The sequence below is a fragment of the Dreissena polymorpha genome, chromosome 6 (assembly GCF_020536995.1).
Source record: "Dreissena polymorpha isolate Duluth1 chromosome 6, UMN_Dpol_1.0, whole genome shotgun sequence".
Lineage (NCBI taxonomy): Eukaryota > Metazoa > Mollusca > Bivalvia > Myida > Dreissenidae > Dreissena > Dreissena polymorpha.
The window spans coordinates 75,354,733-75,426,821 of record NC_068360.1 but is presented as its reverse complement, the minus strand read 5'-3'; the positions used below and the strand labels follow the sequence as shown (position 1 = coordinate 75,426,821).

General features: G+C 35.9%; 3 protein-coding genes across 3 annotated transcripts; 1 reads left to right on the top strand and 2 right to left on the bottom strand.

Moving 5' to 3' along the window:
• The first annotated feature begins 1,320 nt into the window (after window positions 1–1,320).
• Window positions 1,321–14,115, top strand: LOC127835819 (retinoblastoma-associated protein-like). Its single transcript, XM_052362252.1, has 7 exons — window positions 1,321–1,455; window positions 6,808–6,921; window positions 8,198–8,262; window positions 9,584–9,707; window positions 11,255–11,379; window positions 12,019–12,129; window positions 12,879–14,115. Exons 1-7 carry the CDS (start codon window positions 1,321–1,323, stop codon window positions 12,907–12,909), a joined length of 705 nt encoding a protein of 234 aa, XP_052218212.1. The 3' UTR covers window positions 12,910–14,115.
• A 16,156-nt stretch (window positions 14,116–30,271) lies between these two features.
• On the bottom strand, window positions 30,272–32,541 carry LOC127833615 (uncharacterized). The gene is made up of 3 exons (XM_052358975.1): window positions 32,469–32,541; window positions 31,465–31,682; window positions 30,272–30,999 (listed from the first exon to the last, which is right to left on the bottom strand). Coding segments are annotated over exons 1-3 (780 nt in total). The 5' UTR covers window positions 32,471–32,541; the 3' UTR covers window positions 30,272–30,439.
• Window positions 32,472–55,172, bottom strand: LOC127835818 (uncharacterized). The gene is made up of 4 exons (XM_052362251.1): window positions 55,139–55,172; window positions 47,473–49,278; window positions 32,531–32,988; window positions 32,472–32,477 (listed from the first exon to the last, which is right to left on the bottom strand). Exons 1-4 carry the CDS (start codon window positions 55,170–55,172, stop codon window positions 32,472–32,474), a joined length of 2,304 nt encoding a protein of 767 aa, XP_052218211.1.
• Between the last annotated feature and the right edge of the window lie 16,917 nt (window positions 55,173–72,089).

Sequence of the window (72,089 nt, the reverse complement as noted above, 5' to 3'; positions counted from 1 at the left end):
CCGTACATCACTTTGAATGTCACAGAGCATGGCTCAGTTATATTACATATTATCGCCGTACATCACTTTGAATGTCACAGAGCACAGCTCAATTATAATACATATTATCACCGTACATCACTTTGAATGTCACAGAGCATGGCTCATATATGCATATCATTAAAATGCAATCTAGGACAAATGATAAGTCTACGTAAACACTTTAGTGTCAAGATAGCTTATGTTCTTGGCATGAAAGTGCGCCTTTGAAAAATGTACTAATTATTATTTTGATTTTTCTTATACTCTACTTCTTTGAGACTTGTTTGTCCTGTTTTTACTAGCAACAGAAGATTTGGACAGCTTGAGTTCTGCATCATCAGTCGACCCAGCAAACTACCTTAAAGACAGACATCCTAGACCAGGTCAGTTTTGACTTTCATCAAAGACCCATAACTCTGGTTAAGGTACATTGCAAAAAGGCCCCATAACTGATCAATTCGAAATTCATCAATAGCCATGACCTTCTGGTAAGTTTGACATTCGCAAAGCCAGATAGCTTGTGGTTAATTTTAAATTGAAAAGGCCCCATAAACTGATCAATTTTTAAAAATTCTCCAATGGCCAATTACTTCTGGTCGGTTTTACATTCATCAACGGAACATAGCTGTGGTGATCCTTATATTAATGAGACCCTTACAAGTTGTTCTGTCCGAATATGTTACAGCAATTTCTCAGAAAGTAGGAAAGATACTTTGATATAAATATTTGTATAGTTTTGCAGGACAATATGAGGATTATGCAAGAGCTCTTTTTTACAAGATGTCAAAGCTCATGTTGTTCTTTCTAAAAAAAGAACTCATCTTAAAATTATATTGACTCTGAAAGAACATTAGATATTCTCATTAAACTTGGTATACTCATTAAGCTACAGGTTTCTCATTTGTCAAGTGGTATATTTCTCCCTCAATTCAACTGTCCGTCCACAACAACTGAGAAAAAAAAAAACAACTGAAAAAGTACATATCATTCAAGTGGATTCTTTGAGTACTGAAAATTCTTTGACGAAACTTGGTATGCTTTTAAAGGGCTTTGTGGGGGTTACACAAAACCTTTTTGTTTTCACAAGCGGTGTGTAAGTAACTTAAGTCTGATCAAAACTGAATATTGTATTTACTCAAAAATCAATAAAACTTGGTGCACTAATTTTCTATTCGTGTGCCTTTTGTCTGCTTCCAAAAAGCTAAAAACTCGAAAAGTACATTGAGTAAAGACACAATTACACACATTTTGCCTTAGTGAGGCAAATTTGGCCAAATACTTTTTTTGCCAGAGGAAGACATGGCTTATCCATGTGCTCACTTGTTACAGATCATGATGTGCTCAGTGTATGGGATCTGCAAGGTGTCAGACTGTGAGATTCGCTTCAAAGACATCGTGAAAGAGTACAGCACCATGCCCAATGCATTGTCTGATGTAAGTAGCCCCCTTGCCATGCCTGGTTTGTAAGTATCCCTATGCCAGTCTGATGTAAGTAGCCCCATGCCATGTCTGATGTAAGTAGCCCCTTGCCATGCCTGGTGTAAGTATCCCTATGCCATGTCTGATGTAAGTAGCCCCATGCCATGTCTGCTGAAAGTAGCCCAATGCCATGTCTGACGTAAAAAGCCCCATGCCAATCCCTGATGTAAGTAGCCCCATGCCATGCCTGATGTAAGTAGCCCCATGCCATGTCTGACCGCAAAAAGCCCCATGCCATGCCTGATGTAAGTAGCCCTATGCCATGCTGATGTAGTAACCTCATGCCATGTCTGACGTAAGAAGCCCTATGCCATGTCTGACGTAAGAAGCCCTATGCCATGTCTCATGTAAGTAGCCCCATGCCATGCCTGATGTAAGTAGCCTTATGCCATGTCTGACGTAAGAAGCCGTATGCCATGCCTGATGTAAGTAGCCCTATGCCATGCCTGATGTAGTAACCTCATGCCATGTCTGACGTAAGAAGCCCTATGCCATGCCTGATGTAAGAAGCCCCATGCCACGTCTGACGTAAGTAGCCCCATGCCATGTCTGACGTAAGAAGCCCTATGCCATGCCTGATGTAAATAGCCCCATGCCATGTCTGATGTAAGTAGCCCTATGCCATGCCTGATGTAAGTAACCTCATGCCATGTCTGACGTAAGAAGCCCTATGCCATGCCTGATGTAAGTAGCCCTATGCCATGCCTGATGTAAGTAGCCCCATGCCATGCCTGATGTAAGTTGCCCCATGCCGCGTCTGACGTAAGTAGCCCCATGCCATGTCTTACATGAGTTCTAAGTGACATTGATGGGCAATTTGTGGCAAAAATTTGGCCATATTTGGTAAGATTTTATAGGAGATTCCATCATATAAGATTTTTGTCCCCTTCCGGTGAACCTGGAGGGGACTTATGGTTTGCGCTCTGTCTCTAAGTCTGTCACACTTTTCAGGATCCTGCGATAATTTTAAAAGTTCGTCATATTTTTTCATGAAACTTGAAACATGGATAGATGGCAATATGGAGCTTATATTACATTTTGTTCCTATGTCAAGAATTCGGGTTGCTATGGCAACAAATAGACTATAAATATTGCTGAAAATAGTTGATCCTGCGATAACTTTAAAAGTTCTTCATAATATTTCATGAAACTCGAAACATGGATAAATGGCAATATGGAGATTATGCAAGTCATTTCATTTTGTTCCTACGTCAAGAATTCTGTTTGCTATGGCAACAAATAGACTAGAAATATTGCTGAAAATGGTGGAGTTTCACTGGTAGGGGACTTATATTGCTTGCCAATAGTCTTGTTATTAGCTCGACTGTTATATATGAAATATATATAGTGGAGCTATCCTACACACCCCGGCGTTAGCGTGAGCATGAGCGTTGGAATGTTAAAGTTTGCGTACCACCTCAAATATTTTCTATTTCCCTTGGCATATTGCTTTTATATTTTGCATACTTCTTTACCAACATGACCCCAATCTATAAACAAGAGCAGACAACTGTATCAAGCATTTTGTAAGAATTATGTTCCCTTTTTATGTCCCCCACTATAGTAGTGGGGGACATATTGTTTTTGCCCTGTCTGTTGGTTGGTCTGTTGGTTTGCGCCAACTTTAACATTTGCAATAACTTTTGCAATATTGAAGATAGCAACTTGATATTGTGCATGCATATGTATCTCATGGAGCTGCACATTTTGAGAGGTGAAAGGTCAAGGTCATTCTTCAAGGTCAAAGGTCAAATATATGGGTCAAAATCGCTCATTTAATGTACACTTTTGCAATATTTCAATATTCAAGAAAGCAACTTGATATTTGGCATGCATGTGTATCTCATGGAGCTGCACATTTTGAGTGGTGAAAGGTCAAGGTCATCCTTCAAGTCAAATATATGGGTCAAAATTGCTCATGTAATGTCACTTCTGCAATATTGAAGCTAGCAATTTTATATTTGACATGCATGTGTATCTCATGGAGCTGCACATTTGAGTGGTGAAGGGTCAAGGTCATCCTTCAAGGTCAAACGTCATATACGGGGACATAGTGTTTCACAAACACATCTTGTTATACTTTGAAAATTGAAAACTTGGTTTAAGTTTTGTGTTTAGGTTCACTTTATTCCTTAAGTATCAAAGCTATTGCTTTCATACTTGCAACACTTACTAACTATCATAAGGGGACTGTGCAGGCAAAGTTATGTAACTCTGACTGGCATTTTGACAGAATTATGGCCCCTTTTATGCTTAGATATTTGAACATTTGGTTAAGTTTTGTGTTTTGGTCCATTTTACTCCTAAAGTATCATAGCTTTTGCTGTCAGACTTGGAAAACTTTATAACTATCATAAGGAGGACTGTACAGGGCAAGTTGCATAACTCTGGTTGGCATTTTAACGGAATTATGGCCATTTTTTGTGTTTGTAACTTTGAATATTCTGTTAAATTTTGTGTTTAGATCGACTTTACTTCTAAATGTACAATGCTATTGCTTTCAAACTTCAAATACTTTCTTACTATCATGAGGGTACTGTACCTGGCAAAGGTTGAATTTGACCTTGACCTTTGAATGACCTTGGACTCCCAAGGTCAAATTAATAAAGTTTGCTTTTAATTGCCATAACTTCTTTTTTATGATCAGATTTGATTCATACTTTGACAAAACAACACTTACCATGACATACCACAATGGACTCCACCCAAACCATCCCCACGCCCCACCCCAAATGCCCCCCCCCCCAATTTTTTTATTTTTTTTCACATTATACTTCCATCTCCATCCCCACCCCCCCCACCCAAAGACCTTTTTTTTGAACATGGTAAAAAAAACAACAATATTTATTTTATTTTGAAGGACAGTCCAACCATACCACCCAAAATATTGCTATCAAACTTGAAATAAAATCTTATTTGTTTGTTTTTTGTCTTAACCAAATTTTCAATAGATTGTGGAAAATAAACCTGAACTCTAAATCGTCTATAAAGTACAACTTCTTTTAAACATATGGGATCAATATGTTTCAATAATGGTCCTCTTCCAGTTAGAATATGACTATATTACCTTGACCTTATTGAATATGAACAATTTTGCCATGATGAAGAAGATTGATGGTTAGTTTCTGCATGTTTACAACCAGACATGACTGGACACAGTTTCAGAATGTAAATTCTAGGTTTACATTTTGTCTTCGCTGAATACTAATGGGTAGTTTTATAATCTATATTGAAGGTTAACAATATTTCATTGCTGGATATTGATGGTTTGAGATTCAGAATGTAAATTGCAGATCAACATCTTTCATAGATGAAGATAGATCATTTTAGCATCTGCTAAATGTAGATCGGAGGTTTACATGCTGTTATTGTTGAACAGTTACATTAGTTTTAGCATCAGCATTACTCTTGACAATATGTCATTGTTTAACATTGATGGTTAGAGTTTAAGCATGTAAATTGCAGGTTTTTAAATGTCAGTGTGGGACATTTTCTGTTTGAGTTTTGGAAATTGATAGTTTGAGTTGAATAATTATGTTAAAAAATAATAGAGTTTCAGTTTATATGTTGTACAATAATAGAGTTTCAGTTTATATGTTGTACAATAATAGAGTTCAGTTTATATGTTGTACAATAATAGAGTTTCAGTATAGTTACAGTATACATGTTGGACAATTATGGGGTTTATGTATATATGTTGGTCATTGATAGAGTTTTAATGTATATTTTGGACAATGGTAGAGTTTCTGTATATATGTTGGACAATCATAGAGTTTAATTATGACAATGATAGAGTTTCAGTATATTTGTTTGACATTGATAGAGTGTATGTATATATGTTGACAATTATAGAGTTTCTGTAAATATGTCGGACAATGATAGAGTTTCAGTATATATGTTGGACAATAATTAGCTTAAGTATGACAATGATAGAATTTCAGTATATATGTCGGACAATGATAGAGTAAAAGTATATATGTTGGACAATAATAGAGTTAAAGTATGGACATTGATAGAGTTTCGGTATACAGTCCAAACAGACCAAACGGCCACTTTAGACTAACGGTTAACTACAGACAATGGTCAGTCTGGATTCCCTCTGACGAAAATCACTCTATATTACACTTGAAATAAAGGCCAATCATCCATAACGGCCAACAGCCACTATATTCAACTCGGAAATTCATGTTTGAACTGAAAACAATGATCATGCGTCAGTTGTTTGGAGTCCCGAATATTAAAAACACAGGACATCTTGTGTCCGTCTATTTTGCGGTTAAAGCGTCTGATAGCGGTAATTGCCATTGATTTTATAAAAGCGGCCCGCTGAAATAAAAAATAATAGGGTTTTGAGGAGGTTTGTTTTACGGGGATAATTATGGGGGGTACCTTCAAAATATATCAGAGTTTGTTACACGTTTTAAGTAATTATCGCAAATAAATGACTGCAAATTAGTACATTGTAATTACAACCTCAAGTATATATTTGAAAATATCATTTACGGATCATTCTTTAAAAGAGCTTTCTAGCGTTTACAACACTTTTAAAGACATCGGAATAATAAATCTTGGAATTACAATGAGTGATAAACGCAAGTTCCGCATATTTGAGGAGCGGGTCAAGTGTTTGAAACTGAATCTGGAAAAAGTTTGCATGTAATAGCAAGTGAGATCTGTGTTGGACGTACGCATTAGTATATATTTCAGTATATATGTTGGACAATAATAGAGTTTAAGTATGACAATGATAGAGTTTAAGTATAAATGTTGGACAATGATAGAGTTTCTGTATATATATGTTGGACAATGATATAGTTTCAGTATATATGTTGAACAATAATAGAGTTTAAGTGTGACTATTATAGAGTTTAAGTATAAATGTTGGACAATGATAGTTAGAGTTTCAGTTTATATGTTGGACAATGATAGAGTTTCTGTATATATGTTGGACAATGATAAAGTTTCAGTATATATGTTGGACAATAATAAGCTTAAGTATGACAATGATAGAGTTTCAGTATATATGTCAGACAATGATAGAGTTTAAGTATATATGTTGGACAATAATAGAGTTAAAGTATGACAATGAATGAGTTTAAGTATAAATGTTGGACAAAGATAGTTAGAGTTTCAGTATAAATATGTTGGACAATGATAGAGTTTCTGTATATATGTCGGACAATGATAGAGTTTCTGTATATATGTCGGACAATGATAGAGTTTCTGTATATATGTCGGACAATGATAGAGTTTCTGTATATATGTCGGACAATGATAGTTTCTGTATATATGTCGGATACATTTTAGGTTTACAAACAGGCTCTGTTGGAGAACGGCACCCATGACTCCATTATCAGCTTCTACAACCGAGTGTTCATGCAGTGTTTGAAGAACTATATTCTGCAGTTTGCAAAACCAGTGGTATGTTGTGAGATGTGTTCATATACCTCAGTCACATGCTGATTATTACGAAGAATCTATGAAATTGGAAACATTATATCACATATTGACGGTCGGTAGATTTTGCTAGAAAGAAAGTGATCAGTGGAAATTCATATGCTAATTAAATTACCAGGCTGTAGTTTATTGTTGTTGTGCAGTTTAACTCTTTCCCACTCAGAGGCGAAGTAAAAATTGCTATGTGCAAACAGCATAAAACCAGAACAGCCTGCAAGTAACTCACAGTCTGTTCAGGTTTTATACTGTTTGCTACTCATCAGTATCTAAGGATTGGAAATGAAGCCTTTAAAACTTGAATCTAGTGAGAAAGGTCTTCAATTGAATTTAACATCCTACGGGACTACAAACACTTCAAAATACTTATCTAAGTGGTAAAGGGTTACTGAAACTGCTGGCAAAGCATTAATCTTAGTTATACCCCACAAACAAAATTTAGGGGGGTATATGAGTGAGCTTGTCTGTCTGTCTGTCGGTCAGTCGGTCTATCTGTCGGTCCGTATTTAGTGTCCGCTCTCTAATTCAAGTTGTTTTCATCCGATCTTCACCAAACTGGGTCAGATGTTGTATCTAGATGATGTCAAGGTCAAGTTTGAATATGGGTCATCCTGGGTCAAAAACTAGGTCACAGGGTCACTTATTGTGTTTTAAACATTGAGCATGGTGTCTGCTCTCTTATTCAAGTAGTTTTCATCTGAGCTTCACCAAACTTGGTCACAAGTTGTATCTAGATAATTTCTAGGCAAAGTTAGACCATGGGCCATGCCGAGTCAAAAACTAGGTCACAGGGTCACATAGTGCGTTTTAAACATTGAGCATGGTGTCCGCTGTTTTTCAACATGCAACATATTTCGTGTCAATGCGGCACATGGGGGTATGCGTCACGTCTGTGACAAAGCTCTAGTTTTATTTAGACAACATTTTTTCCTTCGAGCTCCAATTGGGGCATTATACTTGTCAGAACCATGCTTGTGAAGTAGTCTGCCTTTCCAAAGACAGATTTATTCTATGTTATGTAAATAATGCAAAAAGACAAAATATCAACATTGGTAGATTAAATGTGTAATGTTCTTTTGTTTTTCATTTTGCATATAACTATTACGCAATTAGTAAATTTTGATTACTAAATGTATATAATTATCAGTTTATTAGTGTAACAAAATAACTGACACTATTGCCGATGAAAGTCAGTGGTTAGTAACTAACTGAAAAAAGTTCAATGTATGTTATGTTTCTATAGCAACCCAACCTGTCCCCATTGCCAAAGCCAGTCAACTCATCACTGAATTCATCCCCTGTCTATAGGTATGTATGCCTTTATATATATGATTGACAGAATGTACTTCATGTTAAATATCATAATGTGATATCGCTATGGGGTATTGGATATGTTGTAAACTATATAATTGACAGCAAGTGCTTTATGTTATTGTCATATTTCAAGGTCCCCGTGGCGTGGTGGATTTGGTGTCCGTCTAGTGTCTAGTGAAAAGGGAAAGGGACGTCTGGGGTTCCATCCCCTCTAGCAGCATTCTTTAGATCTCTTTTAGACACCATATCATGCGCACAAAAAATGGAAAATACAATCACGAAAAACGGCAAATATAAGCGCAAACAAACAGCTTTGAACTTTTTATGCCCCCGAAGGAGGGCATATAGTGATCAGACCATCCGTCTTTCTGTCACACTTTGAGTTTAGGTTCGAAAAATGCTCATAACTTCTATGTTGCTTCATGTACAACCTTCATATTTTGTATGCATGTGTATATAAACAAGGCTTTTCTATACGCACAACAATTTTTACCCCTTTGACCTTGACATTTTAGGTTTCGAAATCTGCGTTTAGGTTTTGAAAAATTCTCATAATTCTATCAAAGCGTTTTTCGGGGGCATATGTCATCCTATGGAGACAGCTGTTGTTGTTGTGTTGTTTTAATTGTTATGCAATTAGCAATATATCTAGCACCATAACAGGATGCCGAGAATTTCTCACCAGGATATATTTGTTGAGTTTCATTATTCCGTTGTTTAATATTGAACATGAGAAATACATTTGAAGATTGCAGTGCACAAAGCTGACCAAGTCAATTGTGCTATAAAAAAAAACAGCAAAATTGTTGTAGTAATTCGCAATTTAAAATCTGGCATCAGTGTTTTATTATTCTGGGAAATGTGAACAATAGTTCTAACAATTTAATAATTTAATTAAAAAAAATCTTATATTAATGCATGCATGAAGAAGATTTGTTTATGCTTTGGCAGATTTCTTAAGATGAATTGAAGACGTACAGGTGCATAGTCTAAACCTGTGTTCCCACTTATATATAAAGCGTGAACAATGTAATTGCAAGATATCACGTTCTGAATGTTCTACTTTTATTACCCATCCACTTTTTCCAGTATCCCAGGACAAAAGAATTTCTACATTTCACTTTCCTTTGTTATGGATTTTTTTTGCTGAATTGAGGTCTCTTCTAAACAAGAAACCAGTGTTGGCGGAAGGTGTTGTCCCTGATTAGCCTGTGCAGACTGCACAGGCAAACCTGGGACAACACTTTATACACATGTACTAAGCCTAGTTTTTTTCCGGAACGAGGCTCCTATTATTACCCATGCACTATTCCAGTATCCCTGGTCGCAAGAATTTCTACATTTCACCGCTGAAGGAGTCGCCGTTCAAGCCCCCAAGTTCTCCGAGCAACATGACACCAAGATCTCGAAAACTCTACAGCTTTGGAGAACTGCTTGGCGTGAGTATTGTTTCTATGTGCAGGGATATTATTTGCCAAAATTACAGCCTGTTACAGGCTGTTACCAGATTTCAAAAAATTTAAAAAGGCTGTTTCCCAATGTCAAAAAGTAAAAAAATTCTCCCAAAATTTGACCAAAACTTACCCCCGAAAAATATGCCAAACTTGTCAAAAAAACTCAATAATTGGTGTATTGAGTTTATTATACAGCAATTTAATTCCCTAGCACTTTATTATATAAATTTTAGAAAGCAGTTTAACATGTACTAATAAACAATTTGTTGTATTATCATAATAATAATGCTTCATTTTTAACAATTTCATGGTCTATCACGCTTTTTTCCCAATCAAAATGGCACATGCTGTAAAATATAAAGCGAAAAAAAAAACTGATGTGCCAGTCCTAGCAGAGTACTTTAACTGGGACAATTTTGATGGGTTGTGACCAGTTTCTTCAGAAACAAATTCATGAGTCGAAAATAAATAGTTTATTATTTCAATATTGGGTTCAGTTCTGAGCTTTTATTGAAAATTTATGGATAAATTGCTTTCTTATGGTAAATGTACAATATTATAAAATGTCCTGTAATATATCTGGCATATACTGCTGTAAATTACAATATTCAAGTACCTAAACCAGGACACTGTTCTACATAATTTGATTAAAAAATAACAAATCAAAATAAGCATAAGCCACATTTTAAGTTATGTGTTTCTATTCCTTGATTAATTTACATTGTGCTTTTTCATTTAATAGTTTCCCACTAACGGTTGATTTATATATGTTACTAATTTAATTTCAACCTTCTATTAATTTTCAAAGTCAATGCCACAAACTTGAGTAACATTAACATAACACAGTTTTGAATTACAAACTTTAGTCTTTGAATTTCACATTAAAGTCTTTAAATGTCACACTTAAGTCTTTTAAGGTCAAACTTACCTCTTTGAATGTCACACTTAAGTCATTGAATGTCACACTAATGTCTTTTAATGTCCCACCAAAGGCTTTGAATGTCAAACTTAAGTCTTTGAAGTCACACTTAAGTCTTTGAATGTCACAACTATGTCTTTGAATTTCACACGTAAGTCTTTGAATCTCACACATAAGTCTTTGAAGTCACACTGATGTCTTTGAATGTCACACATGTCCTTTGAATGTCACATTAGGTATTTGAATGTCACACTTAGGTCTTTGAATGTAACACTTAGGTCTTTGAATGTCACACTTAGGTCTTTGAATGTCACACTTAAGTCTTTGAATGTCACACATGTCCATTGAATGTAACACTTAGGTCTTTGAATGTCACATTTAAGTCTTTTAATGCCACACATGTCCTTTGAATGTCACACTTATGTCTTTAAGTCTTTGGATGTTGCACTTAAGTCGTTGAAGGTCACACTTATATCTGTGAAGGTCACACTTAAGTCTTTGAATGTCACACTTAAGTCTTTGAATGTCACACTTAAGTCTTTGAATGTCACACCTTTCTTATTTGTATTTTTACATATTTCCACCTTGCACTTTGAATATTACACATTTCCAGTCCGCAGAGAAGCTTAAGAGCATCAATGAGTCGATGGCTGCATTCAAGTCGAGAGGCAACCTGCCTTACGTAACCACGGTGAGGAGAACATCATCCAAGAGGCTCAGCTTTGATGAGATGCCCAGGTCAGTGCTGCTCGATTTCCACATCTATGTTTGTTGTATTGGTTTTTTTTCATATTTTTCTTACATACTTATTTAGACAGATATGTTGTGTGTTTTTCTATCATATCTTTAATGCTATTACTAGATGAGTGTAATAATGTTGTCTTTTGATCAATTAATAAATACATATATAAATAAGTAAATAAGTATATTTATAGATTGGTTCACTCACTTTTTGTATTATATATAAAAAATTGAATGAGCCCATCTGAAAAACTCCTTTGAAGTATTTGATGTGCTTAAGTTTACAACCGCTTGTATGTGTTTGTTGGAATGGCATAAAAATGATATATGTAAAAAATGTTTATGCAGCTCTTGGCAGGCATGTCCTTAGTTGTTCTTCTTGCAGCTCTGACATCTACACTGGCCATGTATTTTTTGTTTAATAATTGCACTGAAATCATTGGTTATACAATTCAGCTCTGACATCATGAATAGTGATTTCATTATTGAACTCGCTCTTGTTCAATTTATAGCTCTAACATCATGAATGTATAAATACATCATACATGGCAATGACGCCACTTACTAGGCACCTGTTCTATTTATAGCTTTGAAATTGTGATGGCTTCTCTGACCAGGCGCTTGTTCTTTTTATAGCTCTGACATCATAAATGGCAATGACATCACTGACCAGGATGTTGTTGTGAAGAAGAAAAGAGTGACTCCCCCTGCAGTTGTTTCTCTATCTGCATCTGGGCAAAGGAATGGGTGAGTTTTCACATGTAGCTTGCAATTTGTGTGGCCCTCTTTTAATATTAGTTATTTATCGACTTTTTGTGTTTGCTTCTATTCTATAAGTTTTGTAGATAATTATATTTGAACCGATTAGGCAATGTATGAGCTTTTACATTGCTGGCTGAATAACAGTAATTTTTTTATAAAATCCATTAATACAACTCTGGTGAAATCATAGTTGAAGGTCAACAATAGAAAAAATGACTCTACTACCCCTTAGCAACCTGCTTGTTTTATTAAAGTTTGAAAGGTTAATAAAAAAAATCAGTTGTATTTTTTGATGTTACTGTTCAGTAACTTGTTATCAGGATGCTTCCGTATTGTGTGAGATATGTCTCAAGGTGCGAAAGAATTGTATTCAACAATTTCATAAGTCACCCTCGATAATCATGAGATTCATGATTTTGACCATTTTAATTGACCATAACCATGTTAAGTGACGATGTTTAATCACTATGACCTTAATAAATAACTATGACCATGTTAAGTGACTAAGACAATGTTAACTGACAAGGACCCTTAAATGACTATGACCATGTTAAATGAATTTCATCATAAAGAGAATCTGATATTTTTGGGTTACTATCAACATTCATTGACTATAAACATGTAAGATGACTATGACCAATGATTTTTAACAATCCAAAGAAATATTCAACAATCCACATACAGCATTCCTTTCTTGTACTACCATACATGTATTTGTTTGTGTCTGGTTTCAGAGAAACTGACAAGGAGAGTAATTGCCAGTGAGTATTTGCCCCTGCTGGGGATAAGGGAGAGAATCTGGTAACTCGAAATCGCAGCTGATAGACAGATGGTCTTCTTTTTTCTTCTGTACTTATGATGTTGGCAATGTCTCGAATGTCATTTATGTTCATACAAGTTGTATTTTAAATGTAATTTACTATGTTTTTTAAGATGATTAATTTTGTTCTTGGACTCTTATTATTTTACCAGTTTACATTTTGTCATAGAATTTCTTAAATTGCATAATATAACACTTTAGAATTTGATTCCTTTTATAGCTTGTTGCATTCTTTTACGGTATGATTTGAAACAAGGTGTGTTAAAATTTATGAGGGATTAACTTAAATGAATTTGTCCGCTAAAAATAGTTCACTTCATTGACTGTCAAAAGTTTTCTTGAAGTATATTTTGAAGTGATGGTGATCGTTTTCTTGTGAAATGCAGTTATTTTTTTATAATGTCATAGCTATATGCGGAGATGACTATATTTAATATATGTTCACATAAAATGATGTTTTTGAAGGACTGATTATTGAGCAGTTGTGTGCAGAAAAGGGTTATTTTCTTTGAAATTAACTTCTTAAGATGTTATTCAGTTACATGTATTGTAGCATTTTTTGATGTACGCTTTGTATTTTACATAATCAAGTTGCTTAAGAGCCTTCATTTCGATTACATTTTTTAAAATGTTCCCTTTAAATTGTGTTTTCTCCTTTTATTTTGAACATAAACAATATTTTATGGAAAGTCAATTTATTCACTATTATTAATGTTAGAATTATAGAAATCATGTTAACATTTTAATCATGTCTGTGTGATATATTTGATATGTTCCAAAAATTAACATACCAACAACCATGAATATTGGTTTTAAATGAGATGCTTGAAATGTGCATACATTTGTTCTGGAATTGTAACATATACAAATTTATTGGTAGGATTTATTGAAGTAATCTTACCTGTTGGGTATTCGTGTAGACATGTTTTTTTGTTCAATTTACTGATATATGAAATTAATTTGCTAAGACAGTATGTGAATGTTCAGTGTTGATGATTTTTTATAGTATAAAACTTCTTTATTATTGTGTTTTATTACGCGATTTTAATTGATTTCTTTATGATGTATTGTATAAGCTTTATTATTTATGTTGAATATAACACTCATTAAGTTGCTATAACAAGTCAATAAAAACAGTTTATGGCCAATATTGTTATTGTTGTGTTCGCCTTTTTTTATTGGTTTGCATCTCTCCTTTGGTTGATTGACTATTCTTCCATGTTGATTCCTGCAAATAACTGTGATAGTTATGTTACTTTGGAGGTAAACGTTTTTTATCTAAAAAGATTAACGATCAAGGGGGTTATAAAGGTACACTTATAAGTTCAAATGGTTAGTTCGTCGAACATTTTGTTACTACGAAACATATCAAAATCCATGTAACCTGCAAATTGATTTGATGGTTACTTCGGAGATGAAATCGCCTTTTGATTTTAAAGCCAACAGTTGAAAGATCAAGGTCCCATAGGGAATGATATAGGTACAAACACTACGTCTCTGGTTGCAGTCATTGGAAGAACGTTATGCGCCTCCTTACTGGAAGGACAAGTACAGAGTGCAGTAACGTTGGTGCAGACAGAAAGCATCAGAGAAAACGGAAGAACTTGGTTGATTAACATTCAAAGGTTAATTAACATTGCATATCCCTCTGCACAAGCGGATCTGAACGAAACGTTCGACAAAGCATTTTCTTGACGCTCTTCATAGAGCGGACGTGAGACTGCCCTTCAAGCATGCATGGCAATATAGCCTCAATGATGCCATCGGGGGCGTTGTATAGCTTGAAGCCTTTAATCTAGCAGAAAGGAGTTCAACAGAAATGTTACTGCTGTATCAACATATTTGATACATCAACGAAGTAGATTGATGATTAGCTTCAAAATATGTTCGGAAAACGGCGTGACCTGTTCATGAGTACCACGGAATTCTTCAAATCTTGATGTGGAGCAGTGTCAAGTTACATTTAACGACGGTGTTATACCCGCAGTTCAAAATTTTACATGAGGAAGCAGTGTCCTGATAGTCGACGTTGGCCTCCTAATGAAGAAAAGACAACGTAAGGCAGCCGCCGAGTGTCTCTGACGCAAATATCACGTTGCGGGAAAGGCCATAATTTATTCATTCAAAGGCTGCTGGAGCCACGGTGTTTGATAGTTTCATGCAAACGATTGTTGTTAGTTTAAAAGTCATTCGAATAGTCGCCCGTGACACTAGATATTCTATTAATTTAACCAATTTCAAACTGATGTATCAGAAGAACACATGTTCTTACTAATTTTCATGTAGATTGGAATATAAATGTGACTTCGAGAGTGTTAACAAGGTCTCACTACAGCAATATAAGGAAAACAGACCCGCCCTCTGGCAGACATGTTTTTCAAAGGACCAGAACCATTTTCGAACTCGGCTGAGATATCAATAGGACAAATATTCTGACCAAGTTTCATGAAGATTGGACAAGAAATGTGGCCTCTAAAATGTTAACAAAGTAAATGTTGACAAGATTTTACTGTCGCCATATAATGAAAACTGCCCGCCCCCCGGAGGCCATGTTTTTATAAAGGACCGTAACCATTTTTGAACTCGGCTGAGCTATCAAAAGAACAAATGTTGTGACCAAGTTACATGAGGATTGGACAATACATGTTACTTATAGATTGTTAACAGGGTTTTACTATAGACATACAAGGAAAACTGCCCCGCACCCTGGCGGCCATGTTTTTCAACTTACCAAAACCATTTTCCAACTTGGCTGGGACAACATTAAGAACAAATGTTCTGACCAATTTTCATGAGGATCGGACAATACATGTGACTTTTAGAGTGTTAGCAAGCTTTTTATGTCCCCCACTATAGTAGTGGGGGACATATTGTTTTTGCCCTGTCTGTAGGTTGGTCTGTCTGTCTGTCTGTCTGTCTGTCTGTTTGTCTGTCTGTCTGTTTGCGCCAACTTTAACATTTGCAATAACTTTTGCAATATTGAAGATAGCAACTTGATATTTGGCATGCATATGTATCTCATGGAGCTGCACATTTTGAGTGGTGAAAGCTCAAGGTCAATGTCATCCTTCAAGGTCAAATATATGGGTCAAAATCGCTAATTTAATGTACACTTTTGCAGTATTTCAATATTCAAGATAGCAACTTGATATTTGGCATGCATGTGTATCTCATGGAGCTGCACATTTTGAGTGGTGAAAGGTCAAGGTCATCCTTCAAGGTCAGAGGTCAAATATATGTGGCCAAAATCGCTCATTTTATGAGTACTTTTGCAATATTGCAGATAGCAACTTGATATTTGGCATGCATGTGTATCTCATGGAGCTGCACATTTTGAGTGGTGAAAGTTCAAGGTCATTCTTCAAGGTCAGAGGTCAAATATATGTGGCCGAAATCGCTTATTTTATTAATACTTTTGCAATATTGAAGATAGCAACTTGATATTTGGCATGCATGTGTATCTCATGGAGCTGCACATTTTGAGTGGTGAAAGGTCAAGGTCATCCTTCAAGGTCAAATATATTGGTCAAAATTGCTCATTTAATGTCACTTCTGCAATATTGAAGCTAGCAATTTTATATTTGAAATGCATGTGTATCTCATGGAGCTGCACATTTTGAGTGGTGAAGGGTCAAGGTCAAGGTCATCCTACAAGGTCAAACGTCAAATAGGGGGACATTGTGTTTCACAAACGCATCTTGTTCTTTAATTTGACCTAGTGACCTAGCTTTTGATCTCACGTGATCCAGTTTTGAACTCGAACACGATATCATTAGGGCAAAACTTTGCACCAAGTTTCATGAAGATCAGACAATAAATGTGGCCTCTAGAGTGTTAACAAGCCAAAATGTTGACGGACGACGCACGACGGACAAAAGGTGATCCCAAAATCTCCGGTGAGCTTAAAACCCGGCATTTATTTGATAACAGTTTACTAGTATCATTCATCAAAACATTTGTCCGGTTTTTTTTAAATATTGCTCTTGTAACAAGGGCTGTTTGTAAAACATGCATGCCCCCCATATGGGCTGTCCGTTGTAGTGGCAGCCATTGTGTGAATACGTTTTTGTCACTGTGACCTTGATTGATCTAGTTATCTGAAAATTAATAGGGGTTATCTGCGAGTCATTTACATATGTCCCTGAAAAATCGTTATATCATCCAAATTATAGTTGATGAAAATTACAATCACAAAACGTTCAAATATTTTATATAAAGGTTTATTTTGCGGCAGTTTTACCCCTGGTAATCTTGTTACTCAAACATATGCATGATTTTTTTTGTAGTGTTTGTGTTTTATTATTTGGATGATTGAAAAATGTGTAGGTTGGAAAGAAATGACATGCATCCATAAATGCATATATTATGAATAAATATACTTTTATAAAGGATTTATTAAGTGGTAATTTTAAATCAGGTTATATGATTAAGCAGCAATAATTTAAAGCCTTGTTCAATTCAGCGATTTAATAGACGCAGAATCCTGCGTTTTGACGCGAGCAAATTAAAAAAAATCGTTTTTGACGCAACCCTTTTTGTGTCGTGCGTTATTTTGACGCATCGTAAATTTGACCCGTGCATCAATCGGTTAACATCTCGAGTTCTATGGTAATAAATCCCACTATGTTCCTAATTGAAATAAATGTTTCAGTATTTGAAACTAGGTCTATTATCGAGGGAAAACCCCGGACGTTGTTTATCTTATTTCATCTCCTCCAATACACATGTCACCTTCTAAATAGTGCGTGCGCACTAATTAACTCGGTAATTAGCAGCAGCGATTACGTGATAATTGATGGACCATCCGATAATTGCAGGTTTTTTTGGAGGCTTGCAAACGGCACGGTAAAAGTAAGTCGACAAAAGTACTAAAGGAATAAACAAAATTGATCAAAGGTGTATTAATTACGTTGATCCACTAGTAAGTTCAGCGAGTTTTGTCAATTTGTTAATCCACCGGCAATAACGAGTAACACCCGTCTTATATAAAAATGGAATCACAGTTTATTTTTTGTACTAACGTATTTGGGACATGTGTAGTATTTTGATAAACAATAGATATACTTGGTGTTCCGTGCATTTTTATTGTGTTTTGTTAGAAGAGCTATCATAGGGATGATGGTAATATAATGACGATACATATGTGATGAAAAGGTGCAACCGGTACATATTTTAAATTACTTAAATGTGTTAAAAGACTTTAATATTTTAAAGGACGTTGATTTTAATGTACCAATTCATTAAAATATTTAGTGTTTATTTTTATTGGTATTGTTATTTAATAAAGCAATATAACTTTTTAATTATTATGTTACTTTTAGAGCATATTTTTATCTAAAAAAATGAATAATAATAACAAAAACTAATTAACGCGCTTCAGATTGACCCGAGCATTTTCAATTTGACTCCTTAAAAGCTCAGTCCAGAGGTCATTGTTTTTTTGAAATTTCTGCAAGGTATTAATTATTGTTTTGTTTTTAATGTAAGGGTTTAAATAATAATTGTGAAGCTATTAAGTGTTAAGTTTTATAGTTTTAGTATTATATTAATTTGAGTTGAGCTTTTGAGTTAGTAAAGGCAATTTTAATTGAAGCATTGTATATGTTAGTTTCTTTGAAGTACAAAGTTCCGTTGCGGTATTAATGCTCCGACAATAAATAACGTAGCGTGGGTTCCCACTTAAAATGAATCCCGCTGCTTTGTAAGCCGTCTTTCTTTGTTCTTAACGAAGTGGGCGTTTAACACGTGTTCAAAGGTCCGTCAGATAAGTTACTTAGATTGAGATCTCTGGTAATTGGCGTGACTACGCGTTGTGTAGCTTGTATTTCAATTTTCACAGTTTTGAGTGCGCGCAATAGAAGTATATAAATGTGTTATAAATATTGGTATTTATTATCTCTGTATCAAAAAAATAATATAAGAAGTACACATAACAAAGTTATAGTTAAGCTACATGAAACCGACGATGATAATTAATTAAGACCCGAGGTAGGATTTATGACAAGCGTTGAAACGGGCTTTGACTAGAATTTCATTATTTCGTTTTTAAATTTTTAATAAGTTTCATGTAAAATTAAGGTATTATACGAATCTATAGCCTTAAAATAATTTGTAATTTCAACGTGCATAGTTTCGAACAGTTTACAATGGTCCCGATACAGAAACTCATTCATGAAGTGTTCATAATTTGCGAGTGTTTTTATTTGCATTTTAAAGTATGTGTAGACGGAAATCGCATTTAAAAAAAATTTGAAGAGTGAATAGTGAATAAAAAAAACTGTGCATGTAAAAGTGTATAGATTTAATATACTTCATTAATGGTTTTATAAAGTGCCAGATTTTATGAAGATAATATCAATAAAGAATATTAATTATGTTGAAAAATTAAGGGTGATGATGTAAAGTAGCTAGCAAGTAAGTTTGAATAATTTAGCATTATATTATTTGAGTGGGTTTAAAAGTTGGAAAAGGTAATTGTAATGGATGCATCGTAAAGTTGAATGCATTGTTGAATTTGTGTTCGTCAGTTTGTTTAAAATATGAAATTCCATTATGGTTTTAGTGCTCAGACTTCGAATGCAGCGCAAATGCAGCTGTGATGCGTAATTGGAAGGACACACGCTGCTTGTGAAGCCGCCTGTCTTTGATGTAACCATTGATATGAGCAAAACATTTACGACATTAAGCGTTTGCGCAACACGTGTTCAAAGATTATCGAAATAGTTAGAGTACAGAAAACTATCTTTTAAAATCATAATAACTTCTATTAGTTTTAATTTCAATCATTTCATATTACATGTTCGGTGCTTGTTACATGTAAAATTTAAAATGTAACAAAGGTGAACATAAAATTATTTTACTAACAAATTTCAAGCTTACCTGTTTTATAAATATAAAATATCAAAATAAATGTTGTATTGGCTATGAATATTTGGCACAACTGATAATTACACTGGTCGATAACTCTCTGAAACATGTTGCAGCATATTCAGATTTGGCCAGATATAACACCTAGGTTCAATTATTATCGCCAAGCAGGCTGTTGTCAGCCTGACAGGGGAGTGTGCTTTATGACCACAGAACAGTTAACACTAATTAGTTCTGCTGATAAGCCGATGGCTAAAATCTAGCCGTCCTGGGAGTAACTGAGTAGGACTGTATGTACACATATCAAAATAATGACACCCTATTGTGGAAAGATGCAAGAAATTTATCAATGTTATGTCTCCTTTATGGATGGATGTTATAAACTGCACTAAATATTGACTGGTAAAGCAGTACATTCTACTGAAATCAAAGTTGCCTTGGAAACAGTTTCATTGCACTGTTCATTTGATACAACAAAACACAGTTGGTACACTTGGCTCATCTAAAGATCAAACAACAGGCTCTCCAGTGCATTAGTATATTACATGTATAATGGCATAAACACAATAGCTGTATTAAATTAGATGCATTCCACTTCCTTTATGTACAAAGAATTTATGAACGAAGTCCCACAAATTTATTTGCATTGTTTTATAAGTCGTCTTAAACAGATTTTGACTTTGGTACAATTGTTGGACATTTTGAATTGTAAAATAATTGTACATACGAAAAAATTAGGCGAAACAAAATTTGGATAAGAAAGACACAAAAGAACAAGAATATAAAAGAAAAAAAAATAGGTTTGGAAAAATGTTCTTCTTTTTTTTGGAATGCTACATCTTTTTACACTGCAATGTGATTGAGAAAACAAAGTGGTGTGATGCATATTGCTACATGTTATTGTAATTTATTCCAAACGGCAATACCAAATGTGCCCTCTTGATAAAACAAAATAAAAATTCGGGGGGGGGGGGGGTTGGGGCGTGGGAGGGTAGAGGGTGAGAGGGGGTATAATTCGGGGTGAGGTAATTAATAAGATGTTAAAAAAATGTGATGGGGTGGAAAGGGGCGGGGGTAGGGCGGGTAGAAGGGTGAGAGGGGGTTACAATGTGGGGTGGGGTAATTCATAAGATATTATTTAAAAAAAAATTAGGGGGGTGGGGGTAGAGAGGAGTGAAAGGGGGGTATAATGTGGGGTGTGGTAATTTATAAGATGTTTAAAAAAATTGGAGGGGGGGTGGGGGTAGGGGGGTGGAGGATGACAGGGGATAATAATGTGGGATGTGGTTATTCTAAAATGTTTAAAAAAATGGGGGGTGGGGGGGGGTAGGTGGAGTAGAGGGTGAGAGGGGGTAATAATGTGGGGTGCGGTTATTTATTAGATTAAAAGAAAAAATTGGGAGGGGGCATGGGGGTGGGTAGAAGGGGGGTAGGGGGGAGTGACAGGGGGATATAATGTGGGGTGGGGTTATTTATTAGATGTTTAAAAAATATATGGGCTGTCCGTTGTACTGGCAGCCATTGTGTGAATACATTTTTTGTCACTGTGACCTAGAACTTTGACCTAGTGACATGAAAATCAATAGGGGTCATCTGCGAGTCACAATCAATGAACCTATGAAGTGTTATCATCCAAAAATCATTTTCCTATTTCGTGTCACCGTGACCTTGACCTTTGACCTTGTGACCTCAAAATCAAAAGGGGTCATCTGCAAGTCATGATCAACCTACCTATGAAGTTTCATGATCCTAGGCATATGCGTTTTTGAGTTATCATCCGAAAATCATTTTACAATTTCAGGTCACCGTGACCTTGACCTTCTACCTAGTGACATGAAAATCAATAGGGGTCATCTGCGAGTCATGATCAATCTAGCTATGAAGTTTCATGATCCTAGGCATATGCATTCTTGAATTATCATCCGAAAATCATTTTACTACTTCAGGTCACCATGACATTGACCTTTGACAAAGTGACCTGAAAATCAATAGGGGTCATCTGCAAGTCATGATCAATCTACCCATGAAGTTTCATGATCCTAGGCATTTGCGTTCTTGAGTTATCATCCGGAAACCATTTTACTATTTCAGGTCACCGTGACCTTGACCTTTAACCTAGTGACCTGAAAATCAATAGGGGTCATCTGCGAGTCATGATCAATCTACCCAAGAAGTTTCATGATCGTAGGCGTATGCGTTCTTGAGTAATAATCCGGAAACCATTTTACTATATTTGGGTCACCGTGACCTTGACCTTTGACCTAGTGACCTGAAAATCAATAGGGGTCATCTGCGAATCATGATCAATCTACCCATAAAGTTTCATGATCCTAGGCATGTGCGTTTTTGAGTTATCATCCGGAAACCATTTTACTATTTCAGGTCACCGTGACCTTGACCTTTGACCTAGTGACCTGAAAATCAATAGGGATCATCTGCAAGTCATGACCAATCTACACATGAAGTTTCATGATCCTAGGCGTATGCGTTCTTGAGTTACCATCCGGAAACCATTTTACTATTTCGAATCACCGTGACCTTGACCTTTGACCTAGTGACCTCAAATTCAATAGGGGTCATCTGCGAGTCATGATCAATCTACCCATGAAGTTTCATGATCCTAAGCGTATGCGTTCTTGAGTTATCATCCGGAAACCATTATACTATTTCAGGTCACCGTGACCTTGACCTTTGACCTAGTGACCTCAAAATCAAAAGGGATCATCTGCGAGTCATGATCAATGTACCTATGAAGTTTCATGATCCTAGCACCAAGCGTTCTTGAGTTATCATCCGAAAACCACCTGGTGGACGGGCCGACCGACCTACCGACCTACCGACCGACCGACCGACCGACATGAGCAAAGCAATATACCCCCTCTTCTTCGAAGGGGGGCATAATTAAAAGGTTCATGTCGATATTGGTTTCAGTTTTTAAGATGAGCACATAACACAAGAGCGAGGTTCAACCAGTAGTCAGCCATTCTATACATAGATGGTGACGTCACTACGTTATTGTCAGTAAGACCGGTGTGACACAATGGTAGTCAGCCCGTCCGAATTGTGACTTATGTCAAACTTGACCGAACGCAGGGGCCAGTCAAGTCAGGCTGGTACCCAGCGGTAGAATCTGTTTTTTATTATGGTGATATTGATAATACAATTTTTATTCCGTGTGTATGTTTTATAAAGGCTTTAGAAAGACGACATATATATATGTCTTACCAACAAGTGGGTGCATAAGCTAGAGTGAATAGATATCAAATTAGTTTAAATGTGATTTAATTATTTCGTCACATTTTAAATAATTTCATGTGTGATTTTCTGTTAAATACGGGCCTTTCAAATAAAGTCGAAATGCGATATCACGAATCGCGATACAGCAAGCTGATTGGGTAAAACGAATGGGGAAGACGGTCCCGTCCGATTAAACTGTGTATATTTAATTGAAAAAAATAAATATTTTGAATGAAATTGCGATCGGGTGAGAGATGCGAGATTTACTTATGTATTATTTGGTCTCTTCGTTAAATAACCAAATAGAATATGTTGCGATATTACGAACGTGTTTGCAACCGTGAAGTTTTTCATCGATTCAAGAAGATATTCACGCCTTACTTAAGTCGGCAAAAATTTGATAGTCATAGCGGAGTGTCAATGGAGTGGTAAACAAACAATACAATTAATGATTCCCTGTGCTCTGTTATTATACTAAGCTTTTAACACACGAATATTGCCATATCAAGTATATAAAGTATTTATTGAATCCCGCTTTTATAAAGTTGTTTTTTATCCAAATTTAAATTAAAAAAGCATGTACATCCTGCATAACGACAAAAAGTTAAATAAATTAGATTTGCAGTTGTATTGTTGCGTTTTGTTCTTGAAAAACACTCAGTTGCACATAAAGTGCATCGTCGACATCCAACATCTTTCCACATGTACGTCGTAATCGTCAACATCACCAACATTAACTTGATTACTGTCTTCTTCTTCTACATTTTATCTTCCTTCGTATTATCGTTACCATCATGTCATCAACACTCATGATTATCGTCATCATCATCGTCAACGGGTCATGTAACAGGTACGGAATACCGTTAGGGACATCGTGGTTACACATTAAAATCTAGATGGCGACAATGCGATAGTAAGATGGCGACAATGCGATAGTACGATGGCGACAACGCGATAGTACTACGATCGCGACAATGCGATAGTACGATTGCGACAATGCGGTAGTACGATTGCGACAATGCGATGGCGACAGTGCGACAATACGATGGCGACAGTGCGACAATACGATGGCGACAGTGCGATAATACGATGGCGATAAAGCAATAGTGCGATTATACGATGGCGACAGTGCGATAGTACGATTGCGACAAAGTGATATCGCGATAATACGATGCAGACAGTGCCACAATACAGTGGCGACAGTGCGATAGTACGATGGCGACAATGCTATGATACGTATGATACGATGGCGACAATGCTATGATACGATGGCGACAGTACGATATGACTTTCACATTGTCGCCATCGTATCATCGCCTTTTTGCATTGTCGCCATCGTATTGCCGCACTGTCGTCATCGTATTATCGCATTGTCACCATCGTACTATCGCACTGTCGAATTCGTTTTGTCGCACTGTCGCCCTCTGGACTTTAATGTGTAACCACGATGGCCCTAACGGTATTCCGTAAACAGGAAATGTGTTTCGGAACTATTTTTTCAGAGCGCTTTAACCAACAATCATGCTGATTGGTATATTGGTTACATGGGAGAAACATCCAAACGAATATATATCTTGAGGTAAAATATCAAGTTCTTATGAGTATCAGTGAATTGAAATCTCTATTGTATCTATAAACTGCTTCGATAACATAAATTTGTAGGAAGATTGGCAGGAAATATCGCTTATTCATTTTTAGGTTAACCGTACAATTAAAAAGGCCTTGCATGTTTGTCCTATAAATAAAGCAAATTGCTGCAATTCTGCGAGGGCGGTGTTCGTGTTTGGTTGTTTGCTTGCTCCATTTACTGCTTCTCATGCATTCACGTGATCATCAACATATAAGTTCATAGCCTTATTTTCATGATAATAAGAGTTCTCATCCTAATTATTGAATCATCCTCAAAAAATTTAAACCATATTTATCGCAACCAAAATCATAATTATCACAATACAAATTAACTTCTACAAAATAATTACTAAAAAAAAGAAGAAAAATAAAAACACATTTGTACTTTATATTTTATTTACTTTTTATTTCATAGTACAGATTTGTCATCATTTTAACAAAAATCGTCAGTAGGAAAAAGAGCATAACTAGTAATGTATTAAAATATTAATACGGTCCACTGCGGCTGTACCGGGAGAAGAACATATGGCCCTTTATTTATTTCTAGGAGCCAATTGCCAAACATTGTGAAACAAGGGCTGTTTGTAAAACATGCATGCCCCCCATATGGGCTCTCCGTTGTAGTGACAGCCATTGTGTGAATATGTTTTGTCACTGTGACCTTGACCTTTGACCTAGTGACCTGTAAATCTATAGGGGTCATCTGCCAGTCATGATGAATATACCTATGAAGTTTCATGATCCTAGCCATAAGCGTTCTTGAGTTATCATCCGGAAACCATTTTACTATTTCGGATCACCATGACCTTGACCTTTGACCTAGTGACCTCAAAATCAATAGGGGTCATCTGCGAGTCATGATCAATGTACCTATGAAGTTTTATGATCGTAGCCATAAGCGTTCTTGAGTTATCATCCGGAAACCATTTTACTACTTCAGGTCACCGTGACCTTGACCTTTGATATAGTGACCTGAAAATCAATAGGGGTCAACTGCGAGTCATGATCAATCTACCTATCAAGTTCCATGATCCTAAGCATAAGCGTTTATTAGTAATCATCCGGAAACCATTCTACTATTTCGGGTAACCGTGACTTTGACCTAGTGACCTGAAAATCAATAGGGGTCATCTGCCAGCAATTATCAATCTACCTACAAAGTTTCATGATCCTAGGCATAAGCGTTCTTGAGTTATCATCCGGAAACCATTTTACTATTTCGGGTCACTGTGACCTTGACCTTTGACCTAGTGACCTGAAAATCAATAGGGGTCATCTGCGAGTCATGATCAATCTACCTATCAAGTTTCATGATCCTAGGCCTAAGCGTTTATTAGTTATCATCCGGAAACCATTTTACTATTTCGGGTAACCGTGACTTTGACCTAGTGACCTGAAAATCAATAGGGGTCATCTGCCAGCAATTATCAATCTATCTACAAAGTTTCATGATCCTAGGCATAAGCGTTCTTGAGTTATCATCCGGAAACCATTTTACTATTTCGGGTCACCGTGACCTTGACCTTTGACCTAGTGACCTCAAAATCAATAGGGGTCATCTGCGAGTCAAGATCAATGTACCTATGAAGTTTCATGATCCTAGGCCCAAGCGTTCTTGAGTTATCATCCGGAAACCACCTGGTGGACGGACCGACAGACCGACATGACCAAAGCAATATACCCCCTCTTCTTCGAAGGGGGGCATAAAAAACAATGAACAATATGAATAAACAAGACGCACAAATACACAACAAAACACACAGACTAAATAAATATATGGCCATTGCCTTTGGACGCCAAATGCAAAGCATAGGGGTTTAAACCGGCTTCAAGGAACCCAAATCTCACACTTGACCCGAAGTTATTTCCAAAACATGTCAGATTATATAAACAATATGTTTCCAAACATATACCTAGGCGTTCTACTCAAGAATAAACAAAAATGTTACATAAAAGTATAGGTCTATTTTTTGCCTGAACATAAAGTGATATTCTGTGAGAACTGTATGTAGGCAACTGAATTTTCGTACATCCTACCAAGTCACTTTTTCTCGGGAATTTTTTCACGTTACTGTTATGTAAAACTCAATGATCAAAATTACAAGCAAATAGCGACAGAGAAAATGAGCACATATTTTTTATTATTCTGCAATATTTATAGACGGGCCAGTTTTTTTAAGTAGTTGCGAAGATTATTCGAAACATGTACATACAAGGGCTGTTTGTAAAACATGCATGCCCCCCTATATGGGCTATAAGTTGAAGTAGCAGCCATTGTGTGAATACGTTTTTTGTCACTGTGAACGGTGGTGGTGGTGGTGGTTGGTGGGTGGGTGGATGGGTGGGTGGGGTGGGGTGGGTTGGAGGGTGGTGGTGGTGGTGGTGGTGTAGTAATAGTAGTAGTAATAAGTAGTAGTAGTAGTAGTAGTAGTAGTAGTAGAAGTAGTAGTAGTAGTAGTAGTAGTAGTAGTAGTAGTAGTAGTAGTAGTAGTAGGAGTAGTAGTAGTAGAGTAGTAGTAGTAGTAGTAGTAGTAGTAGTAGTAGTAGTAGTAGTAGTTGTAGTAGTAGTAGTAGTAGTAGTTGTAGTAGTAGAAGTAGTAGTAGTAGTAGTAGTAGTAGTAGTAGTAGTAGTAGAAGAAGAAGTAGTAGTAGTAGTAGTAGTAGCAGCAGCAGTAGCAGCAGCTGCAGCAGCTGCAGCAGCAGCAGCAGCAGCAGTAGTAGTTGTTGTAGTAGTAGTAGTAGTATGCATTACAAAAATGCAGTAAGCCTTACATTTGGTAAAGTTTAAATATATTACAAGGGAGGCAAATGCGGTAACAATAAATTTAAACTTATTGCATTTGTTTCCCCTGTATATAAGAGTGTATTACCTCCCCTGTCCTGCTTATATTTATATTAATCAACAAAATTTCACATTAACACAATATTGAATATACAAAATATACAACAAATCTCATATTCTGATATTATTATAACTTATCCACTGTATTTAACTAAAAGGATGATGTTTCATTGGACTGATAATTGTAGATTTAGGATTACAGACCAGTTGCTTCAGTAATATTGTTCAGAGTGTGCCCTGTTGGCCGCGTATGCATTCTTGAGTTATCATTCAAAAACCATTTTACTATTTCGAGTCACCGTGACCTTGACCTTTGACCTAGTGACCTCAAAATCAATAGGGGTCATCTGCGAGTCATGATCAATGTACCAATGAAGTTTCATGATCCTAGGCCCAAGCGTTCTTGAGTTATCGTATGACAACCACCTGGTGGACGGACGGACGGACCGACAGACCGACATGAGCAAAGCAATATACCCCCTCTTCTATGCATAGCAAAAATGCACGTGTATAAACGCACACTAGGTAAATTGCATCAATCTCATGGTATTTGTATGAAAGCAAAACTAAGAAAAATGGCATCTATAACATAGTGTACATTATGATTTACAAAAAACAAACACGAAATCGTTACATAAATTTAATGTAAATTTAAAGTAACCTTCACTGAAGAAAAAATAAACAGGACGCGATACTGTTCTTTGATTTTTATCATACCAATGCATTGATATCTGCCTGATATATCGTTACCTGATATATTTAAATAGCATGGTCAACAGGAAGTTCTTATATCAGTCATGTGTGGGGGATGGTCATATTACTCGAATCAACTATAAAATAATTAGTTTTAGTAAAATCGAATCAGATTTAACAAAACAAACAATTCGATACCAAGTTGTACTACATTTTAAACACAAAATGCAACACAAACAGTAAAAACATTTTTAACAAATATTAAGCGCGCGTGCTCATGACGTCATTATTAACACGTCAAACCACAAAAGTCATATTCTTTCCCGCTCAAACTGCAGCTTTTTAGCGAGTTTTTCATTATTTCTTAAAAACCAGGGACGTAGAGGTATGATAAATAGAAAAATAGGTTACTGCCTGATCTTTTTGCAATATATCAGGGTCGGTACGAATAAAATAACGGCTCGGCAAGCCTCGCCGTTATATTATTCTAAGCCTTGCCTGATATATTACAAAAAGATCAGGCAGTAACCTGTTATTCTCTATTTATCAATGAATATGATACAAATACGGTTTACTATTATGAAATGAGAACAACTTAATTTTGGTTGCATTGTCAGTAAATTCAACTGAAAAACTTCAGCTAATACAACCCTTAAGAATTAAGGCTCTGTTGTCGCTAGAATTAAAATAATATATTTCGATGATATTTTGCTATAGCATAACTACCGTGGGTCATTAAAGAAATAAAAGTAGGGTAACCGTTGGTTATTTCGGTAATAACCAACCGTATGGAGTTTCGATGCGTAGGAATTAAACCACGAGGGCGCGTTTGATAATAAGCATCGAAACGACATACCGTTGGTTATTACCACAATAACCAATGGTTACCCGGCGATTATTTCGATTCTAACACGATTTTATTGATAAGTTTTCCGCAATTTAAAGGTTATAAATGAGAATTAACCGAACGTCCTCCACTTTTCCGCGAAAAACGTGACGTCACAACAACAATAAACAAGGTCTGTTTGTAAGACATGCATGCCCCCCTTTATGGGCTATAAGTTGTAGTAGCAGCATTGTGTAAATACGTTTTTTGTCACTGTGAACGGTGGTGGTGGTGGTGGTGGTGGTGGTGGTGGTGGTGGTGGTGGTGGTGGTGGTGGTGGTGGTGGTGGTGGTGGTGGTGGTGGTGGTGGTGGTGGTGGTGGTGGTGGTGGTGGAGGAGGAGGAGGAGGAGGAGGAGTAGTAGTAGTAGTAGTAGTATGCATTACAAAAATGCAGTTAGCCTTACATTTGGTAAAATTTAAATATATTACAAGGGAGGCAAAAGCTGTAACAATAAATTTAAACTTATTGCATTAGTTTTCCCTGTATATCAGAAAGATCTAAAAGTGTATTATCTCCCCTGTCCTGCTTATATTTATATTAATCAACGAAATTAAACATTAACACAATATTTAATATACAAAATATACAAAAAATCACATATTCTGATAATATTTTAACTGATCCACTGTATCTTACTAAAAGGATGATGTTTCATTGGACTGATAATTATAGATTTAGTATTACAGACGAGTTGCTTCAGTAATATTGTTCGGAGTGTGCCCTGTTGGCCGCGTATGCATTCTAGAGTTATCATTCAAAAACCATTTTACTATTTTGAGTCACCGTGACCTTGACCTTTGACCTAGTTACCTCAAAATCAATAGGGGTCATCTGCGAGTCATGATCAATGTACCTATGAAGTTTCATAATCCTAGGCCCAAGCGTTCTTGAGTTATCATCTGACAACCACCTGGTAGACGGACCGACAGACAGACAGACAGACAGACCAACATGAGCAATTCAATATACCCCCTCTTCTTCGAATGGGGGCATAAAAACAAATGACAAATTCATAAACAGTGCGCGGACAATCAACGTGACGTCATACTAACAACCGTTGGTATATCGGGGTAATAACCCACGGTAGTTTTCCTTCTTTGTCTATAGAAAACAAGTCACGTGCCGTGGTAGAATTACCAATACACTTCTCATAGAATTACAGTATTTATTTCTTGAATGTTTGACAGAAATAACCGCAACAATCTTATTATGATACCCAAGTGAGATAAAGCTAGTGTTCTTATTTACAACATGCGTTCAATACATACATTATGATATTTTTCATGTCATAATCATGTCGTTGAGTCGCATTCATGGATTTATGAGATCGACGCCGGGCTTATCACAAATCGCATTGAAATACGATTTATGATCTTATAATTAATATTTGTAATGAATTGTCTGTATGCATAATCTTGAGCGTTTCCAAAATCCTCATGATCATCGTCAGCATCACAAATACCACGTACAGACCAGGCAGAATCACCATTCCGCATTATGTGTGGTATGCGATCAAATATTTGGAATCGTTTCACTGCAACAGTGTTCAGCTTCTTCAGTTCCTGTAGGATGGCCATGTATTTCACCACTGGGATTTGTTCAAAAACGATAAAAGTAGTAAATTCGGGTGTAATGCATGAACATCCGAATTCTAGCTTTCCCTCAATTTTCTGATCACATGCTGACAGTGTTTCTGCAAGTTTGCGTAAATCGGTTGGACACAATGCCTTACAGTAGATATTCACATACTTCAATGATTGTGGTAGCTGTATGTCTATATAGTTATCTACGCATATGGTAAGCGTTTCCAGCTGTTTGAGCGATAATAGTGTCGGCGACAAAGACTTTACATGATTCACTCCCAAACGTTCATTCGAACCTTTCAGAGTCAGACTCTTAATATTCAGACCATGGAGAGCCTTCCACAGACCGAGACTGTCTTTCATATTAATACTAAGCGTTTCCAGCTGTTTGAGCGATGATAGTGTCTGCGACAACCACTCTACATGATTCACTTCCAAACGTTCATTCCAACCACTCAGAGTCAGACTCTTAATATTCAGACCATTGAGAGCCTTCCACAGAATGGTACTGTTATACATATCAATACTAAGCGATTCGAGCTGTTTGAGCGATGATAGTGTCGGCGACAACCACTTTACATGATTCACTTCGAAATCCATCCAACCACTCAGAGTCAGACTCTTAATATTCAGACCATTGAGAGCCTCACACAGACTGGGGCTGATATACATAACAATACTAAGCGTTTCCAGCTGTTTGAGCGATGATAGTGACTGCGACAAAGACTCTACTTGATTCACTTGCAAACTTTCATTCGAACCACTCAGAGTCAGACTCTTAATATTCAGACCATTGAGAGCCTCCCACAGACTGGGACTGTTATACATATCAATACTAAGCGTTTCCAGCTGTTTGAGCGATGAAAGTGTCTGCGACAACTCTACATGATTCACTTTCAAATCATACATCTGACCACCCAGAGTCAGACTCTTGATATTCAGACCATTGAGAGCCTTCCACGGAATGGGACTGTTATACCTATATATACTTAACAGACTGGGTCTGTAATACATATCAATACTAAGCGTTTCCAGCTGTTTGAGCGATGATAGTGTCTGCGAGAAAGACTCTACATGATTCACTTCGAAATCCGTCATCCAATGACTCAGAGTCAGACTCTTAATATTCAGACCACGGAGAGCCTTCCACGAAATGGGATTGTTATGCATACCAATACGAAGCGATTCGAGCTGTTTGAGCGATGATAGTGTTTGCGACAAAGGCTCTACATGATTCACTTTGAAATCATTCTTCAAACCTTTCAGAGTCAGAGTCTTAATATTCAGACCATTGAGAGCCTTCCCCAGACTGGAGCTGTTACACATATCAATACTAAGCGTTTCCAGCTGTTTGAGCAATGATAGTGTCTGCGATAACGACTCTACATGATTCACTTCCAAACGTTCCGTACACAAACCCAGAGTCAGACTCTTGATATTCAGACCATTGAGAGCCTCCCACAGACTGGGACTGTTATACATATCAATACTAAGCGTTTCCAGCTGTTTGAGCGATGATAGTGTCAGCGACATCGACTCTACATCACTCAGAGTAAGACTCTTAATATTCAGACCATGGAGAGCCTCCCACAGACCGGGACTGTCTTTCATATTAATACTAAGCGTTTCCAGCTGTTTGAGCGATGATAATGTCTGCGACAAAGACTTTACATGATTCTCTTCCAAACGTTCATTCCAACCACTCAGAGTCAGACTCTTAATATTCAGACCATTGAGAGCCTCCCACAGAACGGTACTGAAATACATATCAATACTAAGCGTTTCCAGCTGTTTGAGCGATGATAGTGTCTGCGACAACGACTCTACGTGATTCACTTCGAAATACGACTCTTCAGGATTCACTTCGAAATCATCCATCCAATCACTCTGCGACAACCACTCTACATGATTCACTTCGAAATCATCCAACAAAACTGTCATCAGAGTCAGACTCTTAATATTCAGACCATTGAGACCCTCCCACAGCCTGGGGCTGTTATATTTATTCATGTGCATGTTAAATGTACGTTTACCCGTCTGTATTTCGGATGAAACGCGCTCAGTACACGAAGTTATGTCACATTTCAGCTCACACACCACCTTATGATCGCATGTCAACAGAGTGCTGAACAGACTATGTAGCGAGGTAGAGGAGCATGCGACATCATATAAATCAATGCGTTCTAGTGAGGGCAGTACTGGACGAGGGTCTGCACACTGGACTTGATCTGCTTTGTTTAGAACAATGGAGGCTGGATGCTTCGATGTGTCTGAACTGGCTGTATCTGCAAAATATTTACTAATTTCAATGTTTAACGACTGCGAAAATGTTAATAAGAGTCGCTTTGATCGTTAGCGTCACACGCTCATTTCAATATGAACGAATTATAAGGAATCGCAATAAATACAGTGTTAAATTATAAATACATAAATTTTAACACGCAATTATATGAGTTGTATTGATCGAATGTTAAACATTAGTTTATTAATGTTATGATTGAAATGCTGATACTTGTATGTGTAGTCGATTGCACTATTTACAACTTGGCACGTTACTTACATTAAATACATGTATTTACACGTGTCTGTGTTTTTGTTAAACACGCAAAAGGTTATATCACACTTAAAATTATCAATCAGCACACGTACAATAAAATTAATGTTCGAATGGAGACAAACCATGTTGTTACATTTCCAAAGTGTTCGCAGCGGTTAGTTCCGCGTTATTCTTACGTCATAACGTGATCCATTTATATTTTTTATGACTCTTATATGTAACTTGTTTTTAAATTAAAGCAATTGATGTTCATCATTATAGTGCGTTTGCATAAAGTTGGCCTTCACACATTAAAAAGGGATAGAACACAACTTAAAACCTAATTATTAAAATATTATGCGCATGTTTTACTTTAGAATTCAGCTGAAAAGAACTAAAATTTCAAAAGAGTTAGTTAAAATGTGGCAACTGACCAATTTTATCTGCAACTCATCTTGCTACTAGTTGTTTATAAAAAATATATATTATATTCGATTTTTACATGACTGTACAGTCCTCTAAGCTGAGCGTAACAGTCTTTTTATATGGATCGGAGTTAATGTTCGTGTGTCGTATGAACAGATATGAACGAATCTGTACTCAAACCAAATTAAGACCCACATCGTACATCGAATAATTGTTGTCGTCAGTTGTCAAAACGAAAGTACGGTTGATATTCAAATGCATTATTTTTCTCTTTCCGGGATATTGTTTTAGTATGTTGATGCTGCATTAACAAATATAAGTGTATATGAAGTGAAAACACCAAAAGTGTACAACGGTTGCGATAGACACCTATAAACAAAGCATATACTGTTAGATGCGCATAATATCATAAAACGATTATAAGAATCAATCATCAATCATTACATCGTGTGTAATGACAATTCGTATTTAGGAAGACCTATCAACGGAACCAGTATAGTTTCAACGCGTAGGTGGTTTAATAACATACATGATCGATTAGCATGCTCCTGAAAATGCGACGCACTGTGACAAACAGTAGAAGGCAGATTTCTTGCATTTTATCTTTGTATTAAGCTATTTATTTTGCTTACAAAAAGGTTGTTTGCTTAATATTGTGTATTATGCACGCTTTTTGTCAATTGTATTTGTTTTGCTTTATTATTTCAGCAATTTTAATACTCGAATTAAATATTGACTCAAACTTAGAAAACGAAGAACATTTACTGGAGCAATTCAGTTACCATCATCAACCATCAATCGGCGTAATTTTATCGTAAATTTTGTGAACGGAATGCATTCTTTGAACTCCGCCGAACATAATACGACATGCTTACGCTTGATGCGGCCTGGGATGATATTAAAGCGCCTGGCACCGCCCGTTAGTAAGTATTAGGGCATGAAATAATGATAGGTTTATAGGTTTTATCAATATATACAATAGACAAACTGTCCATGAGTACACATGATCAAAACATAGTAACATATATAAAGGCATGACATGTGATCAGTATTGAATTTCATATTTGTTAAATAAAGTACTTGTATCAATACATGAAAAGGTCTATGACACATTTTTTTAGATAACAACGTTTATAATCTATATCACCATCAATGCTATAACGGTAACATCAAAAACAACAAAGACGAATCTACTAGAGTAAAGAGCGAGAAGTCAAGTTTGGGTAATGCATTATATACAATTAATGATAATAATATTTATACAGGATTCTTTGACTAAATGCTTTTTGTACATACATAGCTAAGTTTCTGTTGGTACTTGTATTATCCGATTGCATTATTTCAATAAATGTTATCATATTTGGTCTTTTCCAGTAATATTTATTTATATACAATTTCCTAATATCATCATATACAGAGCATTCTAGTACAAAATGATATTCATCCTCAAGGACATTCCAATGTTGACATTTTCTATCTTGAAATGGTATGGCTTCAGGTTGGTGCCATCTGCCTGATTCTATTTCTAATCTATGTGATGAAACCCTTAATCAACAGAGATCATATATAAACTTAATTATGCTAACATTTTTTAAGTAAGGTTGGAATTCAAATTTACAAAACTGCCAGTAACTTATTGCTCTTGATGAATCATTACGTTCTGACATCCAATTTTGGATAAATGTATCATTTAATCTAGACTTTACCAAAGACAAAAGACTCTTTTCATCACCTACACCTTGGTTCAGCCATGCATATTGGAAGCCTAAGGCTTGCAATAGATTACATACAGATTTTGCCCAAGAATGTTTATTTGGTTTATTTATTACATTCTCACACATGTGGCTATAAATACACTTTACATACTTATGATCTTCTAACTGTATAATTTTCAACCAATACCGTATTACATTTATATGGCTCTTTTAGTTATCAAGGATGTTCTTCCAAGTTCCCCATGTACAAAATTATTTTGTGTTTGAATTTTCACGCCAAGTAGTTCTTTTGCAAAAATTAAGGTGAACTCTTTCAAGTGCTATTGACTCGGGTAAGCCCCATATTTCTGACCCATAATTTAAAATTGGAAAAACAAGCTGATCAAACAACTCTAATTTGGTAAGTATTGTAATTGTTGGATAATTTATTAAATATGAGTTAAGCTTGAAAACAGCCTCTGAGGCTTGGCCTGCAAGTGTTTCAAAGGTATTTGCAAAAGATCCTCCTGTAGTGAATAAAATTCCTAAATATGTAAATGATTTAACAATTTCTAATGCTTGGTCTTTGTAAAAAAAATTAATATCCCTCCTAAGTTGTCCCCTTTTTTAAAAACCATAACCTTTGTTTTATTTGTGTTTACACATAATTTCCACCTATCACAATATTCCTCTAACAAAGACAGACCTTTAATTAGTTCATCCACAGTTTCTGCCATAATTATAATGTCATCTGCATATAACAACAAAAATAATTTTAGCATACCAATATCTATTCCTTTAAAACCATTTAACATATAATATTCTTCAATGTCGTTCAAATAAATAGAAAATAGGAAAGGTGATAATAATTATCCCTCTTTATCTCCTAAAAAACAGGAAAAATCTGCATTACTTATTGTATTACCTTATTTTATTCTTGATTTATCATTTGTATACACATATTTTATGATATCAAGCATTTTTCCTCTAACGCCTAGCTTCAACAATTTATACCATATGATATCCCTAACCAAATAATCGAACGCTTTGGTGTAATCAACAAATACGGCATACAATCTTATTTGTTCATTTAATAAATAATTAATTACACCGTGTAACACAAAAATGTTATCAACAGTTTCCATATTTTACCTGAATCCTGCTTGTGCGTCTATATAGACATGATAGTGTTCAGCCCATTTAAATAATTCCCCAAAAGTACTTAATAATGTTATCCCTCTGTAATTATTAACATCCTGTTTATCACCTTTTTTATGTAATGGAACAAAAAAACCCTCACACCACACTTCAGGAAAATGTCCATATTCAAAGAATTTATTAAACAAATTACAAACAACTTTTAAGAAACTTTAACTACTAATTCCAAATTTAAAAAAATTATTAAGCAGATAATCAGGGCCACCTGATTCACCAGTATGAATTTGCTAACAAGCACTTATAATTTCTTGATCAGTAAATGCTACATTTAACCCACTAAACATAATATTTAATTTTCCGTTTCTTGATCAGTAAATGTTACATTTAACCCACTAAACATAATATTTAATTCTCCGTTTAAGTACCATTCCTGATAAAACAAAACATCTTTATCAGCTTGATAAAATCTAGAGTTAGGGTCATTAATTGATTTTAAATAGTTTAAAAACTCCCTACTACTTATATCTTGCTTACTATCTTTGCATGTATTATTCTTTAACATTTTCCAGTAAAGTTTTGCATTTGTATGTCTTGCATTTTCTAATTTTGTTGTTTGATTTTTATCATAAGCATATTTCTTTTTCCTGATTGTACTTTTATAAAGGCTCCTAGATTCTACCATTCTTTGTCTATTTTCCTCCGAGGGATAATGTCTGTACATATTAAGATTCATATAATAACATTTTGTTTAAATACTTACATTCATTATCAACATGGGCAGCATTAAAAATATTGTTTTTATCAACAAACTTTGTATTGTAAACAATCTTTTTTTTTAAATAATGGTGAACAAATATTTTCAAATACATCACAAAATTGGGATAAATAACTATCCAATGAATCACTGTTTTGGGTTTGATCTATACAGCCACTAATAGTTTCAAAGGTATTTATTACATCTTCACAATTAAAAGAATTAATATAATCCATTTTGTTTTCATTATTCCATTTATAAGTGTATGGTAGCTTTTCGGTATCATTTTCCATGTGGCTATGACTGTTAGAATAAACATCTATCTCAGTTCTACACTCAATACTAAATTGTACTACACAATGATCTGATAAAATGTCAGGGTCTAAAACTTCAAACTTATGAATCAATGGAAACATATTACTTTTACAGAGAACAAGATCAATGGTGCTACAACCCTGTGAACTTGTTAATGTGTGCTTTCCTATATTTCTATCTAAACCTTGTCTACCATTTACTATTCTTAAACCTGACATTTTACACAAATCCAATAATAACTCCCATACTCATTTACAGTTTTATCTAGGTTACATCTTGGTAAGTTTACATCTTGTACATAATCATCAGGTAACACATTTTCTACACAGACATGAACAGTGTCATTTAACACAAAATCTGGTTTTTCCCCAACTCTAGCATTAAATTCTCCACATATAAGAAAATCAAATTTTTCATACACATACTCATTTTTAAAATGAAGAATGTCATCTGAAATCAATTGAAAATCATTATTTTCTGAAAGGTACATGTTCTCTCTTCCACTGCCTTGTGGTGCATTGTAAACTAAACACATTAGTAAATCATTGTTCAAATTAAACAATTTTCCATCTAGTTTATTCCACATTATACAATCACTTGTATTTTTAAGAAATGTTACATATTTTTTCAGTTTATTATGAACATGATACATAATAATTCCACCACTACTTCTTTTAGAGTTTTTTTAATTGAATTTGTCTGTGTAAAGTAAAGGATGTAAAATTCTCAACATTATAATTAAAGGTATGTCATATGAACTAAATAGTAATTTTATTTCTGTACTGGCAAGTTTGTTATATTGTTTACCAATAAGTCCATGAACATTTAGTAAACACAGGTTGATCTCGTTGTTGACCTCATCGCCGTCCTACTTATTTTTGTTTATTGGTGTCTGATTGGTCACTCCAGCTTTGCGGCCTTTCGCGTTGTCTTGTTTCGAATCTCCATCCGCTGTACTCTGTTTACAAGATTGGGATCCCACAGAAAGTTTCTTTTCACCCCACGCTATTTTTATCACAATGCCTGCAATGGTATGCTCGCTTATCACGTTTTGCTCGCTGTTCCTCGTATTGGGGTTTTCAGATGATATTGTTGGTGTTGGATAATTAGAAGTCACGTTGTTGTTATTTCTTGTTGTTTTGTTATTTTTACTTGTGCTTTTTTGACGATATGTGGATTGTTGTGCACGTTCGGGTAAGTAAACAGTTTCTGTACATTCTTTTAGTTGGTATACGGACCATACGGATCATGGACCATACGGCCCAGACTATACTGCCCAGATTAGCGGACCATACGGCCCAGATTATCGGACTATACGGCCCAGATTTGCGGACCATACGGCCCACGTTTCTTTACGTCATGTACATAATTCTAAAACACGAATACACTACAATACTATGCTACCATTGTACTATGAATGTGTTAAAAATAAATACATGCAAGTATGTGTTTCGCTTTTGAAAATAAATAACACGGGAAATGAAATAGTTATTATTTCTCTCAGATTTTAAATTCATTTTAATGTTGTCATCAACTATTAATGTAAGCAGTACACATCACGCAAACATTCACTTTAATCGACAGAATATATTTTAATAAAGTTGTAAATTAATACTTATTAAATTTAAAACATGCCGCGAGGTGAAAAAAGTAATAAAAAATTATAACATAATTATTAAATTTAATACATGCCGCGTGGTGAAAACGGCAAATGAAAATTTGTAATTACACTTATGCTCATAGAGTGAGCATGTCTTTAATTACTAATTAAAGGTAAAGTGTGACAATCGTTATTATTGAAGACAATATAAATATCAAGTATGGACATGGTCGTACCATATTCGATGAAAAATGCCTGCGCCTCCGTGTTTATTTTGTTTAAGGAGAATTTACTCCATCTCAAGAGCGATCACTTGTGACAAGTGCCAACGTTGGCATCATATCCGATGTGGAAACACCTCAATATCGGAAGAGTTATAGTACGAAGCCGTTCGTAATCTGCGTTTCGTATGTGAATACGAATGAAGTACCTATGCAGTGCAAACTCATCAAGGAAAAGAAATTGCAGCGGCATCAGAGTCGTGAAACACGTGCCACACAAGGGCGTTTGTGCGCGGCTTGGGACCGGTACGGGAAAAAAGAAATTAGTACGAGTGAGCTTCTCTGAAAGAGAGTGTAGACTGTATGGACCCGTGTAAATGTGTGCGTGTGTTTGTTTGTTTGCTAGTGTGAACGATTGAGTGAAAATGTATATATCTGATTGTTTGATTGTATATACAATATATTTGTTTGATTGTGTGTATGTAATACAACTTTGTTCTTGTACATTTGTTTGCTCACATTTCACAAAATTGCTATAAATGTTGTTTTTTTGTTGTACATATATATGTATTTGTTTAGAAGTGTTCTATATATATGTGCCTGAAATTGTTTTTTTATTTGTTGTCATATATTAGTTTTTGTTGTGTATTTTGATGTCGATATTATATTAACAAACAATAAAGGAATTTACTAGGGTATTCATAGTTGTGTCCTTACACGATGAAATAATATAAAATATGCTTGAATGAAAATGAAATACTATAATTTTAATATGTTCTTAAATTTATTCATACAATATCTGAAGGAACACTAAAGAAATATTAATTAAGATATGGTCCGTATGCTTTGCAAATCTGGGCCGTATGGTCCGCAAATCTGGGCCGTATAGTCCGCAAATCTGGGCCGTATATCCGATAATCCTTACACGATGAAATAATATAAAACATGCTTGAATGAACATGAAATACTACAATTTTAATATTTTCTTAAATTTATTCATACAATACTGAAGGAACACGAAAGAAATATTAATGAAGACATGGTCCGTATGCTTTGTAAATCTGGGCCGTAAGGTCCGCAAATCTGGGCCGTAAAGTCGGATAATCTGGGCCGTATGGTCCGAGAATCTGGGCCGTATGGTCTGGGCCGTATGGTCCATGGGCCGTATGATCCCTAATCCCTTTTAGTTCATCGCACGTGCCTGACCTAGTTTCTTGATTGTTTACATTTGTGTGGGCGGGTTTTGTCTGTAATGATGCGTTCTTGTCCTCAATAAAGACGCTGCTTACGAGAGTATCTACTATTGTCTCATTGGAATACGCCCTTGATTTCGACTTTGTGCCTAAGTCTTCTTCTTTTGTTAACTTCGTATTAAATCCGACGAGTCTATTTGTCCCTAGCACGTTTCAAACCAGTCAGGAACATCTTTTACGCACCTGCCGTCAATAAATAACCTGGCTGGGTAGCGTATCTGGACATTTCTTCTGTTCGATCTGGCATCCACTGCTTCTTCTGACTTGTACAGTGCCGAACTTGCTGTAGATATTTCTTTTGGGTATTGCCTATTTATCCCGAAGCCGCTGTTCTTCAGAAGATACACTTTCCTCATGATCACTTCTGTGTCATTATAGTCCCTAAACCTTGCAATTAAAGGACGCTTCTGGTCACATCCATCTCTGTATGATTGCGGGGACGTTCGCCCTAATCGATGTGCCCTCTCAATTATCTTCTGTGTTTATGTTTAACTCATTTTCCATAAATGAAACACTAAGTGTTTATCTCCGAATTTGTGCGTCAACTTTTCCGTTACTCCATAAAATATTAAATTGTTTCTCATGCTCCGTGCCTCAATGTCTATTGATCTATAGCACAGTACCTTTGACATATGCTCCTGTCTCTCACACATTTGTCCCATTTTGATAATTTTGTTTTCAAGTTCGCTACAGTACTTGTTCACATTTTGGACGTCCCTCCTGCACGCGTTTTCTACATCACTTATCTTTTCAAAGTTTTTGTTTAACTGAGCGAATATACTGTTTAGTTTCTCATCAGTAGACAAGTTAGCAAAACTTTCACTGCTACTACTACTTGCCTTTTTTCTTTTCTTTGTCACGGCTTGCCATTTTCCGCCATTTTCTCAATTGTCCGAAATCACAAAGCGATTTCTAAGCGGTATATTCTCACAAACGTCAAAATCCTCATCACCACTACTAACACTGATAGCAAACACAAAAAGTGACTCTGCAGCTGCTCCAGGAGAGAAACCTTATTATATAATGTGGTTCTTTATGTGTAGCATGACAATAATTGCCTAACCAATGAGACACAATAAAGGAACTCAACACAATAATAAGTATAAACAAGAGGGCCATGATGGCCCTGAATCGCTCACCTGACTCATTAAGATCAGATGAAAACTATGACCTCTATTGTCTACACAATGTTTATCTATGATTTGACCTAGTGACCTAGTTCCTGACTCTAGATGACCAAAATACAATCCCAATCCAGATTTCATCAAGATAAACATTCTGACCACAGTTCATAAATATTGGATGAAAACTGTGACCTCTATTGTCAACACAAGGTTTTTCTATTTATTTTACCTAGATTTTTACCCCAGATGACCCAAATACAATCCCACCCAGATTTCATCAAGAATTCTGACCAAATTTCATAAAGGTTGGATGAAAACTGTGATCTCTAATGTCTACACAAGGTTTTGCTATTATTTGACCTAGTGACCTAGTTTTTGACCCCAGATGACCCAAATAAAATCCCAACCCAGATTTCATCAAGATAAACATTCTGACCAAATTTCATAAAGATTGGATGAAAACTGTGACCTCTATTGTCTACAGAAGGTTGTTCTATTATTTGACCTAGTGACCTTGTTTTTGACCCCAGATGACCCAAATACAATCCCAAACCGGATTTCATCAAGATAAACATTTTGACCAAATTTCATCAAGATTGGATGCAAACTGTGACCTCTACTGTCTACACAAACAAATTGTTGACGGGCGGACGCACGGACACACGCAGGCACGCACAACGGATGCCGGACATCACACGATCACATAAGCTCACTGTGTCACTTCATGACAGGTGACCTAAAAATATGTGTCGGAGATAAACATGAACAGTTGTGGTTAAAATCCCATAGAAACAAGGGCTGTTTGTAAAACATGCATGCCCCCCTATATGGGCTATAAGTTGTAGTAGCAGCCATTGTGTGAATACGTTTTTGTCACTGTGAATGGTGGTGGGTGGTGGTGGTGGTGGTGTGTATTTGTAGTAGTAGTAGTAGTAGTAGTATAGTAGGAGTAGTTAGTTAGTGTAGTCGTAGTAGTAGAAGTAGTAGTAGTCGTAATAGTAGTTGTAGTATTAGTAGTGTAGTTAGTAGTAGTTGTAGTCGTAGTAGTAGCCTAGTAGTCGTCTCGTCGTAGTCGTCGCCTCGTGTCGCAGTGTATCGTAGTTGTAGTCGTACGTGTAGTGGTCGTCGTAGTCGTCGTGTACTGGTCCACGTAGTGTTCGTGTGGCAGTAGTAGTAGAGTAGTAATAGTAGACGTGGTGGTGGTGGTGGTGGTGGTGGTGGTGGTAGTAGTACCAGTAGTAGTAGTATAGTCGTAGTAGCTAGTAGTAGATGCGCTATTAGTAGTAGTAGAAGTAGTAGTTAGTAGTAGTAGCTAGTTAGTAGAAGTAGTAGTAGTAGTAGTAGTAGTAGTAGTAGTAGTAGCAGTAGCAGTAGCAATAGCAGTAGCAGCATTACAAGACCAATACTTAAGAATGATCAAATGGGAAAAGGTAACATAGCACCAGCAGTAAATATGAAGCTCATTTACAGGTCAGATTTGGAATCTCTGCTGTAAAATGAGATTTTGAATGAATTAAAGGGAGGCAAATCTGTAATAAAAAGAACATGCATAAACCGTAGTTGTTTCCCTTGTTTGAACCATGCTAAATCCTTACAAGTTTGGAAAGAATTGGATGAAAAATTTGGACTTTATTGCATAAACACCATTTTCTCAATTCAAGGGGAGGTAATTCTGTACTTCATGGACCAATAATGCTCATTTTTTGTAGGGTTCGTGTCCTCATTGATATAAAGATACTGTGCAAATTTGGAAAGGATCGGACAAAAAATGTGGAAGATTTTTGAAAGTTTTCACAAAATAGGCAAAAACGAATAAACATGCAAAGCTCAACGAGCTCCTGCGGCCATGTTTTTTGACGAATCAAATTTCTTTGAACAACTTTTTCAGGGGAGCCCTCAAAGGTCATCCCTGTGAAATTTTTTGAAAATCTGATGAGCGGTTTCTGACAAGAAGATTTTTTAAGGTTTTTACCATAAATGGTCATGGTGGCCATCTTGGTTATGTGATCAAATTTTTTTTAACAATTTTTTTGTCCCATGACCTAGGGATGCTCCGCATGAAATTTAGTTGAAATCGGCTCAATGGTTTAGTAGAAGAAGCTGTTAACAAATTGTTTACGGACGGACGGACGGACGCCGGACGCTGAGTGATCACAATATCTCACCTCGAGCTATCGCTCAGGTGAGCTAAAAACACTTGTGCACGTATAACATTAATTATACACACAGTAAAACATTAAATTTCGTTTGTTCCAGAGGTTTTAAACAGCTTATTTATGGTCGACGTTTAAGAATATTTAATAGTATTGCAATAATATTAACAGGAATACGCGTACTTTATAAAAGGCGCTAAAACTTTACATATCTGTTTAATGTTCCTGAAATTGGCAGTTTCTTACCTTATTACACCTTGCAAAGACACTGGCTTTATATGAACATATTAATTTTAATCGAAAATATATAAAGTTAAAATGTGAAATAACTTAAACATAAGAGTTAGCAACTAAGTCTTAATTGAACATATGCATATGCATGTGGATATGCATAACTTGTTTTTTTAACAATTAAGTATAATTTTGATTTAAGTGTTAAACGGAGATTTTACTAGTCCGTATTCTTACATTATTTGCGTCGCACTTATTGTAGCATAGCAAAGTAACACACTATCGGGGCGTCACAATTGTTATAGACAGTTTTGAATGGAAACAATACCTGGCAAAATAAATGAACATCCACATATGAATGTAATACTATAGTTTATCATTAGCATTGACTTTTAAGCGACAGGTACTCATCACCTCTCCAGGACTTTGCTTGCAGTATAAAATGTAGATATACGTTTCACAAAGTTCGTAGTGCGTATTTCAGAAGATTTTATAAAAAGCAAACATCAACGGATGAGCAATGTTTGACTAGATTAACTGGGTTTGACTATTAACTTTGCAATGCCACATTTTGTCATTTTGATTTGTGCCTCACTTTCAGATTGACCTATCCAAATAAGTTTACATAAATATGAATGCGCTGAATGCGAGTTAAAACTATTTCAATGTGTGTTCGTTGATATTCGTAAATGCTCTTAAAATGTATTTTATATTTAATTGCATAAACGTATGAAACAGTACAAAACTACCCTAGGATAAGAGAGTCGTCGCGATGTATTTCACGATCATAACTGCTGGAAATCAGAGTCTGTGCTTAAAGTTGCCAGAGACAGACACACAGAGACCGATTGATGATTGTCAAGAATTTGATCAATCTAGATGGTTAGCTTTATTCATTTATTGTTTCTTCATTTGTTTCAAAAGTGTGTTTTTATATCTTAAAGAGCCATTACGAGTTCGGTCCCGACGTTAACGATCATGTGTGTTAGTTATTAGAAGGTGTGCCTACATGTGTGGAAATTAAAACATTGTTAATATCATAATTATTACTAATTTTTTAATTGTTAGTTGACATTCAAATGTAATTTTCGAATTGTTTTGATTAAATAAATATGCTATACTTGACAGGATTTAAGTGGCATATTTAAGGACAATACATGGACAATATAATAAATGTTTGCTATAGTACTTGCAAATGCCTTACGCTCTAGCAGTTTCTAATGTATGTATGAATTTGATTATACAATTATTTATTTCGGAATACAAAATGAAGCAAACAAGCATCAACAATTATAAAATATGCTATGTTCACTTCATTACGTACGCATTTATGTGGTCAAAGTAGTTATGGTTGCGTCGGGTTTGGAAATCAGCGTGAACTGCATACCGTAATTACTCTAAGTTTTCGGACACTTAATTATTGTCCGAAAATTTAGATACGGAAAATATAAAAAAAAATACAGGTGTCGGAAAATTTAGTGACAACAATTAAATGTCCGATTTTTTTAAATTGAATTGAAATAAAGCAATAAATCAATGCACAATAATGTTTCTGCTTTGAAATGAATACAACTTCACAGCTTTACTAACTCTTCCCTGAAATAATACAGAAAAAAAAGGAAAAACATTAAAGCGAGATTATACGATTTTTATATGTGTTAAATTACTATATATTGATAAAAATATGTTACAATAACACAAAATAGGCAAGAAAAGGTATACATTGAAGACGAATTTCATAAAATGCTGCAAAGACAAATTAGCGCTCCGAGCCGATTGTGACGAAGATATTTCAAACATATTTTCCAACAATAACCGGAGAATTCGTCTTTTTATTAGAATCAGAGTTAGTGTTCTTGGGTCGTATGAATATATATCGTTGCAGGAATTTACAATGAACCATTAAATTAAATTTAGATTCACATCGTACAGGCATGATTTACATGCTGGCGAATTCGACTGTACATACGTTTTCGATTTCAGAATTAAATATCTGGCTTATGATTCATTTTCGACACATATTCTTCTTAACCTTTATTTTAATTTATATTGAAATATATGTTTAAGAAGTTTTCGACACATTTTATATAAATTCATAAATATTTGACAATATCGTATAATCTCGCTTTAAACATACCGCTTCAATAATATGAAAGATATCATTTAAATTATTGTTGGGTGAAGTGATTGTTTCATACCCATATACATGGTTATTGCCCCAATGACGCAAATTTTATGGTCCATTGCCCTAAGGCATGCGTCTCCGAGGTTTTATGACATTAATTCGTTTGTACAAATCCATGGTCGAAAATACATAAAATAAGCGAAAACAGTGCCGAAATATGGTAAAATAGCGCTTTAAACTGTCCGCAAATTCAGAGTCATTAATTATAGACGAAAACGCACTTGTCCGAGAATTAAGTCACGAAAAATAATTATTTTGGCAAAAAGGGGAGTCAGAAAACATATATTAAATACGGTATTCATATTTAATGACCATATACACAATTAACTCATGTGATTTGCCAATAGTATTATGAATGCGTAACACATGCTAGCATCTATTAAAAATGGTTTTACGATTTGTGTAAACGATCGTGACATTGCAAATGGACGAAATATAAAAAACATGTATACCCAATTCTAAACACAAGAGAATTAAAATAAGAAGACGTGGAGAAAGTGTAAATACAATGATTTATTTTCAGCGTGAGCGTATTTTTTCACTAGAATGTTCATCCCTGTTTCATACAGTCCATCGACATTTACGAGGCAGTTTCCAAAACAACAAAGACGTTGTAGCTACTTTTATACTTAGTTGATTTTTTAATAGTGAATATGCTTTTGAACATTTCAGCAACCCAATCAGGGTATTTGATTTTTTTGACTTTCAGTAATTATATTGGTTGCGAACGAAGTGTAAAATAAAAATTATTCAATTAAGTTTTACAACAACTAAAGAGAATTCTACAAATACTGCGTTTTCTGTTACATGTTTCTTCAACTTAATTTTTTTTGCCAAACATTTATCTACTAGGTGCGATTAATCGTTCTATTATACTAACAGCGCCATTATGGGTAAAAATGATAATAGGGTTTTAAAGTGAGGTCTTATGATTTGCTGCCATTTTTTATGAACGAAAAGTACATGTGTCTATTATTAGTAATAAAACAAACGCCTATCAATATAAAATCCATTTCGACATAGAGCTTATTATTCTAATAACTTTATAAATCAACATTTAATGCATGTTTCACTTCTTTATATTATATTTATGATATATCGTATATTATATTTGTTTACCTCTAAGCCATATGCCGTTTCCCTTTAAACGTAACCATTTCAACTGGTGGCACGATGACAGGTTTACTTCAAAATGAGATGTTTGCTCATCACGTGAAAGTAAACTCCGCGGTATATCCAATGTCAATGAATTCACATTGGACGTGTTTGTAGACCATATCAAGTTTAAATCTCTCAAGTTGCTTGGAGTAATGTAAAAGTGACTGAGCTTCAGGCGAATGTCATCCTGCTTGTTGGCTACTGCCTCTCTGATTCCAGACTCAATGACTCTCTGAAACGCACTGGCGTAATACACTGAAGGACCACGATGATCAACGTCACATTGATTCATCAAAGCCGACATTTTATTCGCAGCGGAAATGTTCATTCCACACAAAAATATGAGAACTTCCGATATGTCGAGATATAAATTACTGTAGCATTTAAGATATCTGGAAATGATGTCATCAATGACGTCTGGATTGCAGGCGATATGATATGCTGCGAGAAATTCCTGTACAGTTTTGTGTATGAACGAGTTGGAGTTATCTGCCCGACTTTTCTCTTTCTTGTTTGTTAATATTCCTGCCTTAAGTGCAAACATCTTGCAATCCGTAAACTCTTCATAAGAAAAATAGTTAGACAATGTTATATCATTGAATACAATAGCTGTTTCTCTTTCAAAAGAAAATAACAATTTGCAAGCTGCACCAGCGAGCTTATTTAAGAGTTCAATGTTTGGCTGTAGGTGGTATGTTCTAGAAAAACATTGCACTGGAGGTGCATTGGAATCGTTAAAATAACCAATTGCACTGTTTGCCTTTTTGAAAAGACTTTCGAGCAGAGTTGTGTAAAGTGCACAAAATGATGATCCTTTCAAATGTTCTTCCTCCCCAATCGTGTCAACCCACGTGCAGATCACCAACGCGTACAACATTGGTGAGGATGATAACGATCTGAGCTTACAACTGTTTATGAAAGACTCAAATTCATCCACAGTTTTTTCTAGATTCTGCGTCTGGTCAAGTATGCATCGAAGAATATTTTTACTAAATGAGTATGGACTGATTATCCCCTCGATCTCTAACAGAGTGTCAATTTGGGAGTTCCTTAGGTGTTCCTCAGCCAGTTTCCATGGTCGAGATGTTGTAAGTACCGTGCATGTGTCCTTCTGAAATCCAGCCATTGAAGGTTTAGCTAGGTTACTAGGGGACACCCATTCGTCTAAACCTTCTCTTACTACAAGACACAATTCAGTTTTTATTATTTGTAAAAGAAGTGTGTACACATCGGCGCGTTCGTCTTCAGAAAACATGCTATCAATAAGCTGCTTCTTTATCATCTGTGTTACATCTGTCTGATCCCTCGAATCTCTTAACGTGATGAAAAATACAAACTTGAATTTCTGAAGTGTTGAACAATCTGAAAATGCTTGAATGTTTTCGGGAGCTGCCGATGAGAGCTGGTTTTCATTGGGCAAAATTAAGCTATATTCAAACGTTGGATTTTCTGTGGGAGTTGATAAAGGCTGATTTTCATTGCACCAATCATACACTAACTTAACTGCAAACGTAGATTTTCCTCTACCTGGTTCGCCCTGTATGTATATTCTTTGATTTGATCGGTCGTCTTTGCAGAATATTTCTTTGTAAGTCAGCAACAGTTCTTTTGTTTTCACGCGTTTGCCATCTTTTTCTATTTTGATTCGGTGTATTTTAGGCGTTGCATACATGTCTGTAATTTGCTTATCAAGACTGAGATCTAAGTTTGAAAGTGGCACATTGCAAGTCGTATCATTGTAATGTTGCATCAAACGTTGGCGAAGATCTGAAATCATAGCACAGCAATGCTTAATATACGTAAGTAATATTATGCACGGTACGTTTAATGGCACAAAAATTACAAGATAAGTATACTCAGCTTATTACTGTACATATCTTGTTACATGGGACAAATGTTTAAAGAGTCACATTTTAAGCTTTTTAGAACTGACTGTAGTAGAAAACACAATCATCTTTATTCGAACTTAATATGTACAGACTATGAACTTTATCCTGCCTCTGTTGCAAACATTGACCGTATAAAGCAGGGTCGAATAGATTTTCCTATCTCCGGTCAACAGGAAGTAGTGTATTTTACGCACGCTTTGACGATTAACATATTCTAATATTTGACCTTTGAAATTTATTTGGACGCATCATGCATGTTATCGTTATATTAAATATCATCCTTTTTTTCTTTTTTAAAATATATTACTTAACCAGCTTTCCGTATTTATCATTTTCATCTACTCGATTACGCAATTTATGACGTATCTACTCTAGTGTGACGTCATTTCTCAGACAAAACATACTTATCAAGTTTCTCAGAGTTTGGGTCAGAGAGGTTAGCATTCGATACAAATACAAACGCTATCAAAAAATAGTGTGGTTAAAAATACATTTCGATAATAGGGATGGAAAAACAGAAAATGGATTTCGACAAAGGGATGGAAGAACAAAAAATGGATGTGTATATCGTTGTAATATATTGTTATAGGAAATGGATTAAAATTGTCATTAAGGTACATAAAATTTAGTTTTTGTTTTGCTGCTTGACTTTTTTTTTTATCAAGAAAAATATCATATTCTCGATTCGTTTTTTATTTCCTCTCATATTTCAATAGGAAAGTATTAACTGGAACAGTTTAAAGTGGAACTATTTTTAACGGTACACAATCGGTAGTTATTCGGTCGTCTGGAATGTTGTGTACATGTAGGAGGCTCGACGAGAATATTTATATTGTTATGTCAATTTAGCATTTGTCTTTGATAAAATGTGGCAACGACATGAAGCAGGATAAATAGAATACATGGTTGGTGCCGAGAAGCCCAAGATGAAGAAAGTTTATCCGGCTAGGCCCGAAAAAGAAAAATAGGGCTCGCTAAGGCTCGCCCTACTTTCTTTTTCTAAGCCTCACCGGATAAACTTTTTCCATCTTGGCACCAACCATGTATTCTCTATGTTCTGCTTAAATACACACTAGAGATATGAGCCAGAGTCTGTAACCTTGAGGGTAGGGATCAATTGAGTACATATAATAGTTACAATTGGTGTTGTACGTTAACCCTAACTTGATAAGTTTACGTACACAACAAAACATAACACTGCTCAACAGCAGATAGGAGTTATGTGCCTTAAATAAAGACCCTGTTTTTAGTTTTTATTGGATTAAAACTAAACATAGAGATACAGAAATTGCTCCAAGCAAAACTAAATTTATTTTTCGAGAATATAACGTATTATGTTTGCTTAAATTATTGTCATAATTGTTGCCATCCAAAGGGACCTAACAAAATTACCCAGACTTAGTGTGTAATGTTTCGAATGGCTACCTAGCATAGTTTGTCCAATATTTTGCTGCATAGAAACAATACTCTGAACATTGAACGCAACGGCATACATACATTTAATTGAAAGTTATGGGTTTTTGTATGTGTACATCAAACATAACCTTAATTTCACAGTGTCATGTTTATCTGACTTTTCGTATTAACTAGGGATGGGATCGAATACTGAAAATGTTATTCGAATATTCGTGTGTCATTATTCGAATATATTAGAATATATATTCGAATATTTGATTATTAAACATTATATTAAAATGTCCGAACTTATGACCGTCCGGCGCAATATACTATTTCATATTACCCCTAAAAAATCGTATCCTATTTGCAGCTTTGAAAAGCTTGATAGAGTAATAATTTTAGAGAAAAAATCACAACTTCCTATCGATAATATTTATCCTTTTGTTATCGCTATTTTTTCGGAATTAAGAACCACGACGATTAAATTGGTTAATATTTGAGTAACTAAATTCTGATTAAATAAACCTTGATTTAATATATGGATAAAGCATTCATAACATACATGGCGTACGTCCCGTTCTTGATGAGACAGTCCCACTTACAGGGTATTTTGCCCGGCGTCCTTATTTGGAAAAAAATGTCCCGACATTCGTAAAACACGACGTACGTACTATAAATAAACAAATAAATTTCACTGTTCAAGGTCTGTATTGCTAAATCTTACTTTCACTAATCCTTTTATTGCCCCGTATTAACATCTACTTCTAGTACTCGAGTGCACCTTATCAGCGATTTATCGGCAAATTATTGATTTTATCAGGCATTCACACAATGGTGTTTTATGATATGGTCGTTTATTGCTATTGACAGATGTGTCGCACTGAATTAAAAGCCAACTGCGGCCCAATCAAGTAAATAGATACTTTATATTATACAACCTGAGGTTAAAAGACCTGTCAAAACACATATTTTGTATATCAAACAAATTGAATGCTTAACGATACACATGGATGTGTTTCACATCAATTATTTTTCATTTTCGACTGATATTCAGAAAATAGTTTGTACATATTGCATCAATATAAATTTAGAATTAATTGGTGATTGCCTGATTGGTCCATCACCTTATACCCTCCCGTTTGTCAATTATCATCTCGTTCATTGATGGCAGCTGTGATCAAATCAATAACTTCTACAGGAAAGTCGTCTGCACTAAACCCGAGCTGCGACTTTGTACATGTACTTATAACTTTTTAAGATGTTTCTTTGCATAAAAATAGAATATTCGAATATGAATCTTGGATTCGAATATTCGGCCAATTTTCGAACATTGAAATATTCGATATTTGGTCTTATCCCTAGTATTAACAAAACGCATTATTCGGCTTCATTGGCATGGATCTCACCTAATGTCTATAATAAATATGCATAGTTTCCAGTGAAAACAAGTAATATTAGTAGATATGGAGTTGTTACATCAAACCTAAACCGTAACATTTCGCCGACGACTAAGTATCAAAAGTCCAGTTAAATTTGTCAGGTGTCAAAAAATAACGTGCTCGACTATGATTCTGCTGACTTGACCGTGATCTTAAAGTGGGTATGCACGATTTTGATATGTATTAAATTGTATTATATTGATAAGAAGAGGGCCATGATGGCCCTGAATCGCTCACCTGACTAACCTTGCAACATAAACTTCAATTTTATCAGACAATGGCTACCTATATCATGAAGTGCAAATGGGTAAAATTTCTTGTACAATCCCAATCCAGATTTCATCAAAATAAACATTCTGACAAAATTTCAGATCAAATGGAATATGTGACCTCTATTGTCTACACAAGGTTTTTATATGGTTTGACCTAGTGACCTAGTTTTTGACCCCCAGGTGACCCAAATACAATCCCAACCCAGATTTCATCAATATTAACATTCTAGTCAAATGTTATGAAGATTGGATGAAAACTGTTACCTCTACTGTCTACACAAGTTGTTTTTAACTTTGACCTAGTGACCTAGTTTTTTACCCTAGATGACCCAAATTCGATCCCAACCCAGATTTAAAGATTAACATTCTGGCCAAATGTTATGAAGATTGGATGAAAACTGTTACCTCTACTGTCTACACAAGTTGTTTTTTACTTAGTGACCTAGTTTTTTACCCTAGATGACCCAAATTCGATTCCAACGCAGATTTTAACAAGACAAACATTTTGACCATATTTTTTTAAGATTTGTTGAAAACTTTGACCTCTATTGTCTACACAAGGATTTTCTATGATTTGACCTAGTGACCTAGTTTCTGATCCCAGATGACCCAAATACTATCCCAACCCAGATTTCATCAAGATAAACATTCTGACCAAATTTCATAAAGATTGGATGAAAACTGTGACCTCTACTGTCTACACAAACAAATCGTTGACACACGCATGCACAGACGCACAACGGACGCCAGACATCACACAATCACATAAGCTCACCGTGTCACTTCATGACAGGTGACCTAAAAATATGTTATAATAACACAAATAGGCAAAAACAATTATACATTGAAGACGAATTTCATAAAATGCAGCAAAGACAAATTAGCCCCCCAAGCTGATTGTGACGAAGATATTTCGTACATATTTTCCTACAATAACCGAAGCAGTTGTCTTTTTATTAGGATCGCAGTTAGTGTTCTTGTGTTGTTTGAATAGATATCGTTGCAGAAAATTAATATGATCCGTAAAACTAAATTTAGATTCACATCGTACATGCATGATATACATATTGGTGCATTGGACTGTACAGACGTTTTCAATTTCAGAATTACATAACTGGCTTATTTCGCACTTTTTAACACATGTTCGTCTTCAATTTTATTTTAATTTATATTGAAATATATTAATAGCAAGTGTTTGACACATTTAACATAAATTCATAAATATTTGACAAAACTGTACATACCCACTTTAAACACAGACAACAAATAAATGGTAAGTTGAAATACATTATTTTTTATTATAAGTTCACATGCATACAGTTGTATGAAGGTTTTGCACGAAAAAAACTTTACTAGATGATCTTAGTTAAAAACTTAACATATTTCACCTAAATGCAGAACAGAGTGATGGGCCCTTTTCAGTGACCTTACACAGAACACCTTGTAAAATACAATGTTGATACCATCGGTAGATACATACATATTGATTTTAACTAGCAATTACTTAATCACAATGCCACACTGATTTTAGAATTTTTGTTGAAACAGCTTATATACATACATGAGCTAAAATGCAAAGTCAGTTATCGGCCTTGGTCTATGCATCATTTTAACTGCAAATGAGCAAATGTGAAGTAGTAAAATGGATATAAATCATTACTTTATTTTCATTTTGTAACGTTAATCTGACATTTCTTAGTACCAAACTGGGGCTAAATTTTGCATAATTGGCAGGACCTTATATACTGACTCAATGTAACAGTGCACACTTTCCATTGAATACATGTAGATTTAGCAGATTTGGAGTTGTTTCTTGTTAATTTTTTACAGGGAATATTGCCAACGCAGTCAAACTGGTGACTTATATGTATCCATGAACAGTATAATAAATTTTCTAACAAATAAATGTCCTAAAATAACACGATCAACTTTTTTGCTGCTAACTTATTATACTAACTACACCTTTTGTAAGCAAACCAACATTATGATTTAGACATCATTTGAGCAAATATTATATTTGTAACATGTAAACTGTGTGTGTTAATATGTCAAATCTATATGTATGTTTTAAATAAACAATATATGATACATAACATGTAAACTTTATATTCTAAATGTTACTGAAACATGTTCATTGAAATAATTGTACAATATGGTCCTTAGTCCATGATCTTAAACAAAGACATCTAATAAGTTTGAAGTTGCAATTCATTATTTTTATTATCAGTACACGTACAGAAGAACTGTAAATTGATCATCGAAGTTTAACAAAATGATTATAATTCTGATCAATAGCAGAACAGATTGATTAGACCTTTTCAGTTTCCTGACATAAGACATATTTTAAGTTTCAAGTAAAGTAGGTACATATATATTGATGTTGAAAAGCCAAAAACATTAATCAGAACACCACGCGGATGAACAAGGCAGAAGTGAAGCTAAAAAAACATACAATAATTTCAGTCATTAACGAAATGTTTCTATGCACAAATGAACTATGAATTATTTTCCCAAAATTTAGTCCATATAAGGTTCGTTCCGTTTTATTTTTTTTTTTGACAGGTTTATTGTGTTTATGCATATAGATTATTGACATAAACCTGTGTTTAAAACAAACCCATTTACAAACCTGCTACGCCTCGTTCATAGTCTTCCAGGGTCATTACTGGGGACGTGACATCATTCTGCAACTACACACAAATGCGGCATGTTTTTGTATTTGCACAAAAGAAATATATGCTCAATTGTTTTGCACAGATTACTCAATTATGGATATTTTAATTCGAATAAAGATCGTTTTATCATTCCATAGTTGTCATTCAGAATATATTTTTGTGGGAGGGGGATATGTTTTGTATGAAGTGTATGAAATGATAATACAAAATAACTCTGAAATAAACAAAGGTATTTATCATTCATGCTCTTGCATTACTGATTTATAAATTTATTAAAAGCATGAAAGGGGGGGGGGAATCTGGGTGGGAAAATGTACATGCTGAGGGGAAAAAATACGAGGGGAAAGGGCCGTTTTTCGGCGGGTCATAAAGAAGGAAAAAAAACCTGCTATGACATTTCATGTAATGAGATGCCATAAATATGACGTGATATGATATTCAAGAAATAATGCTCAATCATATTTTTGTATAATAGTCCAAAAAAATTCGTTTTGTCTCTTAAGGATGTACTACGATCGTTTCTGAATACGTAACTTTGTCCTTTACCTTTGCCTAAAAGCTAAGACAAACTAAATACTAGCAATGGCGCGGCAGATGCCAACGCGTATCCCCACGCCGCATGTTTGACCAAGGGGCGCCCCAGGGTTGGCAATCGAGCCATGCATAGTTGAGATGGACTGTATTGCCATAAGAGATGTTCAGTATCAATTTGAAGTAAATCGGTGTAGAAATGAAGAAGTTTATGTAAAATAACCTAAAACAATGAGTGAAAATCTCTGACCCGGCCACACCCCAACCCCCATAACTTTCGACCTAGGGGTCAGATAAAAACTCCAAATAGTGCACTGTCGCATATATGATCATGGCTACCATGTGTTAGTTTCAAGGTTCTAGTGCTAGTAGTGTAGGAGGAGATAGTGGCCAGGCCAGACGGACGGCATAACCAGATAATAGATTTCAAAATTTAAACGATGACCCTAAGTCTAAGGTCATGGTCATATTGGTAAAATCATTCATGCGCATGAAAAGGTCATGTCCGTATACACATGCGTACACCAAATATGAAAGCAATATCTGAAGGGACACAGACGTTATGAGCTTTTTTTGATTCACGGTCGCAGATTTGGAAACCTGTACGCATACCCCCAAGTTAAAAAATTTCATGGGCATGGAAAGGTGTTGTCCAAATACACATGCGTGCCAAATATGAAAGCAATATATAAGGGGTCACAGTCGGTATGAGCCTTTTTCAAATCACATTCGCAGATTTCGAAACCTGAACGCTGACCTTAAGGTCAAGGTCACAGAGGTCAAAAAGTGTATGCGCATGGAAGGGTGTTGTCCAGATACACATGCATACCAAATATGAAAGCAATATAAGAGATAACCAGATAATATATTTCAAAATCTAAACGCTGACCCTAAGTCTAAGGTCATGGTCACATGCGTAAAATCTTTCATGCGCATGAAAAGGTCTTGTCCGTATACACATGCGTACACCAAATATGAAAGCAATATCTGAAGGGACACAGACGTTATGAGCTTTTTTTAATTCGCGGTCGCAGATTTGGAAACCTAAACGCGGACCCCCAATTTAAAAAAATTCATGGGCAGCGAAAGGTGTTGTCAAAATACACATGCGTACCAAATATGAAAGCAATATATGAGGGGGCACAGTAGGTATGAGCCTTTTTCAAATCGCAGTCACAGATTTCGAAACCTGAACCCTGACCTAAAGGTCAAGGTCACAGATTTCAAAAAGTTTATGCGAATGGAAGGGTGTTGTCCAGATACACATGCATACCAAATATGAAAGCAATACCTGAACGTATACAGTAGTTCTGAGCCTTTTTTGAATCGCGGTCGCAGATTTCGAAACCTAAACGCTGACCTCAAGTTCAAGGTCAAAGGGGTAAAAAATTGTATGCGCCTGGAAAGGTTTTGTCTAGATACACATGCATACCAAATATGAAAGCAATATCTGAAGGGACACAGTAATAATGAGCCTTTTTTCGAATCGTGGTCGCAGGAAAATCTCTTACCCGGCCCCAACCCAACCCCCATAACTTTTACCCCGGGGGTCAGATCAAAATTCCAAAAAAATCACTGTCGTACATATGCTCATAGCTACCACGTGTGTAAGTGTCAAGGTTCTAGTGAAAATAGCGTATGAGGATATAGTGGCCAGGACGGACGCGGAGATAAACACATCATCCCCACTTTTTCTCCGAAAAGCGTGGGGATAATTACTAGTGGCGTTAATTAATCATTTTATTTCATAAAATACCTGTTGATTCCTGATATCATTATAAAATTGATCAAAACATGAACGAAAACAATATTTGAACATGAGAAAGAAAAAAAGCATATACAAATATGGAAATACAGAATATACGGTGATTGAGTTAATAAATTATTTAAAGTAAAAACTAAAAACATATCTTTATTTCAAATAATCAAAATGCTGTTGTAAACATGACCTTTATCATCTCTCAATTTTAAATTATGACTTAAATTACATTCAGTTTATTTGCTATCAATTAGTGAAAAATATACAATTATGTAATGTATGTTGTGTATCTTTAATTTACAGTATTTTGACTTTGAAGGATGACCTTGGTCTTGAAGGATGACCTTGACCTTGAACTTCCACCACTCAAAATGTGCAGCTTCATGAGAACGCCACTTTGAAATTAAAATTATTTTATTTACCTTTGACCTTGAAGGATGACCTTGACGGATGACCTTGACCTTGAAATTCCACCACTCAAAATGTGCAGCTTCATGAGAAAGCCGCTTTGAAACATTTTTTTTACCTTTGACCTTGAAGGATGACCTTGACCTTGAACTTCCATAAGGATGGTAAATGGGCCATGCATAGTTGAGATTGACTGTATTGTCATAAGAGGTTCAGTATCATTTTGAAGTAAATCTGTGTAGAGATGAAGAAATTATAGTAAAAGGCTATTTTGAGTGGGCGGGGTGCCCCTGGGTTGGTAATGGTGCCATGCATAGTTGAGATTAAACGTATTGTCATAAGAGAGGTTCAGTATCAATTTGAAGTGAATCGGTGTAGAAATGAAGAAATTATAGTAAAAGGCAATTTTGGGTGGGCGTGACCTATGTGGGCGGGGTGCCCCAGGGTTGGTAATGGGGCCATGCATAGCTGAGATTGACCGTATTGTCATGAGAAAGGTTCAATATCAATTTGATGTGAATCTGTGTAGAAATGAAGAAATTATAGTAAAACTGCGATTTTGGGTGGGCGTGGCCTATATGGGCGGGGCGCCCCAGGGTTGGTAATGGGGCCATGCATAATTGAGATTGACCGTATTGTCATAAGAGACGTTCGGTATCAATTTGAAGACAATCCGTGTAAAAATGAAGAAATTATAGTAAAATAACATAAAAAATTGTGAAAATCTCTGACCCGGATCCGCCCCAACCCCCATAACTTTTGACCAAGGGGTCAGATCAAAATTCCCAAAAGTGCATGTCGCACATATGCTCATAGCTACCATGTGTGTAAGTTTCAAGGTTCTAGTGCTTATAGTGTAGGAGGAGAAAGTGGCCAGGACAGACAGACGTACGGCGGAAATAACCACAATATCCCCACGCTTTTCAAAAAGCGTGGGGATAATTATAAATAAACAAGGGCTGTTTGTAAAACATGCATGCCCCCCATATGGGCTGTCAGTTGTTGTGGCTGCTATTGTGTGAATACGTTTTTTTTACTGTGACCTTGACCTTTGACCTATAGACCTGAAAATCAAAAGGGGTCATCTGCCAGTCATTATCAATGTACCTATGAAGTTTCATGATCCTAAATGTAAGCATTCTTGAGTTATCATCCTGAAACCATTTTACTGTTTTGAGTCACTGTGACCTTGACCTTTGACCTAGTGACCTGAAAATTAATAGGGGTCATCGGCCAGTCATGATTAATGTTCATATGAAGTTTCATGATCCTAGGCGTAAGCATTCTTGAGTTATCATCCGGAAAACATTTTTCTGTTTCGAGTCGCTGTAATCTTGACCTTGACGTAGTGACCTGAAAATCAATAGAAGTCATCTGCCAGTCATAATCAATGTACCGATGAAGTTTCATGATCCTAGGCGTAAGCATTCTTGAGTTATCATCCGGAAAACATTTTTCTGTTTCGAGTCGCTGTAATCTTGACCTTTGACCTAGTGACCTGAAAATCAATAGGGGTCATCTGCCAGTCATAATCAATGTTCCTATGAAGTTTCATTATCCTAGGCGTAAGCATTTATGAGTTATCATCCGGCAACCATTTTACTATTTCGAGTGACTGTGACGTTGACCTTTGACCTAGTGACCTGAAAATCAATAGGGTTATCTGCCAGTCACGATCAATGTACTTATGAAGTTTCATGATCCTAAGCCTAAGCATTCTTGAGTTATCCGGAAATCATTTTACTATTTCGAGTCGATGTGACCTTGACCTTTGACCTAGTGACCTGAAAATCAATAGGGGTCATCTGTCAGTCATGATCAATGTACCTATGAAGTTTCATGATCCTAGGCCTAAGCATTCTTGAATCATCATCCGGAAACCATTTGGTGGACGGACCGACTGACCGACTGACATTGAGCAAAACGATTTACCCCCTCTTCTTCGAAGGGGGGCCTAATAAATTTAAAAAAAGTAAATCTCAACATGTAGTTCATCTCCCATCAAGCTCTTTAAGTTAAACCTTAGTAAAAGTATTCAAATCACTTTTATTCTCAATTTTTAAGCATTTGTGAATAAAAAGACATCAAAACTAATTTCCCGATTTAAGCAATAACATCACGATTGTTCCCAATCCAAAGAGTGCTGGCCCTTTCCCAAAATGATGGAAAAAAAACACTGATCGCACACTTATTGCGTGAATGCTGACGGACTAATGCTTCTTGCCACCTTGTGAGGTCATACGATACTGTAATATTATTTTATACAATTATAACAACCCTTTTTGTATCACATTTCTATTGCCTAAGTGTTATTTTTCTTATTTATAATAGTCTGTTATAATGGTTACTATGCTTTTATTTTTCGAAGAGGTCACAAACTGTTTTGAATCTATAAATAGGTAAACAGGTAATTTAAAACCATGGACTTACATCACTAAGTATCGTGTGAGCTATCTTTGCTGAGCGATCATGTTTAAAGCATATTGGATCAGCCAGTAGCGTAGTCAGTGCATGAAGATATTTCTTCAGATCAGCATCTGTAACCTTGCCTTCGGATGTGTGACGTACATCTCTTCCTATCTGACGAACCTGAGCACCAGGGCATTATGGGTAAATGAGCTAGTTATATGTTTATCAAAACTAAAATATGAATGTACACATACAATAACTTAATTCCATGTAAGAAATTCATAATATATTTAAGAAATAATATTGTTCTATCATGGTTTGTTGTTGAATAACCCAAAGTAAGGAGTAAAGATGCCTAGGAATTAAATCACGAGTGCGAAGCACGAGTGATTTGATAACATGCATCTATTCTCCTTACTGTGGGTTATTAGACAACAAACCATCATAGAAAAATATAATTTCGATTCTAACACGATTCTGGTTGATTTGATTCAAACTTTTGGACGTGCACTATAATTTTTAATTCTCCACCCTTCTTAGTACAAAGTTCACTGTTAAGTGATGTCATTGAATTGTATAAACATCTGACGCCATTTTCATTCATAAATATTTTGCAAATGACGTCACTTTCATTGAGAACAACAAGCGTAGAAACTAAATGACATTTATTGATGCTACTGAAAAGCTGACATGCTATAAATGTTTTCAAAATTATGTTTCTTAACAAATAACATTCTTTGCAGGCGTGGTTATGCCACTTATCACCAAAGATACAATTTGTTGTTTCATTACATTTATATACATGCTACATTTATTACATTTCTTTAAGAGCGGGTTTAAGCACGTGCATTTTACTGTAATATTGTCTTTATTACTTCATAATTCGGAACTATTTTCGAAACATTAAGCTAAGCCCATAATTTATTGCAGAATAACTCACACTTGATTTCCATCTTTGTCTATTAAAAAAAAGTCGTGTTAGAATAATTAATAACATGAACAAGGGCTGTTTGTAAAACATGCATGCCCCCCATATGGGCTGTCAGTTGTAGTGGCAGCCATTGTGCAAATACGTTTTTTGTCAGTGTGACCTCAACCTTTGACCTACATATAGTGACCTTAAAATCAATAGCGGTAATCTGCCAGTCATGATCAATTTACCTATGAAGTTCTATGATTCTAGGCCTTATTATTCTTGAGTTATCATCAGGAAACCATTTTACTGTTTCGAGTTACTGTGACCTTGACCTTTTACCTAGTGACCTGACAGTAAATAGCAGTCATCTGCCAGTCATGATCAATGTACCTATGACGTTTCATGATCCTAGGTGAGCATTCTTGAGTTGTCATCCGGAACCATTTTACTATTTCCAGTCACTGTGACCTTGACCTTTGACCTAGTGACCTGAAAATCAATAGGCGTCATCTGCCAGTCATGATCAATGTTCCTATGAAGTTTCATGATCCTAGGCGTAAGCATTCGTGAGTTATCATCCGGAAACCATTTTACTATTTCGAGTCACTGTGACCTTGACCTTTGACCTAGTGACCTGAAAATCAATAGGGGTCATCTGCCAGTCATGGCGATGTTCCTATGAAGTTTCATGATCCTAGGCCTAAGCATTCTTGAGTTATCATCCGGAAACCATTTTACTATTTTGAGTCACTGTGACCTTGACCTGCGACCTTGTGACCTGAAAATCAATAGGGGTCATCTGCAAGTCATGACAGATGTACCTATAAAGTTTCATGATCCTAGGCCTAAGCGTTCTCGAGTTATCATCCGGACACCATCTGGTGGACGGACGGACGGACCGACATGAGCAAAACAATAAACCCCAACTTCTTCGAAGGAGGGCATAAATATAAATAAGCTATTTAAAAGGACCCTTACTCATCGTAAATAGTTAAGAGTCAAATAAATATTTACTCATATGCATACCTTTTTTAGTAGAGATTGCTTATCAGGTCCAGAACGTGACAGACCTGAGTCAGGGAGACATTTCTGGAAATGTTTGCAGTTATATATGATGTTTATCACGCCATTAAAGTCTAATTTCTGGACTGATGAAACGTTCTTATATCCATCCGTAGGGAGAAAGCATTTGCCAATTTCCAAATAATCGCTTGCCCACTTTTTCGAATTAGTGTTCCACCATAACGGGTCCTCTTTTCTGTGAATTGATGTGATTTTTTTTTTAACTTGAACACATCTAGAGCATGCCGGTGTATTAGGTGATTTGTGAAAAGAACACGATTTGAAAGTACTACTAATTTTACAATAAGAAATCGTTGGACATGATATGAGTTGTTCTATGGAGCAGTAACCACAACCTCTACCAACGGTTGCGTGAACTTTCTGTAATTCTGTCTCAAGAAAGTGAGTCAGTCCTTGCTTTGTTGTGATGAGTGCTCTCCACGCCTTGAAGTGGTTATAGGTCTCCTTGTCGGTGAATATGCCGGTGCTGCTGAAAAAAATACGGGCGTTTGAATATTATCATGGATAACATCAATTGCACGATCGTTTGCAATATGAACTTTATATTCTCGAACATAACATAACATAAACTGTTGATTGATCGTGCATCTTTGTATGAAAAATCTTCAAATATATCGCGGAACAATTGCAGTCTATTTGTCACAAATACGTTTTAACAAAAAGAAGAAATTTTAAAGATGCCTTATAATAAGCAAAACACTTATTTTCAAAACCAATCAAATTTTCATAATTGGCTCTTATTGACAACATACTGAAAATGATACAAAACAAAAATAGAGAACCCATTTTCTTTACAATATTGTTTTTAACCTGTATACATGCAACTGTACCAAAATTACAAAACTAGTACAATTTAATGAATTCTCTAAATTGTGTTGAATCTTTTACCCCCGCCACCAGGCTTAAAAATAACATATGCGACCAAATGAAGGCATATATGTTGATATGTGGAGTCATTAATTACAGGCGTCTGGGAAAAAACGAGTTGGCAGAAATAATTTATTTGCTAATAAGAGATGTGTTTGTCAGAAACACAATGCCCCCTCATGTGCCGCTTTGAAGCCATATATTTGACCTTTGACCTTGAAAAATGACAATGACCTTTCACTACTCAAAATGTGCAGCTCCATGAGATACAAATGCACGCCAAATATCAAGTTTCTATCTTCAATAATGCAAAAGTTATGACCAATGTTTAAGTTTTCGGACAGACGGACAGACTGACTTACAGACGGACAGTTAAAAAACTATCTGCCATCCTTCAGGAGCATAACAATAGGGTGTCCGAACACAAGAGTTTCCACCATTTTCAACCAATTTTTGCAATTAAACAATTATGCTGAAATTAACCCAAACCAAAAATTATACAGTCCGTGGTTCGTTTATTTATTTTATTTTATTGTGTTATTTATAGTTCTTAATATCCCCAGCATATATTATAATCAAAACAGAAGTACAAACAATTGAGGATATTGTTAATTTTCGAATACATTTTTTACTTTTTTTAATATAAGTTGGTTTGCTCCCCCAAATTACAAAGTAAAGTGGGTATGGAACTTCATGTCAACTGAATCTATTCCTTTAATCATTTTAAGAGTACTAAGAGTCGTTTTGGCTCTCTTTATTAAGATTGCAGAAGGTATTTCTTTATCTGTTTTACCCGAACAATGTCAACTTCTTAACGCCTGTCAATTCACTATGTGTTGTTGAACTTTTTTTATAATGACAGTATTAACTGTACTAATATTTCGTTGAAAATGGTGTATGTGTATATATTAAATTAAATGACTTCTTCTTTCAAATCATGCAATTTTAAAGAATGTACAATTAAATGTGTGTTGTAAATCTGTGTGCATTGCCACAATGGCATGTAAGAAATGGCAATTACATTTGTAATGCAAAACTTAATACATGTGTCAGCCATGCGATTAAGTTTTTTGTTGTTCGCTTGCAAACAACTAAGGTTAAGAGCAAGTTTTTCAAGCCAGATTTGATCATTATCCGAAAGCTGATCAATGCCTGAATACGTGAAGAGAAATAACTTGCGGTGTTGTTTAAGTTCTTGAACTACAATCAGTTACAAATTGAAACATAATATTAATATCGTTTTAATAAAAAAAATCATTTTGAAAGGATTGTTTACATAAAAAGTAAAAACAAAGTTTTTAGCTATGCGTGTCACGCAAGAGCAAGTTTATAAATGATTAAGATAGTCCACTACATGCTACGTCAGGCAAGTGGTATTTTGGCGCAGCACACTTCAATCCAAATCTGAGGCTTTAAATACGACTTCTGAATAACAATGAGATGTCAAGATTGAAATACACAAGCACACAAGCATGCGTTTTTTGCGTAACTCTTTGATAGCGCTTGACTGATTTCTGGTAGTATAGCGGGAGGGGGGGAGGATCTGATATGGCTGAGTAATCTTCGGAGGTTCGCAATAGACTGATCCCGGAATTCGCTCCAGTTTAGAAAACCCCACTTATCACTCCAGTACAAACAACGCCAGTCCATCATAATAACCAATGATAGCTTGATTTAAATAATAGCGGTTGATACGGTGTGTGTTTTTTAAAGAATTATAAACACACACACAGCCCATTCCTTTTCTGATCAACGGGAGACAAACGGGAAATTTCAATACCATTTTACTAAGTGATCAATTGAACAGTTATTTAATTATGTAAAACAAAAAATGTTAAAAGGAAAATGTTAAATTGTATTATGCATATAAATTCTATTTCATAATGTGTCATTATGATACCTGATACGCTGTTAATTGAGAACAAGAGCTGTATTCGTGAAACGCCGCCATCAGGGCAGGCTTAGAAATAACATATACGACCAAATGAAGGCATATATGTAGAAACGTGGAGTCATTAATTACAGGCGTCTGGAAAAAAACGAGTTGGCAGAAATAATCTATTTGCTAATAAGAGATGTGTTTGTCAGAAACACAATGCCCTCAAATGCGCCGTTTTGAAGCCATATATTTGACCTTTGACCTTGAAGGATGACATTGACCTTTCACCACTCAAAATGTGCAGCTCCATGACATACAAATGCATGCAAAATATGGAGTTGCTAACATACATTTTGCAACATTTGACCTCAACCTTGAAGGATGACCTTGACCGTTCACCACTCAAAATGTGCAGCTCAATGAGATATGCATGCATGCCAAATATCAAGTTGTTACATTCAATATTGCAAAATTTTGAGCTTTGACCTTGAAGGATGACCTTGACTTTGACCTTTCCAATTGTTTTTTAAAGAAACAAGAAACTGTCGGAGACAGGTGATGCTCCCCAAACGTTTTTTGTCACAATATTGTACTATATATTCAGATAAAAGGAAACGTCTTTAAGGTACAGTAGTTGGGCGGACAAGAATTTTTTAATAGAAAATTTCAAAGGGCCATAACTCTGTGAAAAATCAACCAACCAGAACCCGCTAATAATATGCACATCTCCTCTTGGTAGTGAAGCTTCCTATAAAGTTTCATTGAATTCCTGTCATTAGTTGCTGAGAAATAGCCCAAACAAAAATTGCACTATATGTACAGTTAATGGAAAATTTCAAAGGGCCATATCTCTGTAAAAAATCATTCCATCAGAACCCGCTGATAATATGCACATCTCCTCTTGGTAGTGAAGCTTCCCATACAGTTTCATCGAATTCCTGTCATTAGTTGCTGAGAAATAACCCGGACAAGAATTGCACTATATGCACATTTAATGGAAAATTTCAAAGGGCCATAGCTCTGTGAACAAGAGCACCGCCTTGCGGGTGCAGACCGCTCATCTATTTTCATTTTAAAGGTGAAGGGACTCTCATTTTCAATCACAAAGGAGGAAGGGGTGGAGTGAAGAGGGGTGTATAGTGTGGGGGCATGGACATTTATTACATTATCTTCCAAAAATGCAAATAAAATGCATTTTTTTTTAAATCGGGAGGGGGGGTTGGGAGGGGGGATTCTTGGGTGTGATGGTTGGACGGTATTTCAAACATAAAATAATAAAAATAAATATTTGTGTTTTTTAACCGTTTCAAAAAAAAATTGGGGGGGGGGTATAGTGTGATGGTGTGGTGGTCATTTGTGAGATGATCTTAAAAAAAACAATTAGGGGGGGGAATTCGGGTGGGAGGATGGGTGGGGGGGTACTCTTGGGTGCGATGGTTGGACGGTATTTCAATCATAAAATAATAAAAATAAATATTTGTGCTTTTTAACCGTTTCAAAAAAAAATTGGGGGGTGGGGTGGGGGCAGGGTATAGTTTAGTGTGAGGGAGTGGTGGTCATTTGTGAGATGATCTTAAAATAAAAATAAAATAAAAAAATAGGGGGGGAGGAATTCAGGGGGGAGGGAGGGGGGTAGGGGGCTATTCTTGGGTGCGATGGTTGGACGGTTTTTCAAACATAAAATAATAAAAAATAAATATTTGTGTTTTTTAACCGTTTCAAAAAAAATTTGGGGGGTGGGGTGGGGGGTATAGTATAGTGTGAGGGTGTGGTGGTCAATTGTGAGATGATTTAAAAAAAAATTAGGGGGGGATTCGGGGGGGGGTATTCGGGGTGTGGTGGGTATAGTATAGTGTGAGGGTGTGGTGGTCATTTGTGAGATGATCTTAAAAAAAAATTAGGGGGGGGGATTCCGGGGGGTGGGGGGTTATAGTATAGTGTGAGGGTGTGGTGGTCATTTGTGAGATGATCTTAAAAAAAATTAGGGGGAGTGAATTCGGGGCGGGGGGGGGGGAGGGGGGGTGGGGGTATTCTTGGGTGCGATGGTTGGACGGTATTTCAAACATAAAATAATAAAAAAAAATATTTGTGTTTTTTAACCGTTTAAAAAAAACAATTTGGGGGTGGGGTTGGGTTGGGGGGTATAGTATAGTGTGAGGGTGGTGGTGGTCATTTGTGAGATGATCTTATAAAAAAAAATAGGGGGGGATTCGGGGGGGGATTCGGAGGAGGGGGGAGGGCACGGGGGATGGTTTGGGTGGAGTGTATTGTGGTATGGCAGGTAAGAGTTGTTTTGTCAAAGTAAACAATCAAATCTAATTATAAATAAAGAAGTTATGGCATTTTTAGCAAAATTTAATAATTTGACCTTGAGAGTCAAGGTCATTCAAAGGTCAAGGTAAAATTCAACTTGCCAGGTACAGTAACCTCATGATAGCATGAATGTATTTGAAGTTTGAAAGCAATAGCCTTGATACTTTAGAAGTAAAGTGGATCGAAACACAAAATTTAACCATATATTAAAAGTTACTAAGTCAAAAAAGGGCCATAATTCCGTAAAAATGACAACCAGAGTTATGCAACTTGTCCTTTTACTGTACCCTTATGATAGTTTGCGAGTGTTCCAAGTATGAAAGCAATATCTATGATAGTTTAGGGGTAAAGTGGACCAAAACACAAAACTTAACAAAATTTTCAATTTTCTAAGTATAAAGGGCCCATAATTCCGTCCAAATGCCAGCCAAAGTTACGTAACATTGCCTGCACAGTCCCCTAATGATAGTTAATAAGTGTTGCAAGTATGAAAGCAATAGCTTTGATACTGTAGGAATAAAGTGGACCTAAACACAAAACTTAACCAAATTTTCAATTTTCTAAGTATAAAAAGGGCACATAATTCTATCAAAATGCTAGGCAGAGTAACATTACTTTGCCTGCACAGTCCCCTTATGATAGTTAGTAAGTGTAGCAAGTATGAAAGCAAAAAGCTTTGATACTTAAGGAATAAAATGAACCTAAACACAACACTTAATCACAATTTTCAATTTTTTAAGTATAAAAAGGGCACATTATTCTGTTAAAATGCAAGCCAGAGTTATCTTACTTTGCCTGCCCAGTCCCCTCATGATAGTAAGTTAGTGTACCAAGTTTGAATGCAAAAGCATTGATACTTTCTGAGAAAAGTGGACCTAAACGCAAAACTTAACCGAACGCCGACGCCAACGCCAAGGTGATGACAATAGCTCATAATTTTTTTTTCAAAAAATAGATGAGCTCAAAATCATCCGACCAGAACCCGCTGATAATATGCACATCTCCTCTTGGTAGTGAAGCTTCCCATACAGTTTCATTGAATTCCTGTCATTAGTTGATGAGAAATAGCCCGGAAAAGAATTGCACTATATGTACAGTTAATGGAAAATTTCAAAGGGCCATAGCTCTGTGAAAAATCATCCGACCAGAACCCGCTGATATAATGCACATCTCCTCTTAGTAGTGAAGCTTCCCATACAGTTTTATTGAATTCCGGTCATAAGTTGCTGAGAAATAGCCCGGAAAAAAATTGCACTAAATGTACAGTTAATGGAAATTTCAAAGGGCCATAACTCTGTGAAAAATCATCCGACCAGAACCTGCTGATAATATGCACATCTCCTCTGAATAGTGAAGCTTCCCATAAAGTTTCATTGACTTCCGGTCATTAGTTGCTGAAAAATAGTCCAGACAAAAATTGTGCACGGACAGACACTTGGACGGACGGACAGACGAAGTGGCGACTATATGCTCTCCCCAAATGAACTTGACCATGACCTTTTACCTCTCAAAATGTGCGGCTCCATGAGATACACATGCATCCCAAATATCAAGTTGCTATCTTCAATATAGCAAAAGTTATTGCAAAATGTTCAAGTTTGGGCAAACAGACCAACAGACGGGGTAAAACAATATGTCCCCCACTAAAGTGGTGGGGGGACATAAAAAGTTATGGCCAATGTTAAAGTTTTCGGACAGACGGACAGACGCCATATATTTGAAATTTGACCTTGAAGGATGACATTGACCCTCAGCTATCACCACTCAAAATGTGCAGCTCTATGAGATGCACATGCATGCAAAATATCAAGTTTTTATGTTCAATATTGAAAAAGTTATTGCCATTAAAGTTTTCAGACGGACGGACCGACTGACTTACAGACAGTTCAACTGCTACATGCCACCCTACTGGGTGCATAAAAGTCGTGACCATCGGAAATACACAGCTGAATTTATAAGAACAAATGTTCTGAAAGTTTTTTCATGAATATTGGACAATAAATATGACTTCTAGAGTATTAACAAGGTTTTGCTATAGCCATATAACTGCCCAACCCCCTGGTGGACATGTTTATCAACAGACTGAAACCATTTTCAAACTGAGCTGAGCTACCATAAGAACAAAGGGTCTTACCAAGTTTCTTGTAGATTGGAATATAAATGTGACTTCTAGAGTGTTCACAAGGTTTCTATATAGTAATATAAGGAAAACTGCCCCAAGCCCCCGACGGTATTGTTTTTTTACAGATCGGGTCCATTTTTTTTATCTCATCTGAGATGTAAATAAAACCAATATTTTCACCAAGTTTCATGATGATCGGGCAAAAAATGTGAGTATTCACCGGCTTTTTTACTATATAAATATAAGGAAAATGCGCCATCCTCCCCCCTGGCAGCCCTGTTTTTCAACGGACCGGAACCATTTTCGAACTCAACCATCGTATCTATGAATCAAATGTTCTGACCAAATTTCATGACTATTGAGCCAAACATGTGGCTTCTAGACTGTTCACATGTTTTCACTATGTCTTATTCACTATCATACCTGCAAGGCTGCTCTCCGCCTCTGCCTCTCCCCTGGGGGGCCCCTCTGCCCTTGTCTCCACGTACCCTGCCCCTCTCTCCCCCTGTGGTGGGGCCTCCTCTGCCAGCCCAGGCGTTAGGGACAGGTCCTGGAGCTGATCTAGATAGGGGCCCAGAACTAGAACTGGGTCGTGAAGCTCCACTGTCTGCTAATAGACCAGGGTCTTGATAAGGCTATATGAAAATGGGTACTGAACAGCCTTTGTTAAAGAGAACCTGGTCCCCTAAACATCTGACAAATGTTAAAGCAAGATTGTGAATGTGCACCAGTAGTTAATAATTCTCTAATAGCTTACAAATCCTTCATTTTATCATTTCTTAAGGTTTATTACAATATTTTAACAAGAGCACCGCCTTGCGGGTGCAGTTCGCTCATCTTTTTTTCTTTTTAAAGGTGTAGGGACCTATCTCAATTTCAATCACAAAGGAGGGAGGGGTGGAGTGGAGAGGGGATGTATAGTGTGGGGGTGTGGTCATTTATTACATTTTCTTCCAAAAATGCAAAAATAAATAATCTATTTTTTTTTGGGGGGGGGGGGGGTTCTTGGGTGGGATGGTTGGAGGGTATTTCAAAAAATAATATAATAAAAATAAACATGTGTTTTTAACAAAATTTGAAAAAAAACAAGAGATGTGTTTGTCCGAAACACAATGCCCCCTATTGCGCGGCTTTGATTTTTTTTTTACCTTTAACCTAGAAGAATGACCTTGACCTTGAACTTCCACCACTCAAAATGTGCAGTTTTATGCGAAGGCCGCTTTGAAATATTATTTTTTTTATCTTTGACCTTGAAGGATGAACTTGACCTTGAAGGATGACCTTGACCTTGAACTTCCACCACTCAAAATTTGCAGCTTCATGATAACGCCGCTTTGAATTATTATTGTTTGACCTTTGACCTTGAAGGATGACCTTGAGGAATGACCTTGAACTTGAACTTCCACAACTTAAAATGTGCAGCTTCATGAGAACGCCGCTTTGATTTTTTTATTTTTTGACCTTCGAACGTGAAGGATGACCTTGACCTTGAAGGATGACCTTGACCTTGAACTTCCACCGCTCAAAATGTGCAGCTTCATGAGAACGCCACTTTGAATTTATTTATTTTTTGACCTTGAAGGATGACCTTGACATCGAACTTCCACCACTCAAAATGTGCAGCTTCATGATAACGCAGCTTTGATTTTTTTTTTTTTGACCTTTGACCTTGAAGGATGACCTTGACCTTGAAGGATGACCTTGACCTTGAACCTACACCACTCAAAATGTGCAGCTTCATGATAACGCGACTTTGAATTTGTTTTGACCTTTGACCTTGAAGGATGACCTTGACCTTGAAGAATGACCTTGACCTTGAACATCCACCACTCAAAATGTGCAGCTTCATGATAATGCCGCTTTGAATTTCTTTATTTGTTTTTTGACCTATGACCTTGAAGGATGACCTTGACCTTGAAGGATGACCTTGAACTTCCACCACTCAAAATGTACAGCTTCATGAGAACGCCGCTTTGAATTATTTATTTTTTTACCTTGAAGGATGACCTTGACCTTGAACTTCCACCACTCAAAATGTGAAGCTTCATGAGATACACATGCATACCAAATATCAAGTAGCTATCTTCAATATTAAAAAAGTTATGGCCAATGTTAAAGTTTTCGGACAGACAGACGCCATATATATGACATTTGACCTTGAAGGATGACCTTCACTTTCACCTTTCACCACTCAAAATTGCAAGCTCTATTAGATACACATGCATGCCAAATATCAAGTTACTATCTTCAATATTGAAAAAGTTATGGCCAATGTTTAAGTTTTCGGACAGAAAGACACCATTAATTTGACATTTTACCTTGAAGGATGACCTTGACCTTTCACCACTCAAAATGTGCAGCTCCATGATATACACATGCATGCCAAATATCAAGTTGCTATCTTAAAAAGTGAATAAGTTATGGCCAATGTTTAAGTTTTTTTCGGACGGACAGACAGACTGACTGACACTGACAGACAGTTCAACTGCTATAAACCACCCTACTGGGGGGCATGAAAATATTTTTTTGGGGTGTGGTGGGGGGTATAGTGTGAGGGTGTGGTGGTCATTTATTAGATGATCTTTAATTTAAAAAAATTATGGGGGGGATTGAGGGGG

What these genes read in the sequence shown, in the direction of transcription:
- LOC127835818 (XM_052362251.1), bottom strand. Translation starts at nt 55,172, where the DNA reads ATGACCCTGGAAGACTATGAACGAGGCGTAGCAG. An exon ending in CTATGAACGAGGCGTAGCAG is followed by an intron (nt 49,279 to 55,138) that starts GTTTGTAAATGG and finishes CTATGATTTCAG; the next exon opens with ATCTTCGCCAACGTTTGATG. An exon ending in AAACGGCATATGGCTTAGAG is followed by an intron (nt 32,989 to 47,472) that starts GTAAACAAATAT and finishes AATATTTTGCAG; the next exon opens with ATACAGCCAGTTCAGACACA.
- LOC127833615 (XM_052358975.1), bottom strand. An exon ending in TAAGAGTCTGACTCTGAGTG is followed by an intron (nt 31,000 to 31,464) that starts GTTCGAATGAAA and finishes TGACTCTGAAAG; the next exon opens with GTTCGAATGAACGTTTGGGA.
- LOC127835819 (XM_052362252.1), top strand. Translation starts at nt 1,321, where the DNA reads ATGGCTTATCCATGTGCTCACTTGTTACAGATCATGATGTGCTCAGTG. An exon ending in TGCCCAATGCATTGTCTGAT is followed by an intron (nt 1,456 to 6,807) that starts GTAAGTAGCCCC and finishes GATACATTTTAG; the next exon opens with GTTTACAAACAGGCTCTGTT. An exon ending in GCTTTGGAGAACTGCTTGGC is followed by an intron (nt 9,708 to 11,254) that starts GTGAGTATTGTT and finishes ACACATTTCCAG; the next exon opens with TCCGCAGAGAAGCTTAAGAG.